The sequence below is a fragment of the Elephas maximus genome, chromosome 9 (assembly GCF_024166365.1).
Source record: "Elephas maximus indicus isolate mEleMax1 chromosome 9, mEleMax1 primary haplotype, whole genome shotgun sequence".
NCBI lineage: Eukaryota > Metazoa > Chordata > Mammalia > Proboscidea > Elephantidae > Elephas > Elephas maximus.
This window is the reverse complement of record NC_064827.1, coordinates 72801060-72873148: the sequence shown is the minus strand read 5'-3', so window position 1 is coordinate 72873148 and position 72089 is coordinate 72801060. Positions and strand designations below refer to the sequence as shown.

The following is a 72089-nucleotide window of genomic DNA, read 5'->3' as shown; positions in this document are numbered from 1 at the left end:
AGGAGAACGGTGTGTAACAGGCCATGGACACAAGATAATAACCAGCACCCAGACACTAAGAAGATACAAAGCTCACCTTTCATTACGGTGGTGTAGTGCAGAGGATGACAGATAGCTACATACCTGTCATATGCCATCACTGCAAGAAGTAAGCTATCAGTACAACCAAAGAGTATGAAGCAATAGGCCTGTGACATGCACTCGACGTAGGGGATTGATCGATGGTGAGTTTTCAAGTTCATCAGCATCTTTGGGACAGTGATAGACGAAAGGGAGATGTCACTGAGGGACAAGTGGCTGAGGAAGAAGTACATGGGGGTGTGGAGATGAGAGTCCAGTCTGATGAGCAGGATGATGAGCAGGTTCCCGAAAACCGTGGTGAGGTACATGCCCAGGAACAAGGCAAAGAACATGGCCTGCTGCTCACGCGGGATGGGGAGCCCCAGGAGGAGGAATTCAGACACATTGCTTTGGTTCTTAGACCTCATACTGTTCTTCTAGACCCTGAGGATAAAGAGGGATTGGGAATCTCAGGAACCTAGAAAGGCTGATTAGGACCATCACATTACATACTGTAATTCTTCGGGAAAATGGTGAATTTTAAACGACACTGTTATTGATTTATCACACCTGTGGATGTATTCACTATGCCAGTCTGAACCCAAGAAAACATCACACCCAACAACATCCCACAAGCTCTCATTGAGTAGAAACAAGTGAGCAATCACTGCGTTATTCAACCATTATTTACTGAACATTGAACCTGGACCTCTGCTAAGGATGGAGAATGCAGCCATGGACAAGAAAAGTAAGACATCTGTGCCCTCTATGGGTTTATATCTTGACAGACATAGTGAAATAATTTACCACATCAAAGCAGAGCCAAACCACAATTCACTATGGCAGAAATATGAGATGGGCCTCAGCAAACAGTATCAGTTATTTTGGTCTTATAAACTCCCAGGGCTGAGGCAGAGTTGTTGAAACATCCTCACACTCTTCCTGTGAATGAAGACTGGGTCCCGCTGACCAAGAACTGTAAACTTATTGACTCTAGAAATGGGTGGTAATTTAAAACCCCTCGTCACCAGCTCCCAAACCAGAATCGTTCACAAACTATCTTTCATCATAATGTGGAACACTTTGCTGGGAAATATGCTAAGGACTTTACATACATTTTCTAATTAAATCCATGTATCAGCCCTGCATTTCGAGATAAAATCTTCACAGCTTCACTGAGAATCAGGTTCTCTTCTCCCAGTTTAGCTGTTAACCCATTGCCATAGATTCAATTCCGACTCCTGGCAACCCTGTGTGTTACAGAGTAGAACTGAGCTCCATAGATTTTTCTTGGCTGTAATCTTTATAGAAGCAGATTGCCAGGTCTTTTTTCACAGCACCACTGGGTGGGTTCAAGCTACAAACCTTTTGGTTAGTTGCAGAGGGCAAACTGCTTGCACCACCCAGAGACCATTTTTAGCTTTTAGGTAATGGAAATATAAATGATATAAAAATCCAAAGGCAAAAAACTGTAGGTGACAGAGATGGTGTGTGTATATAAATACGTATGTTTGAACTACATGTAATTTCTACTTCTGTTGGGTAAAAATGACCAAATATTGGCTACTTCATGCAGGTCAGTCTAATACACTTGTGTGATCAGAGCCCATGCTCTTAACCAAAACACAGAAAAGTTTCCCACTTTGTTGTCTACAAGCACCAGTCCCTCTGTGTTATTTTAGGGTTGCAAGGAAGCTGAAGTGATCCTAAATTTTCTTAGTACCTAGCCTAGATAATTCCCTTTATTCATATTTATATATTTTCTTAATTGACAACAACAACAAAAAAACTCTTATATACATCGTCTTCTATTCAAACCATTAACATACTGAGGGCCTGTAAAGTCCACAGGCAAGTATAATTTTTTCCGTTTCATAAATGTGGAAACTGATGCCAGAGAGTTAAGGGACTCAGATTAGGACTTAACCTAAAGTTAAGGTCTCACTGCTGGACTCTAAATTTACTCAGTACGATAGCTAACATTTCTTTGCATGGTACATTGAGAGAAGGAATACAAAACTCAGGGATTAAGTCACACTCAAGTATATGAAAATGATAGCAAATCCTCTCCAGGAAAAAGGTAGTTGCTTGGGGCATTCGTTATCTCACTCAGTGGTGCTCCAGAAGGAGCAAGTTAAGGAAATATTAGAGGTCATGCATGCAATTCAGAAGCCCCCCAAATCACACACAAACACGTACACATGTGCGCGCGCACACACACATATACATTCTCACACATTCACACTACTTATTTGGGGATTCCAGCCGTCTGTGACCTATTCTCATCCTGAGGGCAGGAAGGTCAGTATGTGGTTCAGTTCATACACAGTCATATACATACAAGTCATTAATAACACATAAAGCAAGACATACAACACACAATGGACACACCACAAAACTAACAAACACATCCACAGTGCACCATCAACAGACAAGCATGACACACCTGCTTCTCATAGGCCACATATGCTATACATTATCCACACACATCACCAAAACCACACAAGTCTACACAGTTCAAAATCTCAGAAGCAGCACACGTGCATGGCTAGTCACACACACAACACAAACAAGCAGCAACATGGCCACAAATATACACACTCCCATTACTGAGAGGAGTGTGTCAGCCACTTCTGACCTAAACGCTGCCTGGGAGAGGGCAGTCAGCATGAGAGAGCTAAGCCTTTTCAGTCACAGATGCAGTCCCTAAACCACTACTAACAACCAACACACATATACATATAACAAACATCGAACAATACACATTCCTGCTCTCACACATGTGTGTCACCCACAAACACAGCTCACACATACAATCAGCACCCATAGCTGAGCAGAGATTTGCACCCTCTCTGAGCTGCGCCCTCCGTGGTGAGTTCAGGCTCCCTCTTCTCCAGGCAGCGCAGCACAGCACTCTTACTCCAGATGCTGAGCTCTCATCGACCCAGCTGTGACGCCCGATGGTGGGAATGCAGGCCTTCTTACCAACAGTGAGGCAAATATTAAGATCACAGGCACTTAGTTGAAGTACCTCAAACACATACTCGGTAGCCTGATAACTTGATTTACACATGCTAAAACAGGGCCCACTGTGGGTCTAATTCAGGAAAAGATCAGGCTGCAAGCCAAATACATAGTATATATACACACAACTATCACACAAGACCTACACGAGCACGCACAATACACACACTCATAAATACAAAGTTACACATACAAAACCCTATATGCACACAGACAGATCCGATGCCAAGGGGAGAGTTCTAGCTTTCTCTGACCTATGCTTGTTGGTTGTGATTCAGACACCTTTCACTCCAGGCTGTTGCTCAAATCCTCAGCTTCTCTTGAGGAGACTAGTTATCCAGGCTGAGAGAATTATCTGTGGCAGTCCGACAGCGGCCTAGCTAAGGTATGACAGGTTCCCTGGGCGCCTCTTGAAGGGGGCAGGGCGGGGGAGGGGTAGGCAATGAGCAGTTTCTATTGGCCATCACAGCTTCCATTGTCAGCTGTGAGGGATCATTCAGCAATTTAAACTAATTGCCAAAGACACTATTTTCTGTAGATACACCCTTCGCACCAGGGCTTCTACACTTTCATATTCTTTAACTAGCTCCAGAGCAATGAGCAAAAAGATGTTTTAATCACCAGAGAGAGGGCTGAGACAAACTCCCTGCAAGCTTCCGGCTAAGGGAGGAGCCATCATGGGCTAATTGGCCAATTTCTTACTGCCCTTTGGGGGGCAGTGTGTCCAGGAGCCAGACAGGCTGAACCACTGGAGCCACAGGAGACGGTGTCCCTGATGTCAGGGTTGCCTTGGACTCCTTTCTTCTTAGTCATGGCTCCAACAGGGATGCAGGTTGTATTTAAATGTTCATTTTGAAGGGATTTCAAGACTCACAGAAACTTTGTTAAAAATGATGCAAATAATTGCTCTTTTTTTTTGTTATCTTTCCCTCAGATTGACAAAGAGCTAATATTTTACCACATTTGCTTCTTGATGATGATCACGAGGCTTATCTTAGATTCAGGCTTCAGATCTTTGGCAGGTATACCACAGTGCATATTATCAGAAGGTAATATGATATCGATTTTTCCAATTGCTGTTGATTTTAAGCTTGGTCAATTGGTTAAGGTTGCTAACCAAAAGGCTGGCAGTTCAAACCCACCAGCCACTCCTTGGAAACCCTATGGGGCCGTTCTACTCTGCTCTCTAGGGTCACTATGACTTGGAATCAGCCGGACAGCCACTGGTTTGTTTTTTTGTTTTTAAGTTACTATTTTTACTTTTTTAATTTAATTAATAAGTGTCACTTGGGTAGATATGTTGAGACTGTATAAACATGCTTTTTCTTATTATTTAACACCAGTAGCTGAATCTTGCCTGAAATAATACTGTAGTTGTAGTGGCCAAGTGGTGATTTTCTAATTCCATCGTTCCTTCTACTTTTATTAGTTGGATTCTCCTGTAAGAAGGAAGTTTCCATCTCCCCTTTTGTTTATTTCTTTGTTGATTTCTTTATATCTGTATGGACTCATGGATTCTTATTTATTCTCTCAGTCATGATCTGTTGCTGCTGTTATTCATTTGAAGGTCAAATTGTATTAGTTTTGGCTGATGGGAGCCCCTTTAAGCTGTGTCTGCATGATTCATTTCCTTACTTTCTGGCTCAGCAAAGCTTTTCTGACTCATCTTGTCATTCCTGGCCCAAGCCTTGGATTCAGCCATGTTAGTAAGTAACTTTGATTCCTCTTAGAGGACAATGGTATTTAAAGAGCAAATTTATCATTAGATGTGCGCAGTGCTTCTAAGGCTTCCTAACCACCTCAGCTAACAGAGCTAGGGAATATGTATATATAACACACACCATCACAACAAGTTGCCATTGAGTGGATTCCAACTCATGGCAAACCCACATGTGGCAGAGCAGAAATATATTCTATAGGTTTTCTTTTTTTTTTTAATTTTATTTATTTTGTTGTTTTGAGAAATATACACAGCAAAACATTCAACAATTCAACAGTTTCTACTTGTACAATTGAGCAACATCGATTACATTCTTCGAATTGTGCAGCCATTCTCACCCTCCTTTTCTGAGTTGTTCCTTCTCCTTTAACATAAATTCACTACTCCCTAAGCTTCCTATCTAATTTTTCAAGTTGCTGTTGTCAATTTGATCCCATATTGATAGTTCTTAAAAGAGCACAATGCTAAAGGTAAACATTTTTTACTAGTTAAGCTAAACTATTCTTTGGTTTTAAGAAGATTCCAGGTTCAAACATTATCCCAGGGCAATAGTTTCAGTGTTTCTTAAGCCTCCATGTCTCCAGAAAGCCTGGGGTCCATTTTATTGTTGTTGTTGTTATTGTTGTTGTTGTTAGCTGCCGTCGAGTCGTGTCCGACTCATAGCGACACTGTGCAAAACAGAACAAAACACTGCCTGGTCCTGAGCCATCCTTAAAATCGTTGTTATGCTTGAGCTCATTGTTGCAGCCACTGTGTCAATCCACCTCGTTGAGGGTCTTCCTATTTTCCGCTTACCCTGTACTTTGCCAAGCATGATGTCCTTCCCCAGAGACTGACCCCTCCTAACAACATGTCCAAAGTATGTAAGACGCAGTCTCGCCATCCTTGCCTCTAAGGAGCATTCTGGTTGTACTTCTTCCAAGAGAGATGTATTTGTTCTTCTGGCAGTCCATGGTATATTCAATATTCTTCGCCAGCACCACGATTCAAAAGCATCAATTCTTCTTCGGTCTTCCTTATTCATTGTCCAGCTTTCACATGCATATGATGCAATTGAAAATACCAAGGCTTGGGTCAGGTGCACCTTAGTCTTCAAGGTGACATCTTTGCTCTTCAACACTTTGAAGAGGTCCTTTGCAGCAGATTTACCCAATGCAATGTGTCTTTTGATTTCTTGACTGCTGCTTCCATGGCTGTTGATTGTGGATCCAAGTAAAATGAAATCCTTGGCAACTTCAATCTTTTCTCCGTTTATCATGATGTTGCTTATGGGTTCAGTTGTGAGGATTTTTGTTTTCTTTATGTTGAGGTGCAATCCATACTGAGGGCTGTGGTCTTTGATCTTCAGTAGTAAGTGCTTCAAGTCCTCTTCACTTTCAGCAAGCAAGGTTGTGTCATCTGCATAACACAGGTTGTTAATGAGTCTTCCGCCAATCCCGATGCCCCGTTATTCTTCATATAGTCCAGCTTCTCGCATTATTTGTTCAGCATACAGATTGAATAGGTATGGTGAAAGAATACAACCCTGACACACACATTTCTTGACTTTAACCCAATCAGTATCCCCTTTTTCTGTCCAAACAACTGCCTCTTGATCTATGTAAAGGTTCCTCATGAGCACAATTAACTGTTCTGGAATTCCCATTCTTTGCAACGTTATCCATAATTTGTTATGATCCACACAGTCAAATGCCTTTGCATAGTCAATAAAACACAGGTAAACATCCTTCTGGTATTCTCTGCGTTCAGCCAGGATCCATATGACATCAGTGATGATATCCCTGGTTCCACATCCTCTTCTGAAACAGGCCTGAATTTCTGGCAGTTCCCTGTAGATATACTGCTGCAGCCGTTTTTGAATGATCTTCAGCAAAATTTTGCTTGCATGTGATATTAATGATATTGTTCTATAATTTCCACATTCTGTTGGATCACCTTTCTTGGAAATAGGCATAAATATGGTTCTCTTCCAGTCAGTTGGCCAGGAAGCTGTCTTCTGTATTTCTTGGCATAGATGAGTGAGCATCTCCAGTTCTGCATCTGTTTGTTGAAACACCTCAATTAATATTCCATCAATTCCTGGAGCCTTGTTTTTTGCCGATGCCTTCAGAGCAGCTTGGACTTCTTCCTTCAGTACCATCGGTTCCTGATCATATGCTACTTCTTGAAATGGTTGGACATTGACTAATTCTTTTTGGTATAATGACTCTGTGTATTCCTTCCATCTTCTTTTGATGCTTCCTGCGTCATTTAATATTTTCCCCATAGAATCTTTTCCTATTGCAACTCGAGGCTTGAATTTTTTCTTCAGTTCTTTCAGCTTGAGAAATGCCAACCGTGTTCTTCCCTTTTGGTTTTCCATCTCCAGCTCTTTGCACACGTCATTATAATACTTTACTTTGTCTTCTCAAGACGCCCTTTGAAGTCTTCTGTTCAGTTCTTTTACTTCATCAATTCTTCCTTTTGCTTTAGCTGCTCGACGCTCAAAAGCAAGTTTCAGAGTCTCCTCTGACATCCATCTTGGTCTTTTCTTTCTTTCCTGTCTTTTTAGTGACCTCTTGCTTTCTTCATGGATGATGTCCTTGATGTCATTCCACAACTCATCCAGTCTTCGGTCACCAGTGTTCAATGCATCAAATCTATTCTTGAGATGGTCTCTAAATTGAGGTGGGATATGCTAAAGGTCATATTTTGGCTCTCGTGGACTTGCTCTGATTTTCTTCAGTTTCAGCTTGAACTTGCTTATGAGCAAGTGATGGTCTGTTCCACAGTCGGCCCCTGGCCTTGTTCTGAAGGATGATATTGAGCTTTTCCATCGTCACTTTTCACACATGTAGACTATTTGATTTCTGTGTGCTCCATCTGGCAAGGTCCATGTGTATAGTCGCCATTTATGTTGGTGAAAGAAAGTATTTGAGAATTTGAAATTCTATGCTGAATGTTCCTCCTTTCAGTCAGGATTCTTCTATAGAATCTTTGATCAAAATATTTAGTAATGGTAGCTGGGCACCATCCAGGTCTGGTCTAATGGGAAAGGGGGCAGTTATTCCTGAGGACAATTAGCCAAATATTTCATTTCTTCCTGCTACTTCTGGCTTTCCTTCTTCCTCTGTTGCTCCAAGTGAATAGAGATCAATTGTTGTGTCTTGGATGGCTGCTTGCAAGCTTTTAAGGCCCCGGGCACTACACAATGAACCAGGAGGTAAAACACAAGCACTGAACACATTAATAGGTCAGTTAACTGGGATGTCCCATGAAACCATGACCCTAAACCTCAAAACCAAGGAACCAAATTCAATGCGATGTTTGGTTGTGCATAAGCAGCCTCAGCACCTACTCTTTTTTGTTGTCGTGGTTGTTGTAACTTATCATACAACTTTTGCCAATTCAACTTTTTACGGTGTATGACTGTTCCGTAGGTTTTCAATGGCTGGTTTTTAATTGCATTTTAGGTGATAATTTACAGTACAAATTAATTTCTCATTCAAAAATTTATACATAAATTGTTTTGTGACATTGGTTGTAATCCCCACAATATGTCAGCACCCTCCCCCTTTCTCTTTTCACCCTGGTTTCTCCATGTCCATGTGTCCAGTTTTCCTGTCCCTTCCTGCCTTCTAATCTTTTCTTTTTAGCAGGTGTTGCCTATTTGGCCTGGTCTATTTGCTTGGTCTAACAAGCATGTTCTTCACATGTGTTATCGTTTGTTTTAGAGACCTGTCTAATCCTTAGCTGAAAGGTGGACTTCAGGAGTGGTTTAAGTTCTGAGGTAGCAGGGTGTCCAGGGGCCATAGTCGGGATTTCTGCCAGACACTGTCAGACCAATAAGTTTTTTCTTTTTTTGTGAATTTGAATTTTTCTGCATTTTTCTCCCATTCTGTCCACGATTCTTTATTGTGATCCCTAACAGAGCGGCCAGTGAGGTAGCCAGGCATCATCTAGTTCTTCTGGGCTCAGGCTGATGGAGGCTGTGGTTCATGTCGTCCCTTAGTCCTTTGGACTAATATGTGTCTTTGGGTTTTTTTTTTTATTGTTATTCTCTTTTCCTCCTCACATGATGAGACCAATAGATGTATCTTAGATGATCATTTGCGTGCTTTTAAGCCTCCAGGCTCTACTCATCAAAGATGTAGAACATTTTCTTTAGGACTATTTTTTGTCAATTGACCTAGATGTCCTCCGAGACCATGGTCGCCAGACCTCAGCCCCAGTAACTTGGTCCATAAAGCTGTTTGGATATATCTACAGAGCTTCTGTGACTTTGTAAATGGATACTTTTTTAAAAGTCAATCATCAAGCCTTTTTTCTGAGGCATCTCTGGGTAGAGTCAATATTCCAAACTGTCAGTTAGCAGCCAAGTGTATTAACAGTTTGCACCACCCAGAGACTGCAAAGTAGAAACTAATAGAAATGGTTACTCATGGGGGCTGGGTTGGGAATGGAGTGGAAAGATGTGGGATAAAAATAGACACTAATTTATAATACAAAACTCTCAATCTATTTATTGATATGAAAAACTAGGAGTTCAAACTAATATCTCCCGTTTTCATTTGACACAGAGTTCTTTCCACTTCCCCTATTCCAAATATGTTATACCTTGCTTCGATGTTGAGGAGTCCCTGCCTTTTTCCACAGTGTTTTTACTTATTTGCTGAATCCTAGAAGACATGCTAAATAATTACAGGAACTATAACCCCTGCAACAGTGTATGACAAACCTAACAAGTCCGGTTCAATATTTTTATCAGGTTTTTTTTTTTTTAATCACAATAATATATAGACAAAACACTATGTTTAAAAATTACTTGAGAGGCAGAACCAACAGGGCACCCTAGACAGACGCATCGTGCTATCTTTCTGCAGCAAAGATCCCAAACACTAAGTAAAAGAGATACAAATGCCAATCCTGAAACCCTAAGCATCAAATGAAGGGGTAAAGAAATAGATCAAATACCAAATGGAAGAATAAACAAAAGGAAAAGAAAGATAAGGAGAGATACAGAGTGGAAAAACCAAACCAAATACAAGAAATATTAAAGGGAGTCCTTTAGTTAGAGAACCAACAACATCAGACAACAACTGGAGTCTAAGACACAGGACAGCACCAGCCAGATGCCAACCTAGGTAAAGAACTCTCAATAATAAAACAAAACTAAAAGACTTAACACAGGGAAACAGAGACATCAGTCTGTAAATAACAACAACGTCAAAATTACAAAACGGGACATGAACAGTGTAGGTATAGAACTTTCGAATGAAGAGGAAGTCAAGGTGACATTAACTAGTAAAAGACTGGTTCAAACTTAGGAAAATAAGGGTAAATTTCAAGATTTCAAGGTAACCACAAAGAAAATTAGCAAAACTACTCATTAGAATAAGAAAAGAAGAAAAACATAAAATCTTAGTAAACACGAAAGCTATAATAATGAGAGAAAAAAAAAACCCACAAACAAAAGGAACCCGGTAAAGGAAAGTAAGAGGAACAAAGAAAATGTAAGCACCACAAAAAAAAAGGTACAACAATATGACAACAATAAACTCATACTATTGATAATCATACTAATGTAAATGGCTTCAATGCACCTGTAAAGAGGCAGAGAGTGGCAGAATGGATGAAAAAGCACAGCCCATCAATATGCTGTCTACAAGAGACACATCTTAGACATAAAGACATGAGTCTATTAAAATCAAAGGATGGAAAAAATATAATAAGCTAACAGTAATCAAAAAAGGCAGGAGTAGCAATACTAATCTCAGATAAAATAGACTTCAAGGCAAAATCAAGCATAAAAGGCAACAAAGGACACCATATGATGATTAAAGGGATAATCCAACAAGAAGACCTTAATAAATATCTACACACCCAACAATAGGCGTCCAAGATACATAAAACAAACTCCAACAGCACTGAAAAAAGAAAATGACAGTTCCACAATAATAGTAAGAGACTTCAACACACCACTGTCAGTAGAGGACAGAATGTTTAGAAAGAAACTCAGCAAAGATACAGAAGATATAAAGGCCACAATCAACCAACTTGACTTCATAGACATATACAGAACACTCCACCCAATAGGAGCAAAGAAAATATTCTTTCCGACACACATGGAACATTCTCCAGAATAGAGCACATTTTAGGCTACAAAGCAACCCTCAATAAAATCCAAAGCATTGAAATAATACAAAGCATTCTCTCTGATCACAACACCATAAAAGTAGAAATCAAAAACAGGAAGAGCAAGGAAAAAAAAATCGAATGCATGGAAACAGAATAATATGTTGGTTAAAAACAGCTGGGTAATAGAAGAAGTCAAAGAGGGAATTAAAAAATTCCTAGAATTAAGTGAGAATGAAAACACATCATACCAAACTGTTTGGAGCACAAGCAGTGTTCAGAGGACAATTTATATCAATAAACTAACACATCAACAAAAAAAAACTCTGGTGCCAAATCAAAACATTATTCCTACAACTCAAACAAATAGAAAGAGAGGAGCAAAAGAAGTCTATAGCCACCAGAAGAAGGGTAATAATAAAGATTAGAGCAGAAATAAATGAAGTAGAGAATAGAAAAACAATAAAAATAATCCACAAGACCAAAAGTTGGTTCTTTGAAAAGGTGAGCAAAACTGACAAACAACTGGCCAAAATGACAAAAGAAAAATAGGAGAGAAAACAAATGACAAAAATAAGAAATGAGATAGGGGACATTACAACAGATCCAACTGAAATAAAAGGCATCATAAGAGAATAATAGGAAAAATTGTACTCAAATAAATTTGAGAACCTAGAGGAAATGGACAAATTTCTAGAGACACAATACCTGCCTAAAATAACACAAGATGAGATAGAAAATCTGACCAGACCCTTAACAAGAGAAGAGATTGAAGAGGTAATGAAAAAGCTCCCAACCAATAAAAGAAGCCCTGATCAAACATTCAGAGAAGAGCTCACACCAGTACTACTCAAAATATTTCAGAGCATAGAAAAGGAAGTAATACTTCTGAATGCATTCTATGAAGCCAGTATAACCCAGATAACAAAGACAGGTAAAGGTGCCACAAAAAAAGAAAATTACAGACCAATATCTCTCATGCGTATAGGTGCAAACATTCTTAACAAAATTCTAGCCAATAGAATTCAGCATTGTATCAAAAAAATAATACCCCACGACCAAGTGTGATTCGTACTAGGTATGCAAGGATGAGTAAACAGAAAATCAATTACGTAATCCACCGCATAAATAGAACAAAAGAAAAGAATCACGTGATCATCTCAATAGATGCAGAAAGGACATTTGATAGTCCAACACCCATTCCTGATTTTAAAAAGTCTCAATACAATATTAATAGTAAAGAAATTCCTCAAAAATAACAAACCAACCACCAATATCGTTCTCAATGGAGAGGGACTGAAAGCGTTCCCCTCAAAAACAGGAAGAAGATAAGGATGCCTTTTATCACCACTCCTATTTAACATTGTGCTGGAAGTCCTAGCTACAGCAATAAGGAAAGAAAATAAATAAAGAGCATACAAATTGGAAAGGAAGAAGTGAAACTATCCCTATTCACAGATGGTTAAGTTAGTGTGTCAACTTGGCTGGGCCATGATTCCAGTGGTTTGGCCATCGTATGATGTTGTGATCACTTCCATGATGAGATTTGATATAATGTGATCACCTCCATGATGAGATCTGCTGCAAGTAGTCAATCAGTTGAAAGGGAGTATCCTTGGGCAAGTGGACTGCATTAAATATAAGTGGACTTTCTGGCAAGGCTCGTGGGCTTTTGCTTGTACTGGATTCTGCAGCTGGGTCTTGTTCCTCTGATCTCCAGTTCTTAGGACTTGAGCTAGCAGCTTACCTTCAGTCTTGCCTGCCAAACTTGGGATTCAGCCATCTTTGCAGCCTGAGAGCAAGAGCCCTGCTGTCTGATCCGCCCATCTTGGGTTCACCAGCCCCTGAATCAGAAGCCTCTCTTCTGACCCATCAACTTGGGAAGTTCCAGCCTCTACAACCATGTGAGCCATTTCCTTGACATAAATCACTCTCTCTATACATGTATACGCTTTACTGGTTTTGCTTCTCTAGAGAAGCCAGCCTAAGACAGATGCTATACAAATAACGTCAAAGACAGATTCCACAAGAAACCTACTGGAACTAACAGAAAGATTATGCAGAGTAGCAGATAAAAGATCAACATAGAAAAATCAGTTAGATTCATAAACACCAACGAAGAGAACTTGAAAAGGAAATCAGGAAAACAATACTATTTATGATATCCCCTAAAAAGATAAAATATTTAGGAATAAATCTAACCAAGGAAGTAAAAACCTATACAAAGAAAACTATGAAACAATATTGCAAGAAACCAAAAGAGACCTACATAAATGGAAAAACATACAATGCTAATTAATGGATAGGAAGACTCAACACTGTGAAATTGCCAATCCTACCCAAAGTGATCTACAGATATAATGCAATCCAGAACCAAATACCAACAGTATTCTTTAAGAAGACCAAAAAACTAATCAGCAACTTTATGTGAAAAGGAAAGAGGCTCTGGATAAGCAAAGCATTATTGAAGAAAAAGAACAATGTAAGAGACCTAACACTACCTGATCTCAGAGCCTACCATACAGCCACAGTAGTCAAAAAACAGCCTGGTATTTGTACAACAGCCGATGCATAGAACAATGGAACAGAGTCAAGAACCCAGATGTAAATCCAACCACCAATAGTCAGCTGATACTTGACAAATGGCAAAGACCATTAAGTGGGGGAAAAGACGATCTTTTTAACAAATGATGCCGGCAAAACTAGGTGTCCATCTGTAAAAAAAAAAAAAATGAAACAGGACCCATACCTCACACCATACACGAAAACTAGATCAAAATGAATCAAAAACCTAAACTGAAAACCTAAAACAATGAAGAGCATGGAAGAAAAAATAGGGACAACACTAGGGTCATAAATAGTATACAAACCATGAGTAACAATGCACAAACAACAGAAGACAAACTAGATAACTGTAAGCTCCTAAAAATTAAATACATCTGGTCATCAAAAGACTTCACCAAAAGAGTGAAGTGAGAAACTACAGACTGGGGGAAAAAATTGGCTATGACATGCCCGACAAGGGTCTTTAAAATCTATAGAATATTTCAATGTCTCAACAACTAAAAGGCAAATAACCCAATTAAAAAATGGGCAAAGGATATGAACAGACACTTCAACAAAGAAGACATTCGGTCAGCTAACAGACACATGAAGAAAGGCTCCTGATGATGAGCCATTGGAGAAAACTAAATCAAAGCTACAAGAGATACCAGCTCACCCCCAACTTTACTGGCACTAATCAAAAAAACAGAAAATAACAAATGTTGGGGAGGTTGTGGAGAGACTGGACTCTTATGCACTGCTAAGAGGAATGTAAATTGGTACAACCACTATGGAAAACAATATCGCGACTCTGTAAAAAGCTAGAAATAGAAATACCATGTGATCTAACAATCCCACTACTAGAAATATATCCCAGAGAAATAAGAGCCATCATATGAATAGACATGTTCATTGCGGCATTATTCACAATAGCAAAAAGACGGAAACAACCTCAATGCCCAAAAGCAGTAAGAACAGAATCCACTTAGGCTTGGAATTCTCACAATATCACTACTATAACTAATTTATTAGTCAGAGCAAGTCACAAGACCTGCCTAGATTCAAGGGGTACAGAATAGACTCCACACAGGAAAGGAGGTGATACAATCTACCACAGTCACTGACACAACTTTTCAAGGAGGCATCACTGGAAGCATCACTAAAAAAAAAAAATCACTAGGAGAATAAAAAACATGAATGGGTAACTGTCATTTGGCAAACAAAAACCCCACCTCTATAAAGCATCCCCAGAGCCAATTTCATGTCTCTGTTCCTCAGGCTGTAGATCATGGAGGTCACTACTATACACGTAACTGAAACAATTATGTCCTTGATTTTGGAATTGTTTGATGAAGGAAAGAAGTAAATAATTGCAAGAGTCCCATAGTACAGAAACACCATGAAGAGGTGGGAGCCATAGGTGGACAAGTCTTCACAGATCCATTTGGTGGAGGGAGCCTTCAGGATAGTGGCCCCAATGCTGACATAAGAGCCTGAAATAGCATTCAGTGGCAGAAGGACACGCACTCCCCCCACAGTTAAGATAACTAGATCATTGAGGGAGGTGTCTGAGCAGATCAGCTTAAAGAGGGCAGTAAGGTCACAGAAGTGGGGATGGTGTTGTCAGCACAGAAGGACAAGCAAGAAAGGAGAAGGATGTGTAACAGGGCATGGATGCAAGAGAAGAACCAGAACTCATCCACCAATAAGGTGCACTGCTCCTCCCTCATGATGGTGGGGTAATGGAGAGGGTGACAGGTGGCCACAAACCTGTCATATGCCATGACTACAGGAAGGAGATTGTCAAGACAAATGAAAAGTATCCAAAAATACATCTGCAAAGTGCACTCCACATAGGGAATGGACTTGTCACTTGCCTGCATGTCTATCGACATCTTTGGGACAGTAACAGATGAGAACGAGACATCGGAGAAGGCCAAGTGGCTGAGGAAGAAGTGCATGGGAATGTGCAGGCGAGAGTCCAGCCTGATGAGCAGGATGATGAACCGGTTCCCCAGCACCATGGAGAGATACATGCCCTGGAACAGGGTAGAGAACATGGTCTGTTACTCCAGCCTTATGGAAAGCCCCAGGAGGAGGAATTTGGACCTGATGTTCTGGTTCTCAGGCCTCATACCGCTCTTCTCTCTGCTGGGAATAAAAAAAAAAAAAAAGGCAGTAAGAAATGTCAGGGACAGAGAGATGACAGTTAGCATCATCAGGTGTACCACTGTATTACAGCCGTGTTCTTATTGCCTAAAGACTGTCAAAATTCAGAAGAACCTGCACATTTCATTGTGGGAATCTTCAGTCTGCCCCATTCTGCCTGTCACCAATGGCAAACAAGATTTCCATCAAAGGAAACCAATTTAAATTTATTCATTTATTCAGCCATGTTCCAGACACTATTGTTGGCACTGGGAATAGAACAGGAAATAAAATATCCAAGGCCCTTCCCTCCTGGAGCTTACATTGTATGAACAACTCAGAGAGTACTGAGCAAGAGCTGCAATTTTGCAGCCAGGAGGCTTGAGTTTGATTCCTGCCTCAGTGATTTGCTAGCTGGGTTGTCTTGGGCAACTTTCTCTCTAAATATACCTCAGTTTTATCCCCTATAGTGAAAAAATAATATTACTTAATCATGGGATATTGAAAGATTAAACGAGTTAATGTACTTAATGAGTTTAAAGTGCATCTTGGAGTAATAAGTCTCTACAATGTGAACTATTAATATTAGCAGGATTAGTCCAACAGATGAATTGGGCATCAAGCTTCAAGAACTCAACAGAGAGGGAGGCGTGGCCAAGACGGCAGAATAGTCAGACCCTTTCTGTCATCCCTCTTACAAAAAAGACCTGAAAAAAAAGTGAATCAATTATATATGACTGTCTAGGAGCCCTGATCATCAAAGACAAAGCTGAAGAGTCAGACCAAGCAGCAAGGGGAAAGACAGACAATTCAAAAGCAGTGGAGAAGTGCCAGTCATGAGGTTGCCAGCCCCCCACTGGTTGGGCCAGCTAGTACATACACTCTGAGGTGAGCAGTAGCATTCAGGAAGTGTCTCACCACATCGGGTGAGGCCAGGTGGCAGTGAGCATGCACACACCTCCAGAACCAACTGGAAGCAGCACTGGACCTGTGAAAGAGAATTGCAAACTTCTAACCTACCATGTGGGGGCAAAATAACCTCTCCCCCACAGAGTTTCACAGCAGGAAAGTGCATCTTTCCCCTCACCCACTCCCCACCCTGCTCTGCTCCAACACCAGTCTAGCACTATTCAACAAATGCTATGCCCCCTAAGCCAGAACTCAGGGTTATCTGTACCCACACCTGTTGTGGCTTTAAAAAATACCATGTTCCTAGAACCCCTGAGGGAGCAGGAGAGCAGTGGGATGCAGACCCCAAATTCTCATAAGACCAGACTTAATGGTCTGACTGAGGCTAGAAGGACCCCGGTGGTCATGGCCCCCAGACCTTCTGTTGGCCCAGGACAGGAACCATTCCCAAAGCCAACTCTTCAGACATGGATTGGACTGGGCAATGGGTTGGAAAGAGATGTTGTGAGGAGTGAGCTTGGTGGGTCAGGTGGACACTTGAGACTATGTTGGCATCTCCTGCCTGGAGGAGAGATGAGAGGGTAGAGGGGGTTAGAAGCTGGCGAAATGGACACGAAAAGAGAGAGTGGAGGGAGAGAGCAGGCTGTCTCATTAGGGGGAACGTAATTGGGAGTGTGTAGCAAGGTGTATATGGGTTTTTGTGGGAGAGACTGACTTGATTTGTAAACTTTCACTTAAAGCACAATAAAAATTATTCAAAAAAAAAACATACCATGTTCCTTAAGCTAGGAACTCAGGGTGGGACAGCAGGCTCTGCCTTTTTGTCTAGCCCCTGGCATAAGGGGTTTGCAGACTTGCAGCACCCTTCACCCCTGTCCAGACCTGTGTGGGCCAACTCAACACTGCATTAGGATAAAACAAGGAGGTCATATACCTGAAGCCCATTTTCTACTGCAGAAGCCAAAGGGGAGCTACAGATTTGTGACATTTGGCACTGCCCTGCCCATTAAGCAGAGACCTCACCCAACCAGATCAAGGGTCTGAGGGCTGATGATACTGCCCAATCCATTTAGGCACCCACAAGAGTCTGAGAATAAATGGTGCCTCCCAGTCCCTTCAGCCAACAGCACCAGGTGCCCAAGGACTGGCTGAAATACCCCCCATGGTGCTTTCTATGGGACAGGGACACTCCCTCCACCCAGGCACCCAGGGGTAGCCATCAGGCCCCTGCCTTGCTTTGCACATAGTCCCCTACTGCAGCCAGATACCTGTTCCTGCTGCAAACACCCCTATGCAGCTCTGCCCATCTAGGAGTGTAGATGAGAGTCAGCGCCACATACTTGGTGACCAATGACCTGGACCCCTGTGCTGCACCCACACAAGAAAAGTGAATAGACTCCTGGGCTCTCACACCTAGTAGCTGCTCTAACCACCTGGAGACAGGACATGAGAGCTCCAAAGACACCAATAACCAAAGTAGCTCACACGCCCAGCCTACTTGGGTATACCATAATGAAACAAAACAAAAAGATAGGGCACGGTAAACAAACATACAACAAATAAATATAATAACTTACTGATGCCTCAGAGACAACAGTCAACATCAAATCACATAAAGAAGCAGACCATGATGGCTTTAGCAAGCAACCAAAATAAAGAACCAGGAAACCTTCTGGAGGAAGATAAGGTAATGGAATTACCTGAGATAGAATTCAAAACACTAATATACAGAGCTCTCCGAGAGATCAGGAAGATCAGGCAAAACTCAGATCAAGTCAAGGAACACACAGACAAAGCAAGAGAGGAATTCAGGAAAACAATACAAGGACAAAATGACAAATTTAACAGGCTAGTAGAAACCATAGAGAGACAGCAACTAGAAATCAAAAAGTTAACAAATTTTCAGAATTAGATAACTCAATAGAAGGTCATAGGAACAGAATTGAGGCAATGGAAGTCAGGATTAGTGAGATTGAAGATAAATCCCTTGACACTAGTTCATTTGAGGAAAAATCACAGAAAATAATTTTTTAAAAAAAGCGAAGAAAGCCTAAGAATTTTGTGGGACACTATCAAGACAAAAAACCTATGAGTGATCAGAGTACCAGAACAGGGGAGAATAACAGAAAACACAGAGAATTGTTGAAGATTTGCTGGCAGAAAATTTCCCTGATATAGTGAAAGGCAAGAAGGTATCTATACAAGAAGCTCAATAAACCCCACCGGGCAGAGGCCAAAAGAATATCACCAAGGCATGTCATAATCAAACTTGCCAAAACAAGAGACAAAGATAGAATCTTGAGAGCAGCTAGGGATAAATGAAAAGTGACTTACAAAGGAGGACCAATAAGACTAAGCTCTGACTACTCAGCAGAAACTACTCAGGATAGAAGGCAATGGGAAGACATATACATACAAAACCTTGAAGGAAAAAAAATTACAAGAGTTATATATCCAGCAAAACTCTTTCTCAAATATGATGGCAAAATTGAGTCATTTCCAGATGAACAGAAGTTAAGGGAATTTGTAAAAACCAAACCAAAATTACAACAAATATTAAAGGGAGTCCTCCAGTTAGAGAACCAACAATATCAGACAACACTCCAATGCTAGAACACAGGACAGATCAACCAGTTATCAATTCAGATAGGGAAGTAACAAAAACTAGTTAAATCTAAAAGACTGCAAATAGGGAACCAGGGATATCAATATGTAAATTATGACAACATTAGAACAAAAAAGAGGGTATAAACAGTGTAGTCATAGAACTTCCACATGGAGAGAAAGTTAAGACAATATTGTCATGTATTGAATTATGTCTCCCTAAAAATATGTGTATTAACTGGGTTAGGGCACGATTCCCAGTATTCTGTGGTTGCCCTCCATTTTGTGATTGTAATTTTATGTTAAAGAGGATTGGGGTGGGACTGTAAAACCCTTACCAGGTTACATTCCTGATCCAGTGTAAAAGCAGTTTCCCTGGGGTGTGACCTGAACCACCTTTTATCTCCCAAGAGATAAAAGGAAAGGGAAGCTAGCAGGGGAGGCAGATCTCGTACCACCAAGAAAGCAGTGCTGGGAGCAGAGCTCATCCTTTGGACCCAGGGTTCCTGCACAGAGAAGCTCCTAGTCTGAGGAAAGATTGATGAGAAGGTCCACAGGGAGAGAAAGCCTTCCCCTGGAGCTGACACCCTGAATTTGGACTTTTAGCCTACTTTACTGTGAGAAGATAAACTTCTCTTTGTTAAAGCCATCCACTTGTGGTATTTTTGTTATAACAGCACTAGATGATTAAGACAGATATCAAGAAACAAAAGATTGGTTTAAACTTAGCAAAATAAAGGTAAACTTTGGGGAGGGGTGGTTTTCACAGTCATTTTATTAGGACATCTGGAATGAAAGAAGGAGGCTATGGATACACATACCATCTAAGAATGCTTTATTTTTCCTGTAAATATGAAGACAATCTTTTATTCAAAAAGACCAAATGATTGCTTGGATCTTCATCTGGGTTAACTAATGGGCTTTCTAGGCCTAATTGTGATGCTAACCACAACAAAATATTTATTTTCTAATTCTTTCCTACCTCTTTCTTTAGGAGCTAGAGAGATGCTAAGGTTCACAAATATTTTTATCTCCTTTTAAGAACTAAGACTGTGTTTATTGGTCGTTGGAGCCAGAAGGAGCCAGCAGAAAGCTCTAGAGCACAGGGGAGTAAAACTTCATGTACACTGTTAACATTCAGCAATGGAATCTGGAAGGAAGCTGGAGTCTCAGGTCAATGGTGTTGCTGGCTCACATCACCATCCACAAAGGAAAATAACAAACTTACCCATCAAAATAAAAAAGAAGAAAAACATAAAGACTCAGCAAACACAAAATCAACATCAATGAAAAGATAAAAGCAATATACATAAAGAAAAGTGACTCAGAACAGAAAATTAAGTGAAACAAAGGAACTGTCAATATCACATACACACACACACAAAAATCAAAATAACAGCCCTAAATTCATACTTATCAATAATTAAATGAATGTTAATGGACAGAGAGTGGCAGAATGGATAAAAAAAAAAATCATGATCCATCTATATGTTGCCCATAAGAGACACACATTAGACCCAAAGACACAAACGAATTAGAAGTCAAAGGATGGAAAAAACATATCAAGCAAACAACAGCCAAAAAGGAGCAGGAGTGGCAATATAAATTTCTGACACAATAGACTTTAAAGCAAAATCCACCAAAAAGGTTGAAGAAGTACACAATATAATGATTAAAGGGTCAATACACCAGGTGGAAATAACCATAATAAACATATACACACCCTGTAACAGAGCTCCAAAATACATAAAACAAACTCTAACGGCATTGAAAAGAGAAATAGTTCCAAAATAATAGTAAGACTTCAGCACACCACTTTCGGTGAAGGACAGAACATCTAGAAAAAAACTCAATAAAGACAAGGAAGATCTAAATGCCATAATCAATCAACTTGACCTCAGAGACATATAAAGAACACTCCACCCAACACATGCCAAGCATACATTCTTTTCCAACTCACATGGCACATTCTCCAAAATAGACCACATTTTAGGCCACGAAGCAAGCCATAACAGAAGCCAAAACATAGAAGTATTACAAAGTATCTTTTCTGACCATAATGCCATAAAAGTAGAAATCAATAACAGAAACAGCAAGGAAAAAAAATCAAATGCATGGAAACTGAACAACACCTTGCTCAAAAACTGCTAGGTTATAGAAGAAATCGAGGACAGAATAAAGAAATTCATAGAATCAAATGAAAATGAAAACACAGCTTACCAGAACCTTTGGGACACAGCAAAAGCAATGCTTAGATGTCAATTTATAGCAACAATTGCACACATCCATAAAGAAGAAGGGGCAAAAATTAAAACATTAACCCTGCAACTAGAACCAAGAGAGCAGCAAGAGGAGCCCTTGGGCCCCAGAAGAAAGGATAAAATAAAGATTAGAGCAGAAATACATGAAATAGAGAATAGAAAAACTATTGACAGAGTCAACAAGACCAAAAGTTTGTACTTTGAAAAGGTCAATAAAATCGAAAAACCATTGACCAAACTAACAAAAGAAAAACAGGAGAGGACGCAAATAACGGGAATAAGAAATGAGATGGGCGATATCACAACAGACCCAACTGAAATTAAAAGGATCATAACAGAATACTACGAAAAATTGTATTCAAACAAATTTAAAAACCTAAAATAAATGGACACATTTCTAGAAATACATTACCTACCCAAACTAACACAAAATGAGGTAGAAAAACTAAACAAACACCTAACAAATTAAGAGGTTGAAGAGGTAACAAAATAACTCCCAACAACAACAACAAAAAATGCCCTGGCCCAGATGGCTTCACTGGAGAATTTTACAAAACTTTCAGAGAAGAGTTTACACTAGTACTACTAAAGGTATTTCAGAGCATAGAAAAGGAAGGAATACTCCCAAACTCATTTATGGAGCCAGCATAACCCTGATACCAAAGCCAGGTAAAGACACCACAAAGAAGAAAATTAGAGACCAATATCTCTCATGAACACAGACACAAAAATCCTCAACAAAATTCCAGCCAATAGAATTCAACAGCATGTCAAAAAATAATTCATCATGACCAAGTGGGATTCATATCAGGTGTGCAGGGATGGCTCAACATGAGAAAATTAATCAATGTAATCCAACACATAAATTAAACAAAAGATAAGAACACATGATCTTATCAATGGATGCAGAAAAGGCATTTAACAAAGTCCAGCACCCATTCCTGAGTAAAAACACTCAGCAAAATAGGAATAGAAGGGAAATTCCTCAATATAATAAAGGGCATTTTTACAAAGCCAACAGCCAACATCATTCTAAACCAAGAAACACTGAAAACATTCCGCTTGAGAACGGGAACCAAACAAGAATGCCCTATATCACCACTCTTATTCAACATTGTACTGAAGTCCTTAGCCGGAGCAATAAGGCAAGAAAAAGAAATAAAGGGCATCCAAATTGGTAAGGAAAAAGTAAAAGCATCCCTATCCGCAGATGATATGATCTTATACACAGAAAACCCCAAAGAATCCACGAGAAAACTACTGGAACTAAAAGAAGATTTCAGCAAAGTATCAGGATACAAGATAAACATACAAAAATCAGTTGTATTCCTCTACACCAACAAAGACAACTTCAAAAGGAAAACCACAAAATAAATACCTTTTACATAGCCCCCAAGGAAATAAAGTACTTAGGAATAAATCTAACCAGAGGTGTAAAAGATCTACACAAAGAAAACTACAAAACAGTATTGCAAGAAACCAAACGAGATCTGCATAAGTGGAAAAACATACCATGGTCATGGATAGGAAGACTCAACATTGTGAAAATGTCAATTCCAACCAAAGTGATCTACAGATACAATGCAATCCCAGTCCAAGTTTCAATGACATTTTTAAAGAGATAGAGAAACAAATCACCAACTTCATATGGAAAGGGAAGGGGGCCTGGATAAGTAAAACATTACCGAAGAAGAACAAAGTGAGGGGCCTCAAATATCTGATTTTAGAACCTATTATACTGCCATGATAGTCAAAACTGCCTGGTACTATTTCAACAACAGACACATAGACTAATGGTGCACAATTGAGAACCCAGACGTAAATCCATCCACCAATGAGCAGCTGATATTTGACAAATGCCCAAAGCCCATTAAATGGGGAAAAGACAGTCTCTTTAACAAATGGTGCTGCCATAACTGAACATCCATCTGCAAAAAAATGAAACAGGACCCATACCTCACACCATATACAAAAACTAACTTGAAATGGACTAAAGACCTAAATATAAAATCTAAAATGATAGAGATCATGGAAGAAAAAATAGACACAATGCTAGGAGCACTAACATGGCATAAATAGTATACAAACCATACCTAACAATGCACAAACACCAGAAGAGAAACTAGAGAACTGGGAGCTCCCAAAAAGCAAACACTTTTGCTCATCAAAAGACTTCACCAAAAGAGTAAAAAGAACCTACAGAGTGGGAGGAAAAAATTGACTACTACGTATCTGATAAGGGTTTAATCTCTAACATACTGAAACCCCTCAACAACAAAAAGACAAATAACCCAATTAAAAAATGGGCAAAGGATATGCACAGACACCACCAAAGAAGACATTCAGGCAACTAATACATGAGGAAGTGCTCACAATCATTAGCCATTGTTGTTTTTGTTGTTAGATGCCATTGAGTGGGTTCCGACTCATACCAACCATAAGTATAACAGTAAGAAATACTGTCTGGTCCTGCACCATCATCACAATCATTGTTATGCTTGAGCCCATTGTTGCACCCACTGTGCAATCCACCTCATTGAGGGTCTTCCTCTTTTTCTCTGACCTTCTACTCTACCAAGGATGATGTCCTTCTCCAGGGACTGATTCCTCCTGATAACATGTCCAAAATACGTGAGGCACAATCTGGCTATCCTTGCTTCTAAGGAGCATTCTGGTTGTCCTTCTTCCAAGATTGATTCGTTCCTTCTTTCAGCAGTCCATGGCATATTCAATATTCTTTGCCAACACCACAATTCAAAGATGTCAATTCTTCAGTCTTCCTTATTCATCCTCCAGCTTTCACGTGCATATGCGGTGGTTGAAAACATCATGGCTTGGGTCAGGCTCACCTTAGTCTTCAGGATGACATCTTTGCTTTTTAACATTTTAAAGAGGTCTTTTGCAGCTGATTTGCCAATGCAATGCATCTTTTGATTTCTTGACTGCTGCTTCACAATTAAGTGTTCTGGTATTCCCATTTTTTCAATGTTATCCATAATTTGCTATGATTCACACAGTTGAATGCCTTTGCATAGTCAATAAAACACAGGTAAACATCTCTCTGGTATTCTCTCCTTTCAGCCAGGATCCCTCTGACATCAGCAATAATATCCCTCATTCCATGTCCTTTTCTTAATCCGGCTTGAATTTCTAGCAGTTCCCTGTTGATGTACTGCTGCAACTGTTTTTGAATGATCTTCAGCAAAATTTTACTTGCATGTGATATTAATGATATTATTCAATAATATCCAAATTCGGTGGGATCACCTTTCTTTGAATAGGCATAAATATGGAACTCTTCCAGTCAGTTACCAGGTAGTTGCCTTCCAAATTTCTTGGCATGGACAAGTGAGCACTTCCAGTGCTGTATCCATCTGTTGAAACAACTCAATTGATATTTTATCAGTTCCTGGAGCCTTGTTTTTTGCCAATGTCCTCAGTACAGCTTGAACTTCTTCCTTCAGTACCATTGGTTCTTGATCATATGCTACCTCCTGAAATTATTGAATGTCGACCAATTCTTTTTGGTGCAGTGACTCTGTATTCATTCCATCTTCTTTTGATGCTTCCTACGTCATTCTGTATTTTGCCCATAGAATTCTTCACTATTGCAACTCAAGGCTTGAGGAATTTTTTCTTCAGTTCCTTCTGCTTGAGAATTCCAAGGGTGTTCTTGCCTTTTGGTTTTCTAATTCCAGGTTTTTGCACGTGTCATTATAATACTTTGTCTCCTTGAGCAGCCCTTTGAAATCTTCCGTTCAGCTGTTTTATTTCATCATTTTTTCCATTTGCTTTAGCTACTTGACATACAAGAGCAAATTTCAGAGTCATTTCTCACACCCATTTTGGTCTTTTCTTTCTTTCCTGTCTTTTGAATGGCCTCTTGCTTTCTTCGTGCCTGATGTCCTTGATGTCATTCCACAACTGGTCTTGTCTCTGGTCGTTAGTGTTCAATGTGTCAAATCTATTCTTGAGTTGGTCTCTAAATTCAGGTGGGACATACTCAAGGTTGTATTTTGGCTCTCATGGACTTTCTCTAATTTTTTTTAGCTTCAACTTTAACTTGCATATGAAAATTGATGGTCTGTTCCATAGTTGACATTTGGCCTTTTTCTGACTGACGATATGGAGCTTTTACATTGTGTCTTTCCACAGATGTAGACGATATGATTGCTGTATATTCCTTCCGGTGAGGTCCACACGTATGGTCACTGTTTACATTGTTGAAAAAAGGTATTTGCAGTAAAGAAGTGTTTGGTCTTCAAAATTCTATCACGTGGTTGCCAGTATAGTTTTTATTGCCAAGGCCATACTTTCTAACTACTAATCCTTCTTCTTTGTTTCCAATTTTCTCACTGCAATCACCAGTAATTTTCAGTGCCCCCGATTGCATGTTTGATCAATTTCAGACAGCAGAAATTGGCCTAAGTGGTTGGTGTGTAACTTCGAGTAATAGTCGTATAAACTGAGGAACATGGTAAGACCAGTGAATTCCAGGAGCACAGGCCCACTGCAGCACTTCATCTTCTGTGAAGTGAGTCTCATCATTAAAAGTAATGCTGTGTGGGATACCATGACAGAGGATAAGGCAATCTGTTACTCCATGGATGGTGGTTTTGGCAGAAGCATTGTGTGTAGGGATAGCAGATCTGTATCCAGAGTATGTGTCTATTCCAGTAAGAAGAAAACACTGCCTTTTCCATGATTGAAGTGGTTCAACATAATCAAACTTCCACCAGGGTGCTGGCTGATCACCTCGAGGAATGGTACCATATCAGGGACTCAGTGATGGCCTCTGCTACTGGAAGATTGGGCATCCATCAGTGGCCGTAGCCAAGTTGGCATTGGTATGTGGAAGTCCATGTTGTTCAGCACGTTCATAAACTCCATGTCTGTCACCATTGCCACTTTGTTCATGAACCCATTGAGCAATGATGGGAGTGGCTGTGGGAAGAAGATGACTTGTCCCACGGAACACATCATCCTATCCACTTGATTGTTAAAATCCTCCTCTGTCGAGGTCACCCTAGGGTAAGTATTCACATAAGACACAGTATCTTCACTTCTTTCACTCATTTACATGGATCTATGCACATACCTCTTTCCCATACCTCCTTATAACCAATTTTCCAATCATGTTCCTTCCAAGTCCCTGACCACTCAGCCAAACTACTGGCCACAGCCCATGAATCAGTATACAATCACGCATCTGGCGATTTCTCCTTCTAAGCAAAATCCTGCCCATTGGGAAGATTTCCCTTCACTAGTGTCCTTCGGGGGGTCCCAGAAAGGGGCTGTAGTGCTGCCATTTTCCAGTGGTGCTTGCACATGACACGGAACCATCTGTAACCAGGAACGAATTTTTTTCCTCATCAAATGATCATAAGGAACTCCCCATGAGGCCATAGATACAGACTGGGAGATGGAAGGTAATGTGACAGAAGTGGAGACCATCGGTATTTGGGCCACTTCCTCATATAACTTACTTGTGCTTTCAGGTCCTTCTCAGGCCCGATCTCATATATATCATTTCCATTTAATGATGGAGTGCTGCTGGGCATGTCCAACTTTATGGTTTTGTGGGTCAGACAATACCTGGTTCATGATGGGTAACAGATCACATGGTGACTTCATGGCCCGTGGTTAAGTGTTCAGTCTCTACTAAGGCCAGGTAACAAGCCAAAAGGTGTTTCTCAAAAAGGGAAGTAGTTATCTGCAGAGGATGGCATGGTTTTTCTCCAAAATCCTAAGGGTCTGCATTGTGATTCACCAATAGAGGCCTGCCGTAGACCCCAAACAGCATCTCTGTCTGCCACTGACATTGGATTAGCCATATCATATGGCCCAAGGGGCAGAGCTGCTTGCACTGCAGCCTGCATCTGTTGCAAGGCCTTCTCTTGTTCTGGGTCCACACTTAAAAATAGCAGCTTTTTGAGTCACTTAATAAATAGGGTAGAGCAGCACACCCAAATGAGGGATATGTTGCCTCCAAAATCCAAAGAGACCCCTTAGGTGTTTTGCCTCCTTTTTAGTTGTGGGAGGGCCAGATGCAATAACTTATCCTTCATTTTATTAGGAATATCTCAACATTCCCCACACCATTGAACCCCTGGAAATTTCACTGAGGTGGAAGGTGCCTGAATTTTTGTCAGATTAATCTTCCACCCTCTAGCATGCAACTATTTTACCAATAAGTCCAGAGTCATCAATATTTCTTCCTTTCGAGGTCCAACCTGCATAATGTCATCAATGTAATGGGCCAGTGTGACATCTTGTAGAAAGGAAAGACAATCAAGTTCCCTGCTGACTAAATTATGACATAGGGCAGGAGAGTTGATATAGCTCTGAGGTAGGACACTGAAGGTGTATTGTTGGCCTTGCCAGATGAAGGCAAACTCGTTCTTGTGATTTTTCAAAACAGGTACAAAGAAAAAGGCTTTAGCCAGATCAATAGCTATATACCAGGTATAAGGAGATGTATTAATTTGCTCAAGCAATGAAACCACATCTGTAACAGCAGCTGCAATTGAAGTCACCACCTGGTTAAGTTTTGATAACCCCCTGTCATTCTCCAAGATCCAGCTGTTTTTTGCACAGGCCAAATAGGCGAGTTGAATGGGGATGTGGTGGGAATCACCACCCCTGCATCCTTCAAGTCCTTGATGGTGGCAGTAATCTCTGCACTTCCTCCAAAAATGCAGTATTGGTTTACTATTTCCTAGATAGGGGCAGTTGTAAGGTCTTCCACTTGGATTTCCTACCATAATAACCCTTACTTCATTTTTTCAAGGATCCAATGTGGTGGTTCAGCCAGTTACTGAGTGTATCTAATCCAATTGTGCATTCTAGAACTGGGGAAATCGTTACAGGATGAGTTTGGGAATACACTGGACCTACCATGAGATGGATATGAGCTGAGACTCCATCAATAGCCTGACCTCCATATGCCACCACTCTGATTGGTGGGCCACAGGGATGTTTTGAGTATCCTGGAATTAATATCAGTTCAGAGCCAGCATCCAGTAATCCCCAAAAAGCCTGATTATTTCCTTCAGCCAGGGAATAGTCACTCTCATAAAAGGCCATAGATCCCTTTGGGGAAGGCTAGGAGAGAGATGAACATATTAAATTTTGGCAATATATTGAGGTCCGTCTTCTAGGGGACAAGGTCTCCCCTTCATTCAAAGTGTTGTGGTCTTAAAACTCACTCAAGTCTGGAAATTGATTGAGGAGCCATGATTCTCTATTCTGGCAATTTGAGTTAGACTGCTGTTCACTTGAACTAGAATTCTTCCGGTTGTACAGATCAAGAAAATATTTAATGGATCTCCCATCTATTTCATTCCTAAGGACACCAGGATTAAGTAGCCAAAGCATAAATCCATAAGAGTCAGATTGTTCTGACTAGTTTTGACTCAGCTGTCCATTACAGTAAACACACCCACCATGTATTTGTCAACTGAGTGTCGCCATGTGGCCCCTACCACCACAGGTCCAATCAACCCCACTATTAGATGTCTTAATTCAGTTAGGGCATTTCCCACTGTCAAATCTGATTTACATAAAATAGAAATCATGGCTGTCTTCAAGGATGCTGGAGCTCCCTTCACAAATTTATCCCTCATCATTATGGCAAAAAGAGTGTCCTCTGGCCACTCTATGTGTGGATCATTGATCTAACCTGATAACTCTAACATGTCAATTTTCCTAAGCCTTTGGATACCTTCTTCTACAGAATGCCAAGGCAGGTCTGGTACTTGAATTTTATTTTGCATAGGCCACTACGTAATCCATGCTTCAGTGAACCAACCAAATGAACTATTAGATCCTTTCCTAACCTCTCAAGCTGAAACATTGAATGAAGAATCCGTGCTTAGTGGGCCCATATCAATAAACTCAGACTGATCCATCTTAATGTTCCTGGCACCATTATGCCAGAGACTTGATACCCATTCCCACAGATATTTCCTCAGGTTTCTGTTTGTATATATTAGGAAAGTCAAGCAACTCTTTTGGAGTGTAGCATACCTCCTCCTGGGTCACATTTTGTACTTCACCTTTTGCAGCTCACTGGGAATTAAGTCTAGTTATGGGTCTGGAAGCCAAAATGTGTGGTGGGGATGTGTTTTGAGAACATTCAGCATTGTCTTGTAAGGCATTTGCCTCAGGTGATGCCCCAGGTAATGACTCAGACAAAAGTTCTTCAGACACAGCTGGGTTAATCTCATGAGAAGAGGGTGGAGGGGCTAATGTTTTTACTAGAGAGGTTGCCTAGCAGACAAGAATGGAGTAATCTCTTGAGATGGGAGTGAGAGGGCTGGTTCTGTTGACAGGAGTGAGTCAATGGAATTTAAGGGTTCAGCGTCCCCAGATTCCTAATGATCTGCCCATGTGTCCCCACCCCAAGTTTCAGGATCCCATTTCTTCATAATCAATACCCTCACTTTAACTTCAGAGACAACACTTAAAGTTGAGAATTGAGTTGACATTGTAATTCAACCACTCTTACAATAAGACTCTGGGTTTGGTTTTGGCAATATCAGCTTTGTTACTACAAGAAACAATACTTTCTTTCAAGGCACAAGTGAAAACTTTGAGGTTGTTTATGTGGTGCTTGATCTTTGACTCTGAAGCCCTGTGCTCTTTCTTTCACCACTTTGCCTAGCAAAAGTAGGACTAACCAACCAGCTTCCTTATACTCCTCATTATGATAAAATTGTAGAAAAGCATCAAACATGCAATCATCCAGACCTTGCCTCTCATCAATACCTGATATACTTTTTACTGGTGGTGATATTTTGTGTGCTTATATTGCCACTTCACGCCATGGATTAGCAGTGCCCTCTTTATTACTGAAAGCAGAGTCATCAATATCTTTAATACTAATCAGATTTAAAAACCAATTTAGAATACTCACCCTTACAATTTTTTTTTCTGAAACCACTGGCAGTACCAAACATCTTAGCCTGGGCTCTCTAGAGAAGCAAAACCAGTAAAGTGTATAAATGCATATAACCAAAAAAAGAGAAAACCTAAGCTGTTGTAGTTGAGTCAACGCTGACTCATAGCAAACTTATAGAACATAGTAGAACTGCCCCATTGGGTTTCCAAGGAGCAGCTGGTGAATTCTAGATGCTGACCTTTTGGTTAGCAGCCAAGCTCTTGACCACTGAGCCACCAGGGCCCCATAAATATGTATATAGAGATTTATATATAGGAAATGGCTCACACAGTTGTAGAGGCTGCAACATCCCAAATCTGTGGGTCAGGATAGAGGCTGCTTCTGATTTACATTGTCACAGGGGCTGGCAAACCCAAGATCAGTAGATCAGACAGCAAGGCTCTTACTCACAGGCTGTGAAGATCAGTGAATCCCAATATCAGTAGGCAAGATATCAGGTAAGCTGCTAACTCAAGTCCCAAGAACCAGAGGTCAGACAAACAGGGACCACTGCAGAATCCAGCACAAGTAAAAGCTTGCTAGCCCTGCCAGAAAGTCCACTTATATTTGATGCAGATACATCCCCAAGGAGACTCCCTTTCAACTGATTGGCTACTCACAGCAGATCTTACTATGGAGGTGATCACATTATATCAAATCTCATCATAGATGTGATCACATCATCATACAGCTGCCAAAGTACATCATAACTGCTAAACCACTGAGAACCATGGCCCAGCCAAGATGACACATAACCCTAACAATCACACTGACATAGAAATATGGCATTGTTGAAGGTCAGTGAAGAAAACATTTGCCCCTCAGAGCACTTTTGGGACCTTCAAATAACATGGACAAATGGCTGCCAACTTGGGTTAAGGAAGACCCTGCTTAGAGTTGTCTGTCTGTGTCTGAGATAAGACATCCAAGGAGAATGTGGCTGTAAGTCTATTTCACCCAACACACAAATATTTCCATATCATGATTTTGGCTTCCTCTCTTCTACTCCCATCCAGGTCAAAATAGAGTATGACTGTTATACATGAATACACACATATAGTCATGCACTCAGAATTGTAAACTTCTCTGATAACATACTCATCTATGACCTATACTGATTACTAGTCAAAAAAAAAAAAGAGTCAGGATTTGTGTCACTTTCACACAAATTTACGTAAAAAAAACTCAGTGCCGTCAGTCACACACACCACAATGCCGTAATAAGACAACTCAAAACTCATGAAAAAAACACGTACTATATATGTACAGAGACCTGGTGGAGCTCTACTGCAACCAAAAGATTGGCAGTTTGAATCACCAGCTACTCCTCAGAAACCCTATGGGGTAGTTCTACTCTGTTCTATAGGGTTGCTATGAGTCAGAATTGACTTGACAGCAACTCGCTTGTTTGTTTGTTTGTTTTGGTGTATACACACAGATACATGCAGTTATGTAAACACAATGCAGAAATATAAACCTAAACAGTACGTGCATACAGAAACACACACACCTTACCAAGAAGAGATTTTCACCCCTCCATAATCTACCTATCCCCACTCTACATGAAGACAGTCAGTGTACAAGTCAATTACACTGGGTTATATAAACAACATAAAAAATACACACATACATACACATTCTTACATAAGCATACATATCCAGTGCCCAATGGTAATTCTCCCTATTCCTCTGACCTGAGTCAATTCTTGGTGAGCACAGAAAACTTCTCATCAAGGCTTTTTCCTGGGACCTTACTTTCTGTTCAGGAGAACTGTATCCAAGAAACAAGAAATCCTTGAGACAAAAAGGTCAGTAGTTCAAATCCACCCAGCTCCTTGGAAACCCTATGGAACAGTTCTGCTGTATCCAATAGGGTGACTGTGAGTCAGAATCAAATCGACCATGATGGGTTTGGTTTTGGTTTTTGGTAAGGATCCTTTGAACATTTCATGCCTGTTTTCAAGCAGCAGAAAAATGGGCAATAAGATCCCCATTCACCAACAAGATTAGTATCCAGAGGAAAACACCTCCAAGCATCTGGTTGTGGAAGAAACCAGCATCGTTAATTACCCAATCTCCTGCCTTCCCCTGGAGAGGGAACCTATGAAAAAACTAGAGAATCTAAGACATGAGGGTCATAAGGGAAGTGTTTTTGTTACTGAGGCTGTTGTCATGAGAAGCAGACGTGGCCATGGTCACTCTTGACCTCTTGAAGTCAGCCTTACTGTGTATCACAGAATGACCCAGAGTAAGACTCAGCCCTTGAAGACTCCTACGCCACTGATCTTGACCTCTTTTAAAGCACAAATTCCACTGCCACCTGATGGCATGCAGGTCTCTTTACTCTCCTGAGACTCCTTGCAAGGCAATACTTGAGGCTTGTTTGGGAGACTATAGAGTAGAGGGATTAATCCCAAAGATATTAAACACGGACTATCAGGAGATCAGTACTGACTGCCACTCACTCACTGGGTGTCCTAAGCAAGGTCCATAAGCTCTATGAGTTTCTGTTTCTTCAGATCTACGATGGGTAGTAGTAGTACCCTGCTCATGAGTTTATTGTGAGGGTTAAATAAGATCTTATACATTAAAGCACTAAACTCAGTTTCCTGGAAACCAGTTGGCCTAAGGACTACTCGCTAACCAATCTGCCAAATGAAACATTCACTTCAACAATTGTGCCAGTTATCAATAAAAAGAAATGTTGCCGTCCAGTCAATTCCAACTCATAGTGACCTTAAAGGGCAGAGTAGGGGTTCTAAGGAGTGGCTGGTGGATTCTAGCTGCTAACCTTTTGGTTGCAGTAGAGCTGTTAACCACTGCACCACCAGGGCTTCCCGTTATCAATACCCATCAAAATTCCAACAGCCTTCTCTACTAAAATGGAAAAGCCAATCCTCAAATTTATACGTAACTACAATGGGTCCCAAACAGCCAAGGCAATCTTGTAAAAGAAGAACAAAGTAGGCAGACTCACACTTCCCAATCAAAACCAATTATAAAGCTACAATAATATAAACAGTCTGGTTGGTATAATGATAGACATATAGACCAATGGAATAGAGTTGAGAGTCCAGAAATAAGCCATACATCTGTGGTCAATTGATTTTTGACAAGTATGCTAAGTCCATCCAATAGGGAAAGAATAATCTCTTAAATAAATGGTGATGGGACAACTGGATACCCACAGGCAAAAGAATGAACATGGAACCATACCTCATACCATATATGAAAACTAACTTAAAATGGATCAAAGATCTAAATGTAAGAACTAAGATCATAAAACTCTTAGAGGAAAACATAGGGATAATTCTTTGGGATCTAGTTTTTAACAGTGGATTCTTAGATATGACATTGAAAGCACAACCAACAAAAGACAGATAAATGGGACTTCACCAAAATTAAAACTTTTGCTCATCAGAGAACTTAACAAAAAAATGAAGATACCACCTACAGAATGAGAGAAAATTTGGGGGAACCATATATCCGATAAGGGTTTAATATCCAGAAAATATAAAGAACTCCTACAACTTAATAACAAAAAGAAAAGCAATTGGATCAAAATATAGGTAAAAAGCTTGAACAGGTATTTCATCTAAAAAGATAAATAATTGGCAAACAAGTACATGAAAAGATACTTAATGTCATTAGTCATTAAAACCAAAAAAGCCAAACCCATTGCCGTTGAGTCAATTCTGACAACTAGAAACCCTATAGGACAGAGTAGAACCAACCCATAGGGTTCCCAAGGAAGCGCCTAGTGGATCTGAACCGCAGACATTTTGGTTAGCAGCTGTAGCTCTTAATCACTACACCACCAGGGTTTCTGATTAGTCATTAGGGTAATCCAAATCAAAACCACTAAGAGTTATCACCCCCACTTAGATGACTGTGATCAAGAAAATGGAAAAAAAAAAAAAAACAGGAGTTGGAGAGAATGTGGAGAAATTGGAAACCTCATTCATTGCTGGTAGGACTGTAAAATGGTACAGCCACTGTAGAAAATAATTGGCAGTTCCTCAAAAAGTTAAACATAGAATTACCATTTGATCAAGCAATTCCACTCCTTAGTATATATCCAAAAGAATAGAAAGCAGGAATGCAAACAGACACTTGTACATCAATGTTCATTGTAGCACTATTCACAATAGCCAAAAGGTAGAAAGAGCGTAAATGTTCACCAACAGATGAATGGCTAAACAAAATGTGGTATATCCATACAATGGAATATTAGCCAAGAAAAGAAATGAAATCCTGATACATGTTATAACATGGAGAAATTTTGAAAACTTTATGCTGAATGAAATGTCAGTCACAAAATGGTAAATACTGTATGACCCCACTTATTAAATACCAAAAATAAGAAAGTGTATACAGACTAAATTTTATTAGTGGTTACCAGAGGTGGGCAGAAGGCAGGGAAAGGGGAACTCATTGCTTAGGGACACGGAGTTTTTGTTAAGGGCAATGGGAAATTTGGAAGCAGAGAGTGTAATAGCTGCACAACATGATGAACATAATTAGCATCACATCACGGAATTGCACATGTAAAAAAGGTTGAAAGGCAAACGTTTTGTTAAATATATTTATCACAATAAAATAATAATACTAAAAACTGAAAAAAGGGAGAGGAGTAGGAAAATAGTGTAATTATGCTAAATTTTTCACTCATAAGAGAAAATATCTAAAGTAGGTGAACGAATACTTAATATGTTGATTTAATTTTAAATTATTATACTAACTGGTAGACTACGAACAGATAGTGGATGGGAAACAAGAACACAAAACTTTTACTTTTCATTTTATACGTGTTTTACTGTGGTGAAAATATACACACACAAAAAACAATTTAACAGTTTCTACATGTATAATTCATTTTATACTTTCGATGGTGGTTCTTTTCCTCTGTAAGTCAGGCTGATGATAAGACATGTCATCACACAACTCAGTTCATTAATAGCAATGAGAAGGACAGAGTTCAAGTGGCAACAGTAAACCATAAGGACCCAAACGGTTCTAATTTTATAATGAATGGTGTCTTAGTTACCTAGTACTGCCATAACAAAAAAATACCACAACTGGGTGGCTTTAAAGGACAGAAATTTATTTTCTCACAGTTCAGGAGGCTAGAAGTCTCTTCCACAGGTGTTGATCCCAAGGGCACTGCTTAATACACATTCTGCGGGTTGATCTCTATCTCAAAGTTGGTTTCCCAGAGAACCCAAACTGAAATACTCCCTATTTACCACACAAACACACACACACACACACACACAATATTCCACCACCTTGTTAATTACCCACAGTTGGATAAAATGTAGCATGCCCTGGAGATGTTATGGTAAGTTTGAAGGCTCTGAAAATAGCCTCAGTCTCCATGAGGAGGCCCCAGAAGGCCCCTGACCCTTGAGGGTAGCTGCACTCAGTTCTGAAGTCTATTGTGATTTCTTCACCTAAAGAGGTCACAGAGCAAACTCCCCTGAGGGATCAAGATTGTATGAGCTCAGCATAGTTCCCTCAGATAATCAAGGACCCCCAAGGAGTTTGGAAAAGCAAACTTCAAACCCAGGGGAAACTGGTGGGGCTTCCCCACCCAAGAAAGTTCTCGCCACATGAATCTGGGCATCTCTGCCTTCTTTGGTTAAAAAAAAAAACCCAGTGCCGTCAAGTCTTAAGCAGAAAAAGACAGAATAATCCTGAGAGTCAGAGGTTGAGAAAGAGACAGGGCTATGAAGCAGTGTCAGGAAAATGCTTTATCCCTCTAGAATCTAAATCAGTCTTTATCTTACCACTTCTTGTTAGTCGCTGACTAGAAAGTCAGAAAGATAAAGGGGAAAATGTGAGAAAACTTAGGTTATCTTAGCTGAGATGTAGAACCAATTTGAAGAAGTGGTTCCGGAGAAAGATCAGCTTTAAAGAAAGTGGGAAAAGAGAGAAGATACCTGGATATGCGAGGTAAATATCAGTACACTGGATGCCCACTTACTTGGCCATCCCACCTCAATCAGGTACTTATTTCAGCCTCTTTGGCAGTGAAGGTACCTGGGTGGTATAAATGGTTGGCTTTTAACCACTAACGAAAAGCTGTTGGTTTGGATCCACCTAGCTGTGCTACGCAAGAAAAGACCTGGTTAATAAACATTCCGGAGGCTGATCTCCATCTCAAAGCCGGTTTTCCAGAGAACCAAATGTTCTGTCAGATGATAGCCAAGAAAACCTGTGGTGCCCAGTTCTACTCTGAAGCACATGGGATTATCATGAGTTGACATTGACTTGATGGCAACAGGTTTGGTTGTTGGTTTTCATTTGGCAGTTCCAGTCATATGAGCACAGTTTGTCAAGAGTTTAGCTTAACATTTAATTCAACGTTTTAGTTCTGTTTCCACCCCCCCTTGATCACTGGGCCAGGATGTGTCATTATCCCATGGTTTTTGAGGAGGTAGAATTCCAATAATTGAATACTGGGAACTCAGTAGAAGAGACGAAAATAATAGTCCACATCTCACACACACACACCAGGCTTTTAGAATTACTTCCTCAGATTCTCACTTCTAAAACTCCCTTCCATTTTCCTAGGTACTCAGTACTGATGAAACATAGGAGTAGCTAACATTACTTGGTCACTCCAAATATTCTTCTTCATTTCACATTCCTTTCACAAATAATTCATTTATGTTGCTATATGTTTTGCAAACTATACTTAAACATGGTATTTCATTATCTTCCTAAAACAAGATCACTCAGTGAGCAAGTAATGGAGGTCACATATAAAGTCTCACCTTCTGCATCCAAGCCCAGTGTACTTTCTAGCAACCCACAACTCCATACACAAAGACATGTCTCAGCCATCCAAAATTAAATTCCCCTTATGGCTGACATTCAATCACATAAATTAGAATTTTCAGATTCCACAATTCATTCAACACAGAAAAATTCTCTCATTGTAACAACAAAGGTCTATTCTTAATCTCAGATTTAAAAAAAAACACACTTTGGCAGGGGTGAGTGTATTGTGCGTGCAAGCAGAAAATTATCAAAGTGGAAAAATATAGCCTATAGTTATATTTGAAACACAATTGTGTAAGATATAAACTTTACAAAAATATGACATGTAGCATAGTGGTTAAAAGCATGAGCTTCAGACTTAAGACCCGAATTTAAATCTGCTATTTACTTGACGTGCGACTATAGCAAATCATTTTGTCTCCATTATTCAGTTTCCCTGTCAGAAAAATAAAACTCATACCTCAGAAGGTTGTCCTGAGGAGTAAAGAAGATACTGCCTACCAGAACGTAAATGCCTAATTACCAATTAACTCTCAGATTATTCAAAGCATGGAAAAAATACACCTTCTAAAAAAAAAACACTTTGTAAACTCATGTAAAAGTTAATCTGACAATTAATCTGAGAGCATGGGTTTTGTTTATATTCATATTGGTTACTTTTGAGAACATCCACAAACACTTGGTTGGGGCAGGGAGAAACATTAGTAATGATTATGGGTGGAGAAGGTGGTGGTATCAAATATTTCCTCTGTGCCTGGAACCATCATAAGTACTTTAAGCACATTATGCCATTAAAGCATCATAAAAATCTTATGGCATATGATAGTATCACCTCTTTACATATGAGAAAATTGAAGTTTAAAGATATTTAATAACTTACCTCATGTTAAACAGCTGGAAAGTAGACATTTAAATGTTGAATGTAAAAGTAAACAAATTTTCATTCCTTGAACTGCTAAGAAAAATGTCCAAGAAATATGTCCATTCTCAAGGTTCGAATGAATAATTTAAAACACTTTGTGGACATGAAGATATTTGAATCAGTGTTGTCCATGGCAGCAAAGAGTTATAGGACATCTTGTTGTTGTTATGTGCTGTCGAGTCAGTTCTGGTTCATTGCAACCCTATGCACAACAGAACGAAACACTGCCCGGTCCTGCGCCATCCTTGCAATCATGGTTATGCTTGAGCTCATTGTTGCAGCCACTGTGTCAATTCACCTCGTTGAGGGTCTTCCTCTTTTCCGCTGACCCTGTACTTTGCCAAGCATGATGTCCTTCCCCAGAGACTGACCCCTCCTAACAACATGTCCAAAGTATGTAAGATGCAGTCTTGCCATCCTTGCCTCTAAGGAGCATTCTGGCCACACTTCTTCCAAGACAGATTTGTTAGTTCTTTTGGCAGTCCATGGTATAGTCAATGTTCTTCGCCAACACCACAATTCGAAGGCATCAACTCTCCTTCAGTCTTCCTTATTGATTGTCCAGCTTTCACATGCATATGATGCAACTGAAAATACCATGGCTTGGGTCAGGCACACCTTAGTCTTCAGCGTGACATCTTTGCTCTTCAACACTTTGAAGAGATCCTTTGCAGCAGATTTACCCAATGCAATGTGTCTTTTGATTTCTTGACTGCTGCTTCTATGGCTGTTGATTGTAGATCCAAGTAAAATGAAATCCTTGGCAACTTCAATCTTCTCTCCTTTTATCATGGTGTTGCTCCTTGGTCCAGTTATGAGGATTTTTGTTTTCTTTATGTTGAGGTGTAATCCATACTGAAGGCTGTGGTCTTTGATCTTCATTAGTAAGTGCTTCAAGTCCTCTTCACTTTCAGCAAGCAAGGTTGTGTCATCTGCATAACGCAGGTAGTGAATGAATCTTCCGCCAATCCTGATGCCCTTTTCTTCTTCATATAGTCCATCTTCTCAGATTATTTGTTCAGCATACAGATTGAATAGGTATGGTGAAAGAATACAACCCTGACACACACCTTTCCTGACTTGAAACCAATCAGTATCCCCTTGTTCCGCCCAAACAACTGCCTCTTGATCTATGTAAAGGTTCCTCATGAGCACAATTAAGTGTTCTGGAATTCCCATTCTCCGCAGTGTTATCCACACTTTGTTATGATCCACACAGTCAAATGCCTTTGCATAGTCAGTAAAACACAGGTAAACATCCTTCTGGTATTCTCTGCTTTCAGCCAGGATCCATCTGACATCAGTGATGATATCCCTGGTTCCACATCCCCTTCTGAAACCAGCCTGAATTTCTGGCAGTTTCCTGTCGATATACTGCTGCAGCCGTTTTTGAATGATCTTCAGCAAAATTTTGCATGTGTGTGATATTAATGATATTGTTCCATAATTTCCACGTTCTGTTGGATCACCTTTCTTGGGAATAGGCATAAATATGGATCTCTTCCAGTCAGTTGGCCAGGAAGTTGAATTCCATATTTCTTGGCATAGATGAGTGAGCACCTCCAGCGCTGCATCTGTTTGTTGAAACACCTCAGTTGATATTCCATCAATTCCTGGAGCCTTGTTTTTCACCAATGCCTTCAGAGCAACTTGGACTTCTTCCTTCAGTACCATCGGTTCCTGATCATATGCCACCTCTTGAAGTGGTTGAATATCAACTAATTCTTTTTGGTATAATGACTCTGTGTATTCCTTCCATCTTCTTTTGATGCTTCCTACGTCGTTGAATATTTTCCCCATGGAATCCTTCACTATTGCAACTTGAGGCTTGAATTTTTTCTTCAATTCTTTCAGCTTGAGAAACGCGGAGCGGGTTCTTCCCTTTTGGTTTTCCATCTCCAGCTCTTTGCACATGTCATTATAATACTTTACTTTGTCATTTTAAGCTGCCCTTTGAAATCTTCTGTTCAGTTCTTTTACTTCATCAATTCTTCCTTTTGCTTTAGCTGCTCGACACTCAAAAGCAAGTTCCAGAGTCTCCTCTGACATCCATCTTGGTCTTTTCTTTCTTTCCTGTCTTTTTAGTGACCTCTTGCTTTCTTCATGGATGATGTCCTTGATTCATTCCACAACTCGTCTGGTCTGCGGTTGCTAGTGTTCAATGTGTCAAATCTATTCTTCAGATGGTCTCTAAATTGAGGTGGGATATAGTCAAGGTCATATTTTGGCTCTCGTGGACTTGCTGTGATTTTCTTCAGTTTCAGCTTGAACTTGCTTATGAACAATTGATGGTCTGTTCCACAGCGGGCCCCTGGCCTTGTTCTGACTGATGATATTGAGCTTTTCCATACTCTCTTTCCACAGATGTAGTCAATTTGATTTCTGTGTCTTCCATCTGACGAGATCCATGTGTATTAAAAAAAAACACACACAGTCATCATTTATGTTGGTGAAAGAAGGTATTTGCAACAAAGAAGTCGGTCTTGCAAAATTCTATCATTTGATCTCCGGCATTGTTTCTATCACCAAGGCCATATTTTCCAACTACTGATCCTTCTTTGTTTCCAACTTTTGCATTCCAATGGCCAGTAATTATTTATGCATCTTGATTGCATGTTCAATCAATTTCAGACTGCAGCAGCTGATAAAAATCTTCTATTTCTTCATCTTTGGCCTGAGTGGTTGGTGCGTAAATTTGAATAATAGTTGTATTAACTGGTCTTCCTTGTAGCCATATGGATATTATCCTATCACTGACACCATTGTACTTCAGGACAGATCTTGAAACGTTCTTTTTGACGATGAATGCAACACCATTCCTCTTCGAGTTGTCATTCCCCGCATAGTAGACTATATGATTGCCCGATTCAAAATGGCCAATACTAGTCCATTTCAGCTCACTAATGCCTAGGATATCTATGTTTATGCGTTCCATTTCATTTTTGATGATTTCCAATTTTCCTAAATTCATACTTCATACATTCCAGGTTCTGATTATCAATGGATGTTTGCAGCTGTTTGTTTTCATTATGAGTCATGCCATATCAGCAAATGAAGGTCCCGAAAGCTTTACTCCATCCATGTCATTAAGGCCAACTCTACTTTGAGGAGGCAGCTCTTCCCCAGTCATCTTTTGAGTGCCTTCCAACCTGGGGGGCTCATCTTCCAGCACTATATCAGACAATGTTCTGTTGCTATTCATAACGTTTTCACTGGCTGATGCTTTTCAGAAGTAGGCTGCCAGGTCCATCTTCCTAGTCTGTCTTAGTCTGGAAGCAAAGCTGAAATCTGTCCTCCATGGATGACCCTGCTGGTATCTGAATACCAGCGGCATAGCTTCCAGCATCACAGCAACACACAAGCCTCCACAGTACGACAAACTGACAGACACGTGAGGAATAGAACATCTAGAGAAAAGGATTAAGTCAAGAGTGGTGCATGCATACAATGAAAGGGGTCAAAAGAAATGAACTAGAACATGTATCTCAAAAATTTATGTGGAGAAAAAAGAAAACAAAGGCAGAATGAGATATACGCCACAGTATTATTTATGTAAATGGAAAATACACATAAACAAAGAAAGAAAGAAGTTTTTCAAGGATTTATACATAAGTAAATAAACAAATGAAAAATGGCATGGCGGGACATATGCTTAATGATGGGTGGCCATGATGTAGGACCATGATGAAGTTTGGAGAAATTAGAGGAAAACAATAAGTAAATAGTAAATTTAAAGAAAAAATTTTCTTTTAATTTAAATTTTACTCATCATTTTTTGACATTAGCTAAGGAGCATGAGCTTCTAAATAAGTGCCTCTGAGGAAAAAACAAGCAACCACAACTGTTGACCTGGGTTCATTATTCCTCTGATTGCTCTGCTGATATTTAACAAGCCTCTTTTACTGCCAAGGAAGTTCAGAGATAAACCTTGATATGACATAACAGAAAGTTTGCTTTGATACAGAAAGAGAGAAATATAACCACCTGATCTAAAACAGCTTCCCTTACCCTACCCTTGTCAGCCTCTATCCCCTGACACTGTTTTGTTTTTTTCATAAAATATAGAAATTTCATACAATGTAGATTACACACACATACTTATGCATATACGTGTGTGATCTCCCCCATTAGAATACAAGACCCACAAATCCAGACCTTTCTTGGCCTACTCACAGTCATGTCCCCACTCCCAGAAGAGTGTTTTTCACAGAGTAGGTGGTCAATAAATATTTGTTTTAAGATTTAATATTAAACTGATTCAGGAAGTTTCAATTCTGTTCCTGAAAGAAAGTTCCCCTGCACAAGTACATATTATCAACACAAGGTGTTTGTGAAAAGTTAGAGTTGGGAGGAGAGGGCAACATCAAAGATCAAGAGACTGGCAAGTTGTTCACATGGTGGCTAATCATGAACCTAAGAATGGAAAGTAGAGGTAGGAAGAAGCATAGATTTATTGGCTTGTTTGTGATTAAATTTACAAAAGAGGTTTACATTAAACAGTAGGATCTTCTCTATTCTAGCTAGTTCCATGACCATGGAAAGAGCCAACCAAACCAGCAGTGTCTCTGAGTTCATCCTCCTAGGACTGTCCTCAAGGCCTGAGGACCAGAAGCCACTCTTTGTCCTCTTCCTCACCATGTACCTTGTCACTATAACAGGGAACCTGCTCATCATTCTGGCCATCCACTCTGATCCCCAGCTCCAGACACCCATGTATTTCTTCTTGAGTTTCCTGTCTTTTACTGACATTTGCTTCACAACAACCATTGTTCCCAAGATGCTGGTGAACTTCTTGTCCATGAAGAAGACCATCTCCTACGCTGGATGTCTGACACAGATGTATTTTTTCTATGTCTTCGGCAATACCGACAGTTGCCTTCTGGCAGCCATGGCCATTGACCGCTATGTAGCCATCTGTGACCCCTTTCACTATGTCACCATCATGAGCCACCATCGCTGCTACCTGCTGCTGGCCTTCTCCTGCTCATTTCCTCACCTTCACTCTCTCCTGCATACACTTCTGCTGAATCTTCTCACCTTCTGTGACTCCAATGTTATCCAACACTTCCTCTGTGACATCAACCCTCTCCTGAAATTGTCTTGCTCTTCCACATTTGTCAATGACATCACAATAAAGACAGAAGGAGTAATTGTTTTTGTGACTCCCTTCCAATGCATTTCTTTCTCTTATGTAAGAATCCTCATTGCAGTTCTCAAAATTCCCTCAGCTGTTGGAAAACGCAAAGCCCTCTCCACCTGTAGTTCTCACTTCGCCGTGGTAACCCTCTTTTATGGAAGCATCTATTATGTCTACTTACAGCCCTTGTCTAGCTACACTGTCAGGGACCGAGTGGCAACAATTGGCTACACCATTTTGTCCTCCATGCTAAACCCTTTTATCTACAGCCTGAGGAACAAAGACATGAAGAGGGGCCTGGGGAAGCTAATGTGCAGGAGGAAATCCTAGCCAGCATCTCCGTGGCCATGTTCTTGAGTGCCCTGCTCCTCTAGACCCTGTTTCTGCTGGTTCCTGATAAGCATAACAAACTTTTCTACATCAGCAGGCATAATCCATATGCGTCATGGGTGTTAGGTTCTATTCATTTCTTTACACTTTCAGCTACAACCACTGAAGTCTTATTTTGGTTGAGCAATTGGCTCAAGGTCAACATAATTCTTATCTTCCAGCTGTCATATATACCCCTGTCTTCCATCCTTCTCTTCTTCAGGAAACCATATCTATTTTACTCCTTGTGACTGCTGTTGTACACTTTTTGTTTTCCACAAAATTTTCCAGAATTAATTTATACTTGTTCAATAAATTTGATTCTCTAGTATCCTTTTTATTTTAATGAACTTCTACAATCAGTTTTTCAATATTTAGCTCTTTGAAAGACTTTACAGTGATTTAGGATGAGAGAGAGAGGCAGAAAGGAGAGAAGAGGGAGGGGAGGAGAGGGAAGGAAAAGAATACTGAGACCTTCACCAAAGCAAGGAATATATCTGTCCATCGGTGTATGCAGGGGTCACATTTCTTCAATAGCAGCATGTTCTGAGCTCTGTAGTGAACAAAAACTCAACAGCTAGCCCTGATTAGCTAGGTGATATAGCAGCTCAGCACAGAACTGCCTCAATGATCAAGCCAGTGCAGGGTGGTTGTGGAGGTCAGTTCCTTAGGGATCTCTACGTTGGTTATCTGTCCTTCAAAGGCACTTGCTCCTTTTGAGCTCCCTCCTAGCTGCAGGGATTCCCACCATCACTACCATTTAGCTGTCCGTATGGTTTCCAGACAAAGATTTATTGTATGTGCTTAGAATTATTTACAGGGTCTTTTGAAGAGAGTATTAAAGCCCACATGTGGACATTGAAGGCAGATATAACCCAGAGCCTCTGGAACCACATGGAGGTATATTGGGCCTCTCTTGAAAGTGAGTTGGCCAAGACAACAGGCAAGGACTTCACTCTGCTAGCTTTTGTTTTCATTCAACATCCTCTAATTTTCTCTCAGTGATTTCAGGTTTTACTAAATTTTACATCTTAACACTTTTATCATTATTGTTGTTCTCCCATAAATATTATTCAGTAGGTCTCATGTGGGACCTGAGAATCTGCATTTTAATAAGCACTCCTAGCAATCCTTGAACAACACCTAGAGAAAACTAATTTCGCCCTTTTATGAGAAGTTGCATGCTTGAAAATCTCTGACCATTTCTTAAGTCTCAATGATTTATTTCTAGAAACCACGTATGTAATAGTACTTCCTTAAGTGCATACAGCAATATGTACAAAGGCATTCATTGAAGAATTGTTTGTAATGGCAAAAAAAATTTTGAAAAAATTTAAACAACCTGAATTCCCATCAATAGGGGAATGGATAAATGAATAATGATTCAATACTTCTATAGACTGGAACAATATGCAATAGCTATAAATAATAGGGTAGATCTCTATCGCAAAAAATAGAAGGGTTATAAACAGATGCCCACCAATAGGAAAATGTGTAAATAAATGATGATTCAATACTTCTATAGACTGGAACAATATGCAGTAGTTATAAGTAATGAGGTAGATCTCTATCACTAACCTGAGAAGACATTATGGATAAAACACATGTCACAAAACAAAATGTTTAAGAATAAATATATTAGGGTAAAAAATTTATATAAGTGAGTGTATATGTGTATATTATAAATTGGTGAGAATATGTATGTATATCTATATACTATTCAGAAAGAAAACTTCCTATTAATAATGATTAGTTCTTGGAGGTGAGATTGGAATGGGGAAGAAGACAATAATGTTTGATTTGTATTTTATATGCATCTGTAATATTTGAATTTGTTAAAAGGGAACATGTTTAGAGAATAAAACTGCTAATCAGTAAGGAAAACGTAAATAAAATTTCTTCTTCATTGCCATTGAGTTTTGTCTAAACAACAGTAATATCATTTTGTGGTAGGGAACAGGTGATAGAAAAGAGGTCAGAGAACCAAAAGGACTTTCAATTCCGTGTCCAAATTCTTACTCTAGGAAAGGACCAGATAAAGAGGAGCCATGCTGTAGGTGAAGGAACACAGTCATAGTTCCGTGGCCAGCCTCCTGTGCACAGCCCTGGGAAAAAGTAGAAAGATCAGTGTCTCCTCTTCCAAGGCCAAAGTGGTAGTAGAAATAAAAGACTTCTATATGTTGTGTGGAATCCTGATGGCACAGTGGTTAAGAGCTATGGTTGCTAACCAAAAGATCAGTAGTTTGAATTTACCAGCCACTCCTTGGAAACTTGATGGGGCAGTTTTACAGTTTGACTCTGTCCTACACAGTTGGTGAGTTGGAAATGATAGCCATGAGTTTAGGGGTTTTTTTTGGCTTATATGTTGTGTGGAGTCCCTGCGTGGTGCAGTTAATGTACTCAGCTACAAGCTGAAAGCTTGGAGTTTTGTCTACCCAGAAACACCTTCAAAGAAAGGCCTGAAGGCCTACTTCCAAGAAAATTGAAAACTCTATGGATACAGCTCTACTCTAACACATGTGAGGCCACCATGAGCTGGAGTCAGCTCAACAGCAGCAGGTTTTTTTTTTTTTTTATGCATTGTGTGGGAGGAGAGATTGCTTACAAAAATGAAAGGCTTAGATGAACCTAAAATTTCTCATTGAAAATTATGACCCAGTCATTTACTCACCAATACTTGTGGTATTTGTATCAGTCTTATATGCTCTTGGGGATGAACCGGCTGCCAAAACTACTTTTTTGAAGCTTACATGATAGTAGAGGGATGGAGACACTAAACAATAGACAAAATAAGTAGTCAAACTATACGACAGGAAAAAGTTGATAAGTGCTACAAAAAATGTAGAACAAGATATAGGAGATCAGAAGTACTGGGGGTAGACTGGGAATACAGTTTTAAATGCAACAATCAGAGAACACCTCCTTGAAAGTAAGACATTTAACAATACTTGAATACAGTGAGGAAGTTAGTCATTGGAACACCAGGGAGAAGTGCTTTCCAGTCCAATGGAACAACCAATACAAAGACTTTAAAGTGGGGATATACCTGGCATATTCACGGAGTAGCAAGGAGGCCAATGAGGCTGGAAGAGTCAGAGGAAGGGTAATTAGAGGTGTGTTCAGAAGATAAAGGGGAACCAGATCACATAAGATCTTTTTGGGGAGTCATAATAATTTAGCTTTTACTGAAAAAATTGAGAATCCATTAGACGGTTTTGAGCAGAGAATTGACATAATCAGAATTTAAGTTTTAAATGGATTACTCCAGCAGCCGTGTTGAGAATATTCTAGGGTGACAAAGAGATAGAAAAAGGGAGACAAGTTGGGAAACTATCATAATATTTCAGGGAAGAGATAATGTTGGTAAAGACCAACGTGGTAAAAGCAGAGGTAACGAGAAGTGGTCAAATTCTGAATGTATTTTGAGGAAGAGTCAACAGAATTTCCTACTTGATTAAATGTGGAATAGTAGAGTAAAAGACTAGATAAGTATGTTTCTGATGTCTTTATGCAATTAGAAGGATGCAGTTCCTATCAACTGAGAGAAAGAATACTGCAGATGGAGCAGCTTTGGAGGGGAAGATCAGGAATTCAGTGTAAACACGTTAAGTTTAAGATGTCAGTTAATACAATACAATTAGGTAACAATATTAAGCATGCAATTGCACACAAGAATTAGGAGAATGATCAGAATGAAAGATAGAAATATAGTTTATTGGCACATAGATGTCTCTTAAAGGCATGAAATTAGATGAGATCACATAATAGGCACTCAATAAATATTTGTGGAAGAATGAATAGAAAGAAGGAAGGTTGGAGGTGGAGCCAAGATGGCATCTTAAGTCACAAACACCATAACATCCTCCTGCACCAGAGACCCAAAAACCCAAGCAAAACAGAAACTCGTTGCCATTGAGTTGATTCAGGCTCATAGCAACCCAAAGCAGGTAACAATCCAGGAAACTTGAATAAAAAAGAAAGTCCAAGGACTGAACTGAATACCGATTGGAAGGAATAAGTAAAGCAGCAAAAAAGGAGTAACACAGAACAGTGAAACTGAGCCAGCTGTGTGGTCCCACTGCAACTAACTTAGGACAAAGCCAGAAGTGACCTTGCATGAAGAAAACAGCAAGTCAACTTTATGATTTTCCCAAAAGGGAGAGAGAATCTCTATACGCACACACGGAAACAAGCACTCAGGGAGGGTGCCAGATCCAGAACTGGAGATACACAGAAGTTGCAGCCCTTGACCTCAGGGGGCACAAATCTCTTCCTTAACCTACCCAGCAAGAGGCAGAGAAATGTGACTCTGTGCACATCCCCCAACAGCTCCTTCTTCCCTTCCCTTGCCTGACATGAGGAGGCACCTGTCTGTATGTACCCGCCAGATGTGACTCCATCCCTTAACCCACACAGGGAGGAGTAGAAGAGCCATAACTGTGCTCACTCCCCCTACAGTCCCTTTCTTCCTCCCCCCATCTGATATGAGGTGTTACCACTGTGCATTCACCAAGAGTGACTCCATCCCTTAACCTGCTCAGAGAGGGGCAGAGGAGAAGAAATTACACAGGTATCTGCCCACAGGCACTTCCTCCCTCCCCTCACCTGACACAAGGTAACATTACTGTGCAGGTGCATCTGCCAGGATCAAATCCATCCCTTATCCCACCCAGCAAGGGGCAAAGGAGCTAAGACTATATGTGCATCCCCTCTAAGGCCCTTTCTTCCCTCCCCTTGCCCAGCAAAGTGTGGAAGAAGAGTGAGTGTGCATGTACCTACCTGCTGCACCTTCCATCCTCTTCCTGTTACTGACAGACAGATGCAGTGAGACTGAGCGAACATCCACCTGCCGTTTCTTCTTCCCTCCCCCTGCCCAGGAGGAGGTGGAAGTACAGTGACTGTGACTATCCCCCTGCCGCCCACTCTTTATCATCCACACCCTCCACTACCAGCCAGAAGAGAGGAGATCACCCCCACTCACCACCACATCCACGACATGGGCTGCTCCACCTGCATGGAGAGCATCATTCCCCATTCTCAAGCTACCAATCTGATCATAGACAGAGGACAAAGCCAAACCAACCCACCCTCAGGTGCCCCACAAGATCAGTAAACAGAGACCTGAATTTCCACACACACCTGCCATTCCACCCTCCCCAAAACATGTAGGGAGGGTTCCAGCACAACCAGTCCAGCAACCAGAGCACCATTCCCATCACATCTTCCAGGAATCACTAAAACAAAAAACAAAAATCAGGACCCAGGAAACAAATATACAAATAAAAATAAATACAATAACCCCTTAATGTCCCAGAGATGAAAGACAATAACAAACCACCTAAAGAAGCAAGGGAAGATGGCCCCAGCAAGTGACCATAATAAAAAATCAGAAATTCTTCCTGAGGAAGAAAAGGTAATGGAGTTTTCTGATAAGGAATCAAAATGCTTATGAAGACAGTCCTCAAAGGAATCAAGGAAAACACAGACAGAACTATGGAGAACACAGACATAACCAGGGAATGCACAGACAAAACACTAGAAGATTTCAGGAAAACAATACAAGAACAAAATGACAAAATAAATAGACAATTGGAAATGATACTGAAACAGCAACTAGAAATCCAGAACCTTAACAATAAAACTGCAGAAATTAACAACTCAGTGGAAAGTCAAAGGAGTAGAATTGAAACAATGGAAGACAGGATTAGCAGAATAGAAGAGTAACTAACCCCTTGACACTAATCTGTTCGAGAAACAATAAAAAAAAAAAAGAATGAAGAAAGCCTAAGAGTTATGTAGGATGCCATTAACAGGAATAACTTATGTGTGACTGGAATCCCAGATAAGGAAGAATCAACAAAAAGCAGGGAGAGAATGGTTGAAGATATGTTGACAGAAAACTTTCATAATATCATGAAAGACAAGAAGATAACCATGCAAAAAGGACAACAAGGCCCATACAGGATAGAGCCCAATAGAAGAACACCAAGACATATCACAATCAAACTTTCCAAAGCCAAAGACAAAGGAAGAATCCTGAAAGCAGCTCAGGAAAAACGAAAGACCATCTACCGAGAGGCATTAATAAGACTAAATTCTGATTATTTAGAAGAAACCATGCAGACAAACAGGCAATGGGAAAATCTATCTGTATAAAACCTTGAAATAAAAAAAACTGCCAACCAAGAATAATATATCCACCAAAATCACCCCTCAAATATGATGGTGAAATTAGAATATTTCCAGAAAAACAAAAATTAAAGGAATTTGTAAAAACCAACCCACCTTTATAAGAAATATTACAGGAGTTCTTCAGACAGAAAAGTAATAACACGCCAGACAACAGCTTAAGATTAAAACACGTGACAACATCAGATAGATATCAGCCCAGATAAAGAAATCTCAAAAATGAAATAAAGCTAAAAGATGAAAAAAAGGGAACAAAAGATGTTAATCTGTAATTGATAGCAGCTCCAAAACATAAAGTTGGAATAAAAGTTAGAGGTTTAGGACTTCCATATGGAGAGGAAATCAAGGCTATATCAATAAATAAATTACTGTTTTAAGCTTAGGAAGATAAAGATATATTTCAGGGTAATCATGATGAAAGTCAACAAACCTACTCATCAAAATATGAAAGAAGAAAATCTTAAACATTCACGCACAAAAAAAACAAAAATGACCAAGGGAATGAAAACACTAGACACAATCAAAAAAGAAAAAAAAACTCAGCATGGAAAATTAAGTGGAACTAAAAAATAATCAACAACACACACACGCAAAAAAAAAAATCATAAGAAAATGGCAGCAATAAACTCATACCTATCAATAATCTTACTGAATGTAAATGGCCTAAATGCACCAGTAAAGAAATGAAGAGTAGTAGAATGGATTAAAAAAAAAAAATCAATATGCTCTCCGCAAGAGACACACTTTACACACAAAGATATAAATAAACTAAAATTTAAAGGCTGGAAAAAATACATCAAGCAAATAATGATCAAAAAAGAACAGGAATGTCGATATTAATCTCTGAAAAAATAGATTTTAAAGTAAAATCCACTATAAAAGACAACGGAGGAGATTATATAATGATTAAAGGGTCAATTCACAAAGAGGACATAACCATAATAAATAAATATGCACCCAAAGACAGAGCTCCAAAATTCATAAAACAAACTCTAACAACTGAAAAGAGAAATAGACACTTCCACAATAATACTAGGAGACTTTAACACACCATCCTCGGTGAAGGACAGAACAACTAGAAAGAAACTCAACAAAGACACAGAAGATCTAAACACCACAATCAACCAACTTGACATCATCTACACATACAGAACACATCACCAAACAGCAGCAAAGTACACATTCTTCTCCATTGCTCACGGATCATTCTCCAGGATAGACCATATTTTAGGCCACAAAGCAAGCATCAACAAATTCAAAAACATCAAAAAATACAAATCATTCTTTCTGACCACAACACTCTGAAAGTAGAAAGAGCAAGAAAAAAATCTAATAAATGGAAACTAAATAACACCTTGCTTAAAAACTACTGGGTGATAGAAGAAATTGAAGATGAAATTAAAAATTTCCTAAAATCAAATGAGAACAAAAACACAACATACCAAAACTTTTGGAACATAGCAAAAGCAGCACTGAGAGGTCAATTTATAGCAATAAATGCACACACCAAAAAAGAAAAAAAGGATAAAAATCAAAACAGTAACCATACGACTTGAAAGATTATAAAAAGAGCAGCAAAGGAAGCCCACACCAGGAGAAATAATAAAAATTAGAGCAGAAATAAATGAAACAGAGAACAGAAAAACAATGGAAAGAATCAACAAGGCTAAAGGCTGGCTTGTTGTAAGAATTAGTAAAATTGACAAAACATCGCCCAGTTGGCAAAAGAAAACAGGAGAAGATGCAAAATAACCTGAACAAGAAATGAGATGGGTGACATTATAACAGAACCAACTGAAATAAAAAGAATCATAACAGAACACTACAAAAAATTGTACTGCAATAAATTTGAAATCTAGAGGAAATGGACAAATTTCTAGAAACAGACCACCTACCTAAATGGACACAAACTGAGGTAGAAATCTTGAACAGAACCATAACAAAAGAAGAAATTGAAGGGGTCATAAAAAATAAAACTCCCAAGGGAAAAAAAAGCCCTGGTCCAGAAAACTTCACTGGAGAATTCTAACAAACATTCAGAGAAGAGTTGACACCAATTCTACTCAAACTATTCCAGAACAAAGAAAAGGAAGGAATACTCCCAAATTCATTAAATGAAGCCAGCAAAACCCTAATACCAAAGCCAGGCAAGGACACCACTGAAAAAGAAAACTACAGACCAACAGCCCGAACGAATATAGATGCAAAAATTCTCAACAAAACAGTAGCGATTAGAATACAACAGCATATCAAAAAATAATAATAATACATCACAACCAAATGAGATTCATACTAGGCATGCAAGGTTGGTTCAACATCAGAAAATCCATTAACGTAATCCACCACATAAATAAAACAAAGGAAAACTATCACATGGTCATATCAGTCGATACAGTGAAGGCATTTGATGAAGTCAAACACCCATTCCTGATAAAAACTCTTAGCAAAATAGGAATAGAAAGTGTTATGGATTGAATTGTGCACCCCTTCCACCCCCCCAAATATGTCATCTTGGCTAGTCCATGATTCCCAGTATTGTGTGATTGCCAACCATTTTTCATCTGATGTGATTTTCCTATTTGTTGTAAATCCTACCTCTATGATGTTAATGAGGTGGAATTAGTGGCAGTTATGTTAATGAGGCAGGGCTCAATCTACAAGATTAGGTTGTGTTTTAACTCAATCTCTTTTGGACTCCAGGTCCCTACACTGAGAAGCTCCTCGACCAGAGAAGATTGATGAAAAGGATCTTCCCCCCAGAGCCAACAGCGAGAGAAAGCCTTCCCCTGGAGCTAGCACCCTGAATTAGGGTTTCTAGCCTCTTAAACTGTGAGACAATAAATTTCTTTTTGTTAAAGCCATCCACTTGTGGTATTTCTGTTATAGCAGTACTAGATAACTAAGACAGAAAGGAAACTCCTCATATAATAAGGTAATTTATACAGGTAGTTTATTAGGAAGGTAATTCCAGGAAGAACCAATAAGAGAGTGGGAATCTAAGACATGGAAAGGTAAGTAATCAATACAGTGTATGGTAATAGTAAGTTACCACTGAGGGGAAATGGGGTTCAGACCACTGAGACATGGTCTTCTTAGAACATGAGTCAGAGTTTTCCCTCCCAGTGTGTAATATAACTGGCATTTGTTTCCACCAGCTCCTAATTGTCCTTGACTAAGAGATTCTTCTGGAGCCATTAAATCCCTGTCCCATCTGAACTGTCCGAGAGCAGACAGAGTTTGCCCCTGTTCTTAGAAGTGAAATAGTTCTCGGGCAGAGAGTCATAGGTATTCTCTGTAAGAAGTCATCCTCATGGACAAGGATTGTGAATCTGCAGGAATATGAAATATGTATCAGTTAACTTTGTGAACGGAATTAACCCAAAACATTGTGGATTAAAACAACAATCTGTTTATTTGCTCACATTTCTATGGGTCAGCTGAGCAGTACTAGACTGGGCTGAATTGTCTGCAGCTAGATGTTCTAAAAAGTCTCTCTAACAACTGTAGGGCTCACTTAGTATGGCCAGGATAACTGGAACACTGGGAGCCCCTCTTCCTATGGTCTTTCATTCCCTATTAGACTAGCATGTGTTTCTTCACTGTGCAGTCTCTGGGCTTCCGAAGGGTGAACTACTATGCGTAGCTCTTTTCAAGATTTTTAACATGTTTCCTAACATCTCATTGAGCAAAACAAGTCACAACACCTACCTAAATACAGCACAAACTATGGCGATTATGTTCTTCCATTGAGTATGTTTTCCAGAGCTCCTTTTATGTCACCAACTCCTCAAAAGATAGTTAAGGAACTTAGCATAGGAGTACCCAGAGTGTATAATACAGCCACAATGACATTCTTGTTTTACTGGATGGAACACAAGAATGGAGTTACTGGATGAGTGGAAAATGTACAATCCAATAATTGCACCATAGTATAGAGACACCACAGAGGGGTGGGAGCCACAGTTGGACAAGTCTTTGCAAATTCCCTTGGTTGAGGGGACTTTCAGGATGGTGGACCCGATGAGACCATAAGAGACCAGAATGTGTTTGAATGGAAGGGTAACGACCTCCACCCCCACAGTGAGGATAACCAGCTCATTGATTGAGGTGTCTGAGTTGGACAGCTTAAGTAAGGCAGAAAGGTCACAGAAGAAGTGGGGAAGAATGTCTCCACAGAAAGAGAGATGAGCCAGGAGCAGGTGTGCAGTAGAGCACTGACAAAGGATAAGGCCCAGAACACAATTACTAGCAGGAAACGCAGGCTCTGACTCATGATAGCGGCATAGTGGAGGGGGTGACAAATAGCCATGTACCTGTCATAGTCCATTGAGGTGAGAAAGAAGCTATCATATCACCAAAAAATAAGAAAAAATACACCTGGGAAATGCATCCAGCATATGAGACAGGCTGACTTTGTGTCTGCATGTTCATTAGCATCTTTGGTGCTGTAACTATTGGGAAGGAGATGTCAGTGAAGATCAAGTGGCTGAGGAAGAAATATATGGGGGTGCAGAGTCAAGAGTCCAGCCAAATGAACAGGATAATGAGCAGATTTCCCAGCTCCATGGTGAGGTACATGCCCAGGAACAGGGAGAATTATATGCCCTGCTCCTTTAGCCTGATGGGGAGCCCCAGGAGGAGGAATTCAGACACAAGCTCTGTTTATACCTCCTCATCCTTTTCTTCTCTTCTCCTGTAGATGGAAAAAGGCATGACAATGTGAAAAAATAAGAAACATTATGATGATCATGTAATGAGAACATGTATTTGAACTTCTCAGTGTATGAATCTTAAATATCTCATGTGTTTTGCTCCATGAATGAGAGTCAGTAACAGTCTGACTATGGGCTATTATGAGTTCACCTAGAAATCAACAAAAGCTCTTTTGGAGGAAACATGAAACACATCACAATGATTTATCAGATCAGACCACATTCAAACCTGAGATTAAGAATCTAGGGTGCAAGGCTAGGTAACTGTCAGTTGTTAGGAAGATTATTAAATAGAAGTTTTTAAAAAATTGCCATCGAGTTCATTCCAACTTATGCTGATTCCATGTGTTACAGAGTAGAACTTCACTCCATAGGGTTTTCAAGGCTATGATCTTTCAGAAGCAGATCACCTGTCCTTTCTTCTGAGACACTGCTGGTAGGTTCACAGTGCCAAACTTTCAGTTAGAAACTGAACACAGACTACAAGAGGGAGAAAATCTAATTGGTCTGTTGCTCTCCTTTAATTTCTCTCTTCCTATTATTCTCTCACACTATTGGGTTAATGTTTTATTTCAATGGGTTGCATAGGATAAGACAACCCAGTGGGCTGCTCTGCATCTCCCAGAAATCCAGATTTGCACACATGGTGAGAAACACTGTAAGTAACTAGCCAAGGCAAGGACATTAAGGACAGGAATCTATGTCAACAACACAAAAGATCTAGTGGCATACCTTAGTGTATAGCCATCAGTTTTTCATTAACAAAATTCTTTCCCACTCTTCAACATTTTCAGTCTACCATCACTCTTTCTATGGAAATTTTTGTGGAATAGGGATAAAAAATCTAATTTCTCTTCCAAGTTCCTACCTTATTTTTTCCCTCGATTCAAACCAGAGTCCTTTTGTTCAAGTCTTCAGCACACCAGAAAAGTCATTGGCTTTTCCAGTCCCATTCTGGAATTGTCAAAGAAGAAGCTCTTTGTAAGTGTTTGTCTAACCTATATTACCAAATAACACTTATCATTTTCCCATGATCTTATCCTGGCTTTTACACCGATGACTCACATCTGATATTTTTCTTAAAGTATATGTCACATTTCTGCTCTGCTAGTAGTATCTATCATTTCCTTCTCCTTCTGTGTCAGGTCCATTAGTCTTAGACTTACATATGTGAATCTTTACAAAATAAGAAGTAGGAACATGATGGTTGTAGCTTCTGGAAAACAGAACACGTGTAATATATAAGGACTACTAATCAATCTCTGGTCATTCTCTGGTAGATGAGAGATGCCTCACTGTAGGAGTTCTCAGTCATCCACGGGGTTAAGTAAAAATTCCATTATCTACAAATTTTCTCAAACTGACTGAAGTGATGTCTAAAATTCCTAGTTATTCAGCCCTCTACATTAAAGAACTTGTCTGTAACTGGTGTCATTGAATTGTACAAGTGAAAAATGTATTGGCAAATGTTGTGTGACCTATGTTTTTACAACAAGAAAAAAATATTATTGGCTTGATGGTTTTACCTGAGAAGAATTGAGTTTCAATAGTCAATAACATGTTAGTATCCAGTTAATAACAATCAATATGCAAATTAGCTACCTGATTGGCATTAATTTTGTCTCTATTTTTTTCCTATTTCAAAACATATTACAAATAGTAGCATAATTCAATATTAATTTACAATGGGAAAATATAGGATGAATTCATGGAAATGGATGGCAAGTTATGCGCATTTACCATTTTAATATATATTGTCAAATTACAAGAGGCTAAGGTGGTAAAGAAGCCTGACCCAGAATCCTGCAAAGCAGGTACAGCCTCTAAAAAAAAATGTTGCATTAAAACAAGAAGAATTACCAGTTCCCAATCAGACAAGGTAGATATATTCAGTCACTCCTGTTCACAGTCCCTGATTGGCTGGGGTTCTACCTTACAAAACACGCAGACGCCCCAGGGGGGAACCCCACCCCCCACACTCCAAACTCCAAATTAGAGACTAACAGCAAATAATTGCTTCATTTGCCCTGGCTCTCATTGGGGGATGAACTGTTTGTTGATAGCAGGCAACAGGAGAGTTCACCCTTGGAGGAATAATGGTAATAACCTCAAAGCATCTACTAGGAATTTTGTGATTCATGGAGGTTTTTGTCTTTTCAGTTTACATTGGCAACAACTGAGCTGGAGATTGACTGTGTGAACCCCAGATCTCTTTCTTCTGAATCCCATGCTATTTCAAGAACACCGGTAACATTTTGTACCATTTTTGCCATCTGAACTAAAGAGTGAGCAAACTTGGAGGCATAGCCCAAGTGGCACTATAGGCAGAAGCACCATGCCATTTGTCCGTCTGCAGCAAAGACTTGAAAATCTAAGTAAAACAGTTATAACTGGGAGGGGGCCAAGATAGCTAACTGTCAGAAGTTTCTGCTGAACCCTCTTGCAACAAAGACCCCCCCAAAAAAACAAGTGAATCGATTACATATATGGCAATCTATGAATTCTGAGCATCAAACACAGAACTAAGGAACTGACCTGAGTGACAGGGAAGAGAAAGATGTTGCAGAAGCTGTGACAAGTTGTGCCCACGCAGAGCCTCAGCCTTGGCACCATTCTGTAGCACAAATGTGGGGGGCTGATGGTAGTTTCCTGAGACACAGCCTGTTCAGCAAAAGAAGGCAAGCAAAGTGGTGCACCCCTGACCCTGTGGCATGTCTACAGAGGGGATGGCTGGGAGTTTAGGAAGATGCTGCTTCAGTGAAAAAAGGCAAACAAAGCCCTGACATCCTGACCCCCTGGTGTGACAGCCGTGGGTCTGGCTGCAGGGTTTACAAAAAGCTGCTTCAGCTAAAGGAGGCAAGTGTGGGATGCAGCCCTAACCCCCTGGGGCAATCTTGGCAGGAACCTAGCCAGCTCACACAGGCTATACACACCTCTGGATTCTGAGATGAAACAGCACTCTCGGTACAAGATAAGTGATTTTGTCTAACATACCATGTGAATCTTATACCTCTTTCTTTTGCAAGTACTGCCTCCTATCTATCTGATCCCTCCCCACTCTACCCCAACTGGCTTCATTAGCAATTGAATTCCCTGGGCCTGAGATAGAATGTGCCACACTCTCTTGGCCTGGGAGAAGGAGCAAATTAACAAACAGGGGAAAAATACTTTCCAGACTCCCCTAAACTGGAAGCTCAGAGCAGAAGTGGCTCCAGTCCAGGCATAAGCGATCCACAGACTTTGGCTTTCACCCGTACATGGAACCAGGTGGGTATTATAATGCAAGAGCAAATCTGTTAGAGGTCTAACTGTAATTGTTTCAGCTGTGTGGTGGAGAGGCAGGTTTTGGAGGTTTGATACCACTCTCCCTATTAAACAGAGTCCTCACCTATCTACAACAGGGATCTGAGGGCTGAGACTCCATTCACACCACCTAGCCACCTGCAAAACAGGTCTGAGGATAGTGATGCCTACCAGTCTTTACAAGTATAAGCACTGGGTGCCTAAGGTACAGCTACAGAGCCCACCCACCAGAGCACTCTAGAGAACAGAGATGCTTCTTCCTCACTGACACACGGGGGAAGGCTGTCAGGACCCTGTCCTCCTCAGAGCATGACCCACTGCCACTACCAGAAACAAGCACATCCAACCATCACCAATACTCTTCTAAGATAGTTGGTGAGAGCCTACACCACACGCTAGGTAACCAACTAGGTAAATCAATGAGCTGAATCGATACAAGAATAGTGAATGGACTCACAGGCTCATATACCTGGTAACAGCTCTAACTATCTGTCACAGGACATTAGTGCTTCAAAGGCTCCAATAATCAAGTTAGCACACTCTAGTAGCTTATTTGGGTATATTGAAACAAAATAAAGCAAGAAGATAGGACACAGTGAGCAAACATAAAATAAATTATTACAATAACTTATTGATGGCTCAGAGACAGCAGTCGATATCAAATCACATAAAGAAGCAGGACATGATTGCTTCAACAAACTCCCAAAACAGAGAATCAAGGACTCTCCCAGATGAAGATGTATTCCTGGAATTGCCAGATGCAGAATACAAAAGATTAATACACAGAATGTTTCAAGACATCAGGAACAACATCAGGAATGAGATCAGGCAATATACAGAAAAAGCCAAGGAACACACAGATAAAGCAGTTGAAGAAATTAAAAAGATTACTCAAGAACATAATGAAAAATTTAATCAACTGCAAGAAACCATAGAGAAACAGCATTCAGAAATTCAAAAGATTAACAACAAAATTACAGAATTAGACAACGCAATAGGAAGTCAGAGGAGCAGCTTTGAGGAACTGGAATGCAGAATTAGAAAGATGGAGGATAAGGCACTTGGCATCAATATAGTTTAAGAAAAAAAAATCAGATAAAAGAATTAAAAATTGAAGAAACCCTAAGAATCATGTGGGACTCTATCAAGAAGAATAACTTGTGAGTGATTGGAATACCAGAGCAGGGAGGGATAACAGAAAATACAGAGAGAATTGTTGAAGATTTCCTGGCAGAAAACTTCCCTGACATTGTGAAAGATGAAAGGATATCTATCCAAGATGCTCATCGAGCCCCATACAAGGTAGATGCCAAAAGAAAGTCACCAAGACATATTATCATCAAACTTGCCAAAACCAAAGATAAACAGAAAATTTCAAGAGCAGTCAGGGATAAGCAAAAAGTCACCTACAAAGGAGAATCAATAAGAAGTTTGGACCACTCGTCAGAAACCATGCAGGCAAGAATGCAATGGGATGACATATATAGAGCATTGAAAGAGAAAAATTGCCAACCAAGAATCATATATCCAGCAAAACTGTCTTTCAGATATGAAGGTGAAATTAAGTCATTTACAGATAAACACAACCTTAGGGAATTTGCAAAAACCAAACCAAAACTACAAGAAATACCAAAGGGAATTCTGTGGTGAGAAAATTAATAATATCAGATAGCAACACAACACTAGGAAACAGAACAGAGCAACCAGATATCAACTCAGGCAAGGAAATCACAAAAATAAAGTTAAGATAAAAAAAAAAAACTCAAAACAGGGAATCAGTGATGTCATTAGGTAAAAGATGACAATAATCAATAAAGAGGGACTAAATAAAGTAAGCATAGATCTTCCATATGAAGAGGAAATCAAGGCAATATGGGGAGTTACAACTTAAGTTTATACTTAGAAAAATTGGGGTAAATATTAAAGTAACCACAAAGAAGACTAACAATCCCACACTTCAAAATAAAAACCAAGTTAAACATAAAGATTCAGCAAAAACAAATTCAACTACAATGAAAAAGAGGAATACGCAATTTACAAAGAAAAGCTTCTCAGCACAAAAAAGTAAGTGGAAAAATGAAACTGTCAACAACACACACAAAAAGGCATCAAAATGACAGCACTAAACTCATACCTATCCATAATTACGCTGAATGTAAATGGACTAAGTTCACCAATAAAGAGACAGAGAGTTGCAGAATGGATTAAAAAAAACATGATCGAACTATATGCTGCCTACAAGACACATCTTAGACTTAGAGACACAAACAAACCAAAACTCAAAGGATGGAAAAAAATATATCAGGCAAACAACAATCAAAAAAGAGCAGGAGTGGCAATATTAAATTCTGACAAAATACACTTTAAAGCTAAATCCACACAGAGGATAAGGAAGGACACTATATAATGATTAAAGGGACAATTTACCAGGAAGATATAACCATATTAAATATTTATTCGCCCAATGACAGGGCTGCAAGATACATAAAACAAACTCTAACAACACTGAAAAGTGAGATAGAGAGTTCCACAATTATACTAGGATACTTCAACACACCACTTTCAGTGAAGGACAGGACATCCAGTAAGAAGCTCAATAAAGACATAGAAGATCTAAATGCCACTATCAGCCAACCTGACCTCATAGACACATACAGAACACTCCAACCAACAGTTGCAAACTATAATTTCTTGTCTAGTTCTCATGGAACATTCTCTAGAATAAACCACATATTAGGTCATAAAGCAAGCCTTAGCACAATCCAAAACATCAAAATATTACAAAGCATCTTCTCCAAACATAAGGCCATAAAAGTAGAAATCAATAACAGAAAAGGCAGGGAAAAGAAATCAAACACTTGGAAACTGAACAGTACCGTGCTCAAAAAAGACTGGGTTATAGAAAACATTAAGGATGGAATAAAGAAATTCATAGAATCCAATGAAAATGAAAACACTCTCTATCAGAACCTTTGGGACACAGGGAAAGCAGTGCTAAGAGGTCAACTTATATCAAATACACACATACAAAAAGAAGAAAGGGACAAAATCAAACAACTATCCCTTGGAAACTCTATGTGGCAGTTCTACTTTGTCCTATAGGATCACTATGAGTCGGAGTTGACTCGACAGCAGTGGGTTTGGGTTTTTCTTATCCTACGACTAAAGCAAATACAAAGAGAGCAACAAAAGAAACCCTCAGGCACCAGAAGAAGGGAAATCATAAATATTAGAGCACAATTAAGCGAATTAAAGAACAGGAAAACATCAGAAAGTGTTAATAAGACCAAAAACTGGTTCTTAGAAAAAATTAACAAAATTGATAAACCATTGGCCAGATGACAAAAGAAAAACAGGATGGGAAGCAAATATCTCGAATAAGAAATGGTATGGGTGATATTACAACAGGCCCAACTGAAATTAAAAGAATCATATCAGATTACTTTGAAAAATTGTACCTTAAATTTGAAAACCTAAAAAGAAATGGATGAATTCCTAGAAATACACTACCTACCCAAGCTAACACAAACAGAGACAGAGCAACTAAATAGACCCTTAACAAAAGAAGGGATTGAAAAGGTAATCGAAAAACTCCCAACAACAACAACAAAAAAATCCCTGGCTCTGACAGCTTCGCTGCAGAGTTCTACCAAACTTTCAGAAAAGAGTTAACGCCACTACTACTGAAGGTATTTCAGAGTATAGAAAAGAATGGAATACTCCCAAACTCATTCTATGAAGCCACCATATCCCTGATACCAAAACCAGGTAAAGACACCACAAAAAAAAGAAAACTACAGACAAAATTCTAGCCAATAGAATTCAACAACACATCAAAAAAATAATTCAACATGAAGAAGTGGGATTCACACCAGGTATGCAGGGATGGTTCAACATTAGAAAAACAATTAATGTAAGCCATCATAGAAATAAAACAAAAGACAGGAACAACATGATTTTATCAATTGATGCAGAAAAGGCATTTGAAAAGGTTCAACACCCATTACCAGTAAAAACTCTCAGCAAGATAGGAATAGAAGGAAAATTCCTCAACATAATAAAGGGTATTTATACAAAGCCAACAGCCAACATCATCCTAAATGGAGAGAGTCTGAAAGCATTCCCCCTGAGAAAGGGAATGAGACAAGAACGTCCTTTATCACCACTCTTATTCAACATTGTGCTGGAGGTCCTAGCCAGAGCAATTAGGCTAGATAAAGAAATTGGTAAGGAAGAAGTAAAATTATCTCTGTTTACAGGTGACATGATCTTATACACAGAAAACCCTAAAGAATCCTCAAGGAAACTACTGAAACTAACAGAAGAGTTCAGCAGAGTTTCAGAATAGAAGATAAACATACAAAAATCAGATGGATTCCTCTACACCAACAAAAAGAACATCGAGGAGGAAATCACCAAATCAATACCATTTACAGCAGCCCCCAAGAAGATAAAATACTTAGGAATAAATCTTACCAGAGATGTAAAAGATCTATACAAAGAAAACTACAAGACCCTACTTCAAGAAACCAAAACAGACCTACCTAAGTGGGAAAACATACCTCGTTCATGGATAGGAAGACTTAACATTATAAAATGTCTATTCTACCAAAAGCCATCTACAGATACAATGCAATTCCTATCCAAATTCCAAAGGCATTTTTTAATGAGATGGAGAAACAAATCACCAACTTCGTATGGAAGGGAAAAAGACCCTGACCCTGAGTAAAAAAAAAAAAAAAAAAAAAGTAAAGCATTACTGAAAAAGAAGAACAAAGTGGGAGACCTCACTCTACCTGATTTTAGAACCTATTGTACAGCCTCAGTAGTCAAAACAGCCTGGTACTGGTACAACAACAGATTCATAGACCAATGGAACAGAATTGAGAATCCAGACATAAATCCATCCACATATGAGCAGCTGATATTTGACAAAGGCCCAAAGTCAGTAAATTGGGGAAAAGACAGTCTTTTTAACAAATGGTGCTGGCATAACTGGATATCCATCTGCAAAAAAATGAAACAAGACCCATACCTCACACCATGCACAAAAACTAACTCAAAATGGATCAAAGACCTAAATATAAAATCTAAAACCTAAAATGATAAAAAATCATGGAAGAAAAAATAGAGACAATGCTAGGAGTTGTAATACACGGCATAAACAGTATACAAAACATTATTAACAATGCAGAGGAGAAACCAGATAACTGGGAGCTCTTAAATATCAAACACCTATGCTCATCCAAAGACTTGGAAAAAGTTTTTAGCTATGACATTTCCAGTCAGGGCCTGATCTCTGAAATCTACATGATACTTCAAAAACTCAACTACAAAAAGACAAATAACCCAATTAAAAAAGGATATAAACAAGCATTTCACTAAAGAAGACATCCTGGCTGCTAACAAATACTTGAGGAAATGCTCACAATCATTAGCCATTAGAGAAATGCAAATCAAAACTACAATGACATTCCATCTCTCTCCAACTAGGCTGGCATTAATCCAAAAAACATAAAATAATAAATGTTGGAAAGGTTGTGGAGAAACTGGAACACTTATACACTGCTGGTGGGAATGCAAAATGGTACAACCACTTTTGAAAGCGATTTGGCGCTTCCTCAAAACAATAGAAATAGAACTACCATACAATCCAGCAATCCCACTCCTTGGAATATATCCTAGAGAAATAAAAGCCTTTACACGAACAGATATATACACACCCATGTTCATTGCAGCACTATGTACAATAGTGAAAAGTTGGAAGCAACCAAGGTGCCCATCAATGGATGAATAAATAAATAAATAATGTTATATTCACACAATGGTATACTACACATCGATAAAGAACAATGATGAATCCATGAAACACTTCATAACATGGAGAAATCTGGAAGACATTACACTGAGTGAAATTAGTCAGTTGCAAAATAACAAATATTGTATAAGACCAGTATTATAAGAACTCGAGAAATAGTTTAAACAGAGAAGAAAACATTCTCGAGGGTTAAGGGAGTGGGGAGGGAGGGAGGGAGGGAGGCAGAGGGGTATTCACTAATTAGATAGTAGATAAGAACTATTTTAGGTGAAGGGAAAGACAACCCACAATACAGGAGAGGTCAACACAACTGGACTAAACCAAAAGCAAAGAAGTTTCCTGAATAAACTGAACACTTCGAAGAGCAGCGAAGGAGGGGCAGGGGTTTGGGGACCATGGCTTCAGGGGACATCTAAGTCAACTGGCATAATAAAATCTATTAAGAAAACATTCTGCATACCACTTTGGAGAGTGGCATCTGCGGTCTTAAACGCTAGCAAGCCGCCATCTAAGATGCATCAATTGATCTCAATCTACCTGGAGCATGGAAGAATGAAGAACGTCAAAGACACAAGGTAACTATGAGCCTAAGAGACAGAAAGGACCACATAAACCAGAGACTACATCAGCCTGAGACCAGAAGAACTATATGGTGCCCAGCCACAACCAATGACTGCTCTGACAGGGAACACAGCACAGAACCCCTGAGAGAGCAAGAGAGTACTGGGATGCAGACCCCAAATTCTCATAAAAAGACCAGACTGGGACTAGAAGGACCCTGGAAGTCATGGTCCCCAGATCTTCTGTTAACCAAAGACAGGAACCATTCCTGGGCCAACTCTTCAGACAGGGATTGGACTGGAATATGGGATGAAGAATGATACTGGTGAAGGACAGACTTTTTGGATCAAGTAGACACATGAGACTGTATTGGCATCCCCCATCTGGAGGGGAGATGAGAGGGCAGAGAGGGCCAGAAGCTGCCCGGATGGACATGAGGAGAAAGAGTGGAGGGAAGGAGAGTGCTGTCTCATTAGGGGGCGAGCAATTAGGAGTGTATAGCAAGGTGTGTATAAATTTTTGTATGAGAGACTGACTTAATTTCTAAAACTTTCAGTTAAAGCACGATAAAAATTAATTTAAAAAATAACAGATACAAATGCCAACTTGGAGCCCAAAGCATCAAATGAAGGAATAAAGAACTCAGTGAAGCACCGAATGGAAGAAGAAACTGACAGAGAACGAGGAGAACTATGGAGTGGAAGTCCCCTACGAGCTAACTCGGCACAGATTCACCATCTTGGACGATAGCCACCAAGGACCATGGATAGGGAGTATGGGAAGGCAACTTCACAGAGCTTCCAACAAGAGACAGAACATCCAGTAACCAGGTGTCTTAGTCATCTAGCACTGCTGTAACAGAAATACCACAAGTGGATGGCTTTAATAAACAGGAATTTATTTCCTCACAGTGCAATAGGCTAAAAGTCCAAATTCAGGGCGTTGGCTTCAGGGGAAGGCTTTCTATCTCTGTCGGTTCCAAAGGAGCATCCTTGTCCTCAAACTACCCCGGTCAAGTAGCTTCTCAGATGCAGGCACCCCGGGTCCAAAGGACACGTTCTGCTCCTGGTGCTGCTTTCTTGGTGGTATGAGGTCCCCAGACTCTCTGTTCACTTCTTTCTTTTGTATCTCAAGAGATTGCTTCAGGACACAATCCAAACTTTTACGTTGAGTCCTGCCTTACTAACACAACTGCTGCCCATACTCTCTCATTAACATCATAGAGGCAGGATTTACAAAACATAGGAAAATCACACAATACTGCAAATTGTGGCCCAGCCCAACTGATATGCATGTTTTTTGGGGGGCATAATTCATTCCATGACACCAAGGATACACGCTTTCCCATCCCCTCCCCACCCTTCTTCCCTGTATGCAGCCTGTGCCACTTCCCAACAGGCAGGGTCACTTGGCTGTATAGACACCAGCTCATTGCCACCCAAGTCCACCCCCCCAACAGCTGATTTCACCAGCACCAAATTTTGCTGTTGTTGTTGTTATGGGGGGGTTGTTTGTTTCTTTTCTCTCTCTCTCTCTTCCTTCCTATCCTTTCTCCCACCCAGCTAGCACTGTCTGCCACCTCCTACTCTTCTTGATGGGCTATGCTGCACCATTCGTCTACAGAGCCACCGTCAAGGCCTCTCTGGCTCTGTGCTTCCCCCACTGGCTGGCTCCCTCAGGGACTGCTTTTTTGTTTCTTCTCTCTCCTTTCTTTCCTTTTCTTTCTCCTCCCCACCTAGCCCTATGTGTCATCCCCATCCCGTCTCAACAGGCTGTGCCACACCACTCAGCTAGAGAGCCACTGACACAGGCCCTCCCCAGGTTCCTGTGCCACCCCCACTGGCTGGCTCCTTCAGTGTCATATTTTGTTTTTGTTTCTTCTCTCCCTATCCCTTCCTTCCTTTCCTTTCTCTTGCCCACCTAGCCCTTTGTGCCGTCTCCACCCCTTCTCAAAGGCCCATGTCACACCACTTGGCTAGAGAGAGCTACTGGCATACAGTTTCCCCAGGTCGTAACATCTCACCAGCCAGCTCCCTCAGCACCATATTTTTGTTTTGCTTTGTTTTTTTGTTGTTGGTTTTTGTTGCTGTTGTTACTGTTGCTTCTTCTCTTTCTCCCTCCCTTCCTTTCTTTCTCCTGCCCAGCTATCCCTGTGTACCACCCCCACCCCTTCTCAATGGGCTGTGCTGCAGTGCTCACCTGAAAAGTCCCTGGCACATGGCCTCCCCGGGTCTGTGCCACCCCCACAGTTTGGCTTCTTCAATACCATATTTTTTGCTGTTGTTTTTGCTTATTTTATTTATTCTCTCTCTACCCTTTCCTTCCCCCACGTGTCTGTTTGTCATACTGTGGGGGCTTACGTGTTGCTGTGAAGCTGGAAGCTATGCCACAGGTATTCAGATACCAGCAGGGTCACCCACGGAGGACAGGTTTCAGCTGAGCTTCCAGACTAACACAGACTAGGAAGACAGACCTGGCAGTCTACTTCTGAAAAGAATTAGCCAGTGAAAACTTTACAAATAACAGCAGAACACTGTCTGATATAGTGCCAGAAGATGAGCCCCCCAGATTGGAAGGCACTCAAAAGACAACTAGGGAAAAGCTGCCTCCTCAAAGTAGAGTCAACCTTAATGACGTGGATGGAGTAAAGCTTTCAGGACCTTCATTTGCTGGTGTAGGATGACAAGAAACAGCTGCAAACATCATTGATAATCAGAACCTGGAATGTATGAAGTATGAATCTAGGAAAATTGGAAATCATCAAAAATGAAATGGAAAGTGTAAATATCTATATCCTGGGCATTAGTGAGCTGAAATGGACTGGTATTGGCCATTTTGAATCAGACAACCATACAATCTACAACCTGAAGAGGAATGGTGAAGCATTCATCATCAAAAAGAACACTTCTAGATCTATCCTGAAGTACAACACTGTCAGTGATAGGATAATATCCATATGCCTAGAAGGAAGACCAGTTAATACGACTATTATTGAAATTTACATACCAACCACTAAGGTCAAGGATGAGGAAATTGAAGATTCTTACCAACTTCTACAGTCTGAAATTGATTGAGCATGCAATCAGGATGCATTGACAATTACTGGTGATTTGAACACAAAAGCTGGGAAAAAAAAAAAAAAAAAAGAAGGATTTGTAGTTGGAAAATATGGCCTTGGTGATAGAAACTATGCCAGAGATCACATGCCAGAATTTTGCAAGACGAATGACTTCTTCATTGCAAATACCTTTTTTCATCAACATAAATGGTGAATACACACATGGACCTCAACAGATGAAATACACAGAAATCAAATCGAGGAAAGAGACGACAGAAAAGCTCAATATCATCAGTCAGAACAAGGCTGGGGGCCGACTGTGAATCAGATCATCAATAGCTCATATGTAAATCTGTTAAAACTGAAGAAAATTAGAACAAGTCCACGAGAGCCAAAGAACGAACTTGAGTATACCCCACCTGACCTCTTCAAAGTGCCAAAAAGCAAAGATGTCACCTTGAAGACTAAGGTGCACCTGACCCAAGCCACGGTATTTTCAATTGCATCATACGCATGTGAAAGATGGACAATGAATAAGGAAGACCAAAGAAAAATTGACACCTTCGAATTGTGGTGTTGGTGAAGAATATTGAATACACCATGGAGTGCCAAAAGGATGAACAAATTTGTCTTGGAAGAAGTACAACCAGAATGCCCCTTAGAAGCAAGGATGGTGAGGCTGTTTTATATACTTTGGACATGTTTTCAGGAGAGATCAGTCCCTGGAGAAACACATTATGCATGGTAAAGTACAAGGTCAGTGGAAAAGAGAAAGACCCTCGATGAGATGGATTGACACAGTGGCTGCAACAATGGGTTCAAGCATAACAACAAATGTAAGGATGGTGCAGGACTGAGCAGTGTTTCATTCTGTGGTACATAGGGTCACTATGAGTCGGAACTGACTTGACGGTACCTAACAACAACAATATCCCTTCCTTCCTTTCCTTTCTTCCACCCACCTAGCCCCATGTGTTGTACCCGCCCCTTCTTGACGGGACATGCCACACCACTAGGCTAGAGGGCCACTGGCACATCACCTCCCCAGGTCCATTTTGCCCCACTGGCCAGCTCCCTTAGTGCCATTTTATTGCTGTTGTTTAGTTTAGTTTTTAATATGCTTCTTCTCTCTCTTTTCCTTCCTTCCTTCCTTTCCTTTCTCCCACCCACCTAGACCAGTGTACCATCCCTGCCCTTCTTAAAGGGCCATGCCACACTCCTCAGCTAGAGACCCGCTGGCACACAGCCTCCCCAGGCCTGCACCATGGTCACCAGCTGGCTTCCTCAGTGGCATTTTGTTGGTTTTTGTTTTGTTTTCTTATTTCTTTTCTCTCCTTTCCTTCCTCCCATCCACCTAGCCCAGTACACTGCACCCACCCCTTCTCAAAGGGCCGTGCTACACTGCACAGCTAGAGAGCCACTGGCACACAGACTCCCTGAGTCTGCACAAGCCCAAGTGGCTGGCTCCCTCAGTGTTATATTTTTTACTTTTCTTTATCTTTCCCCTTCTCACTTTTCTTTCTCCCTCCCACATAGGCCCTGTGCTGCCTCCTCTGTTCCTGAGGGACCATGCCACACCACCCAGCAAGAGAGACGCAAGCTTACTGCCACCCCGTTTCTGCCCCACTCCCAACAGCCAGCATCATATGTTTTGGTTGTTGCTGTTTTTTTTTTGGGGGGGGAGCATTTATCTGTTTCATCTCTCTCTCTTCTATCCTTTCTCCCACCCACCTAGTCCCCTGTGTTGCCCACCCATTCTCAACAACCCAAACCACATCATTTGGCTAGAAAGCCACAAGCACAGCCCTCCTCGAGTCTGCCTTGCTCCCACCCACTGAATTCCATCACACTTCCATTTTATTTACTTTCTTTTTTCCTTCATTTTTTTGCTTCCATTTCTCTCTTCTTTCTCTCATCCACTTAGCTCCACACATCACATCTTTTCCCTTTCCTCCTGCCTATCTGTACCTCACACTAAGCACTGAGCCTTTGAGAAGCACTGGTGCACATCCCCCTACCCCCAGAGCCCACTCTGCACTGCCACCGGCCCCACCCAGATGGCCCGTTTGTTTCACGGGTGATCCATCCCCACTCTCCCAAATTGGACCTGCCCTGTTGCTCTGGCCTGCCCACCTGGACAAAGTGGTAAGAAGTATCATGTCCGCAGACAAGCAAGCAACAAAAAACGCTCAGACCATCTGCCTGGACATAAATAAATAAAACAAAAAATCAGGATGGAACAAACAAATCTACAATCAGTAAATGAAGAAGATAATTCCTGAATGTCCAGGATGCAGCAGACAATATCAAAACAGATTTAAAAAGCCAGGATAGGATGGCCCCAGTAAGCAACCAAAATAAAATACCAGATGACCTTCCAGTAGAAGAAAAGGTACTGGAACTATCTGATAGAGAATTCAAAAGTCTAATATTCAGAGATGTCTAAGAGATTAAGGAAAACACAAACAAAACTAAGGAAAAAATAGACAAAATCATGGAAAACACAAAGAAATGGAAGAATTCAATACAAGAACAAAATGTCAAAACAAACAACTAGGAATCATACAAAATCAGCAATTAGAAATCCAAAAGATAAACAACAAGATTTCAGAAATGGACAATCAATAGGAGGTTTTAGGAGAAAATTTAAAACAATGGAAGACAGGATCAGCAAAATTAAAGACAAATCCTTGAATACCACTTTATTTGAGGAAAAATGAAGAAAAAATGAACACCTGAGAACGATGTGGGATAAAATCAACAGCAAGAATATGCATGTGATCAGAGTTCCAGAACAGGGGAAGAAAATGGAAAACACAGACAGGATCATTGAAGATTTGCTCACAGAAAACTTCTCTAATATCATGAAAGATGTAAAGTTGACCATCAAAGAAGCTCAATAAACCCCATATAGAATAGACTCCAAAAGAAAGTCACCAAGACATATAATCACACTCACCAAAACCAAAGACAAAGAAAGAATCCTGAAAGCAGCTCGAGAAAAAAGTGAAAAGACACATACAAAGGAGAAACAATAAGGTTAAGTTCTGATTGTTCAGCAGAAACCATGCAGGCAAGAAGGTAATGGGATGACATATATATAAAACCTTGAAAGAAAAAAAATTGCCAACCAAGAATAATATAGCCTGCAAAACTCTTGCTTAAATATGATGGCAAAATTAGAACATTTCCAAATAAACAGAAATTAAGGGAATATGTAAAAAAATGAACTAAACTTCAAAGAATTATTAAAGGAAATCTTTTGGTTAGAAAACCAACAGCATTAGACAACATCCTGAATCTAGAACACAGGACAGCATCAGTCAGACACCAAACTAGGTAATAAACCCTGAAGGATTAATCAAGACTAAAAGATTTAAAACAGGGAACCAGAGGGGTTAATCTGTAAATGACAACAAGGTCAGAGCAATAAAAAAAGGAATAAATGGTGTAGGTATAGAGCTTTTAAATGGAGATGAAGTCAACATGGTACTATAGACAGAAGCACCATACCATTCCTCTACAGCAAAGACCCAAAAAACTAAGTAAAACAGATACAAATTTCAATCCTGAAACCCTAATGTCAAATGAAGGGATAAAGAACTTGATCAAGCGCTGAATGGAATAAGAAACTGACAGAGATCAGAGAGCAAGGACATCTATGGAGCTGAGGTCTCCTACTAGCTAACACAGAATGGATTCTCCATCTTGGACCTTAGACACCAAAAACAGTGGACAGGGATTAAGGAAAGGCAACTTCACAGAGCTACCAGCAGGAGACAGAGAACTCAGTAACCAGGGATACATGCTTTCCCACCCCCCACCATTCTTCCCTCTTCATGGCCTCTGTCACATTCAAAACAGCCACAATATTTTGGCCAGAGAGACATCAGCTCACTTGCACCTGGATCCACCCCACCCTCTCTGGCCAGCTCCTTCAGCAATATTTTTATTAACTTTTTTTTTTTTTTGGCTTTTAAAAAAATTGTTCTCTCTCTTCCTTTATTCCCTTTCTTCCATGCACCTAAACCCCTGTGCCGTCCCCTCCCCTTCTTGACAGGCTGTGACACACTGTTTGGCTAGAGAGCCAATGGCACAAGGCTTCCCCGGGTTCATGCCACCACACCAGCAGGTTCCTTCATCACCGTTTTGGGGGGGTTCTTTTCTCTCTCTCCTTTCCTTCCTTTCCTTTCTCCTGCAAAGCTAGCCCCATTTGTCATCCCCACCCCTTGTTGACAGGCCATGCACCACTGATAGGCTAGAGAGCCACCAGCACACAGCCTCCCCAGGCCTGCACCACCCCACTGGTAGGCTCCCTCAGTGTTCTTTTTTTTTTCCTTTATTTTTTCTTTCTTTCTTCTTCTTCTTCTTTTTTTTTTTTGCTTCTATTTCTCTCTCTTCTTTCTCTAATCCACTTAGCTCCACACATCACATCCTCTTCCTTCCCTTCTGCCTATCTGCATCATGCACTGCCATACCTGCTAGCAGCACTGGTGTGGACCACCAGACCCCACCCTATACTGCCCCCAGCCCCACCCCATTGACCCCAGTATGTGCAGCAAATGATGCATCCATGCCCCTCCCCCACTACTGAACCTGCCTTACTGCACCACAGCTGGGACAACAGCCCTGCCCACCAGGGCAAGGTGGTGAGAAGAATCGTGCCCTAAGAGGAGCAAGCAAAGGCACACCCAGTTCACATGCCCAAACATAACCATACAAAACAAAACAAAAAAAAAAGCATGACAAAATAAACAAATCTACAATCAATAAATGAAGAAAATAATCCCTGAATGTCCCAAAGCAGCAGACAATATCAAAACATATTTTTAAAAAGGACAATATGTCTTCAGAAAGTGACAAAAATAAAACACCAGATGCCCTTCCAGTAGAAGAACAGGCACTGGAA

General features: G+C 40.1%; 2 protein-coding genes and 2 pseudogenes across 2 annotated transcripts in view; 1 reads left to right on the top strand and 3 right to left on the bottom strand.

Annotated features, from left to right (window-relative positions):
* Positions 1–488, bottom strand: part of LOC126082452 (olfactory receptor 1J4-like) — a 936-nt gene extending 448 nt beyond the window's left edge. Inside the window, exon 1 of the mRNA XM_049894969.1 lies at positions 1–488. This exon is cut by the window's left edge and continues 448 nt beyond it. Within this exon, the coding sequence (XP_049750926.1) occupies positions 1–488 (488 nt within the window).
* A 14150-nt stretch (positions 489–14638) lies between these two features.
* On the bottom strand, positions 14639–15597 carry LOC126082451 (olfactory receptor 1J4-like; annotated as a pseudogene).
* A 26970-nt stretch (positions 15598–42567) lies between these two features.
* On the top strand, positions 42568–43500 carry LOC126082450 (olfactory receptor 1L8-like). Its single transcript, XM_049894968.1, has one exon. The coding sequence runs from the start codon at positions 42568–42570 to the stop codon at positions 43498–43500; it is 933 nt and encodes a 310-aa protein (XP_049750925.1).
* Positions 43501–53504: 10004 nt separating this feature from the next.
* LOC126082449 (olfactory receptor 50-like) lies at positions 53505–54231 on the bottom strand (annotated as a pseudogene).
* Positions 54232–72089: the final 17858 nt, after the last annotated feature.

Coding starts and splice junctions, on each gene's coding strand:
- LOC126082450 (XM_049894968.1), top strand. CDS start 42,568: ATGGAAAGAGCCAACCAAACCAGCAGTGTCTCTGAGTTCATCCTCCTA.